Raw genomic sequence first — 60,222 nt, forward strand, 5'->3', positions numbered from 1 at the left:
CTATGGGGCAAATGCAGGCTTCAGGAAGCTATCCGCAAGCCTGGGGAGCCCACGGGAGTTCCCACCGGGCTCCTACGGCTTGCAGAGAGCTGCCTGCACCCCGAAGCCTGGGCGCACTGAGCAGTCGCACCTGGGCTTTGGGTAGCTCTGCGCAAGCCGCGGGAGCCCTCCCATGGCTTGCGCAAAGCTGCTTCTATCCCGAAGCCTGGGCGCGCTGAGCAGTTGCGCCCGGGCTTTGGGTAGCAGTCGCGCCCGGGCTTTGGGTAGCTCTGCACAAGCCATGGGAGCCCTCCCACGGCTTGCGCAGAGCTGCCTCTATCCTGAAGCCTGGGTGCGCTGAGCAGTCGCGCCCAGGCTTCGGGTAGCTCTCCGCAAGCCGTGGGAGGGCTCCCACGGCTTGCGGAGAGCAGCCTGTTCTGGGGGCTGGGGTCGGGGGAAGCTCAGGCTTCCCCTGCCCCAGCCCTGCGCCTGGGGGGTAAAATAATCCCCCCCTTAATTTCCCCCCAAAAAACTAGGTGCGCCCTATGGGACGGTGCGCCCTATGGGGCGAAAAATACGGTACCTGGTTACCATATTCCATTGTATCTGGGGAATTTGTGTGAAGTCCAAGCAAGCCCTCTCAGTGTTTGCATTGAAAGAGAAGGTGCATATAGATCTTTTTGCCGTACATTAACCCAACAATTACCCATTCTCAGCACCGTTGTTTGCCTTCTTGAAGGTAAGTGTAGTTAATATGTTTTGACATCACCACCATGAGACTGGGTTTGTCTTCTCTAGGAGCTACTCATCTTCTCTGTTAGGATAAAATACTTGTTTCTGCAGCAGCCGGAGCAGCTTTTAGAGAAAATAAATTCAACAGTGTTTTCCCTGCTCCCTCGCCCAGCCCCGACCGGCCCCTATGCAGGGTGTCTGGCATGGCCCTGGGCGCGCCCTCACCCGCTGCACTTGGCTGTGGTTGAGCTCAGTGAAGAAGTATGCCAGCAAGTGGGAGGCGATCATGGCATGGTGAGGCCAGTGGGGCCCAGAGCCCCGGTGCTGGGTGAAGGACGATGAGGACAGGGTGGAGGCAGCCATGCCTGGCTACCTGGCACTGGAACAAAGTGGCTTCTTTAGGCTTGCCAGCAATTCCATCCGCCCCTGCTGGCTCCCGCATGACGCACCCTGCCTGGCGCCTCTCATTGGCGCTGGGCAGCAGGAGGAGGAAGGCGGCTGCTCCGCTGCCCCATTTCAGCTGAGAACTCTACATGCTGCCCTTGCCTTCTGCAGGCTCTGTGCTGGGGTGACGGTGCGCGTGCCCACAGAGGGGGCTCTGAGTGGCACACGTGCCATAGGTTCACCACCACTGTCCTAGGTAGCATTTGTTACATTGTGTTGAGCTAGGAAGTCATTTTGGGCTGAACTCAAGAATGCTTTGCCTGGTCCTCAGGCTTACAAAGATGACTCCACAGCAGGACTCTCTGAACTTTGTTGCATTGCAATACCTGGGCAAAATCTGGGCAAATAAACCCCGAAGTTCTTTGCGAGAGTCAGGAAAGAGCTTTATTATTATTATTCAAGAAAAGCAAGGAAAGGGTGATTCAGTTCTCCAAACAGGCCCTAGTGGGTTCACCTGGAGGAGGTGGAATCACTAACTCGGGGGAGAGAAGTTGTCCTTTGTGCCATACGGAAGCTGGGCGTTGTCTATTGCATGGGCCACTAATGCCCGGCATGCACTCCAGCTGGCAGCACCCACAGTGGAACACCATTGCCACTGAATCAGGTCTTCACACAGCGCTGCCTGTCTGCCCCCAAGGAGAAGCCTTGCTGGCAGTGGCAATGGAAAGAGCCAGGCTCATTGTGGCAGATGTGATCACACGGGGCCGGTCTTTCTCTGCACTCATTTACATCTGAAAAACAGAAGGAAGAGACATATTTCACCCAGCGGGAGGAGCAGATGCCAGCGGGGATTTCAATGGAGTGCCCAGCAGCAAGGAAAACCAGCTCCTTGGAGCCTACTCCTTGCAGCTGAAAAAATGAAAAAATGATGCCTGCAGCAAACGGTTACCCTACTCCCTATTATTGCAAGAGGTAGTCGCTGACCCAGCTCTTCCACAGTTTTGTGCCATGAAACACCTCAGAGAGACCTAGAAGAGGACATGCTATGGCAATGCCTGCCACCATGGAAGGTCTGGGGGTCTGGCTCATTGCTTGCAGATTTTTTGGAGCAACAGCTGCTGGCCTGCTCAGTAGACATTGGCTACTATTTTTTAAAACACCCACCCACCCCAAAATGTATATACTACTTGTTTGTAATAAAAGCTTGCAGTGGTTTACAAAAAGGATTAAAATATTAATAAAAGACAGTTTAAAAACTTACCCAGGCACTTGTTGGCATCTTGGGGATCAGTCTTGAAGCCAGGGTGGCACTGGCAGGAATGCCCACCCTGTGTGTTGACACAGACGTGGCTGCAGTTATGTCTGGGCAGAGAGGAAGGATCATAGTGAGCGCAGCAGTGGTTAAGTGTTCCTGTTCACACACGTGTCTCCAATCTCACGAGGAGACCTCATGGGCATCTCTCAGACAGCTATTACCACTGGGGAAAACATGGTTAGATTCCCATTCCTGATACCCTCAGGGTCAGCCTCGTAAAAAAGTGCCCAAAATTCTCATGACCATCACCACCCCCAAATTGCTGGGTGGGGGTGGGGGTGGGGTGAAAACCTGGCCATGGGAACTAATTATGCAGACCTCATTGGGGCAGCAAACCTTTGTGACAGATGGCTCGGGTGCCACCCTATATTTAGCCATTTAACAGGTAAGTGAAGCCTCCAAAGAGATCCAGAGGAAAGCCATTTTGCACCCAGTGGACAGTGAAGCAGTTTTATAAAGAGCATGAACTGTGCTCTATTTCCAAGGAGATGATCTGAGACTATCCAGGCATTAGTGCTTAGCATGGGAAAGAAGTGTTTCCCCACGTCCACTACTGTACTCTGGTGTGGGGAAGCTTGCAATGATAGGCTTCTGATTCTCTCTTTTCCCCCTCCAGAGGGCACCAGTGTCCTATCTGATTGTTGCCATCTGGATATGCAGCAAAGAAGCAAGAAAAGGCTTGGTCACTCCTTCAGGTTGTGCTCTCGAACTTATCTGACCAAGTGACACGTCTACTTATTAATTGATCAATGGAAGCTCTATGGAACCACAGCCCAGGTGCCCAGAGTATGTGACTTTCGCAACAGAGCAAGGGGGTGATGCAGCAGATCAGGATTCCAGCCTCTACTCCAGCTGTAGGTATCTCAGTGCCCCTGCTGGGTCAGGTGCACGGAAAACAAGAGCCCCTCAAGAGTTCAGTTCCCTAGAACTAGGCAAGGCACACAATCCAGACACATAGCTCACGGAGGCACATAATACCCAAATACACATTTGAGCATATGGCAAAGAATGATAAGGTGTGACATGGCCAACACTTATCAGCACCCTTGTGTGGCACATCAACGTTCACTCACATTTCTGGTTCATTCAGGCATACACTTGTGAACATGTGACTCACATGGCATATATGTGGACATTGTATTGCCACTGTTTATCCCCTGAGTCTGCTTCCAATCAAACTATCATGGGATCTACAGTGGTACCTCAGGTTACAGACATTTCAGGTTACAGACTCTGCTAACCCAGAAATAGCACCTCGTGTTAAGAACTTTGCTTCAGGATGGGAACAGAAATCGTGTTCTGGCGGTGCAGTGGCTGGAGAAGGCCCCATTAGCTAAAGTGGTGCTTCAGGTTAAGAATGCATCTCCAGAATGAATTAAGTTCTTAACTCGAGGTACCACTGTACATGCATTTCTGCTTCTCCATCAGCAACATAGTGGGATGTCAATTCTCTCTCTCTCTCTCTTTATTTTACACATATCTGAGGACTTACCTTTCTAAGAAATATGGCCATATAAATCAGCAGCAAAGACCTCTGAGGGTTTAAAATGGGGCCGGAAGCACAGGATCATGGAGCTGGAAGGCACCTAATGGGCTACCAAATGGCCGATGTCGCCAATCTGGATTGGAACCTGTGCTCTCCCCAGATGAGCTGTTCAGAATCTGGAGCCCCACATCAAACCAATGCCTTCAAGTTACAAGAAAGGAGAAAACTTTCTGACAGTCAGAGCTGTTTGACAGTGGAACAGTCTCCCTCGGAAGGTGGTGGACTCTCCTTCCTTGGAGGTTTTTAAAAGCAGAGGTTGGGTGGTCATCTGTCATGGATGCTGTGGCTGAGATTCCTGCATCGCAGGGGTTGGACTAGATGACCCCTGGGTTCCTTCCAACACTACCATTCTGTGATTCTTCCCACTCTCTACACACACTGTAAATAAAGATTTCCCAGATTCAAATTATCCCTGAACAATTGCGTCCAGCCTTTTTAGCTTCCTGCCCAAGATGTATTTCAAACTCGGTCTTTAGGGCAGGTAAGCCCATACCTAGTGCAGAAGACCGGGTGAGGGATTTTTAAATCAGCCATGATGTGGAGCTCTTGCTGCCCTGCCTCCTCTCTGCCTCTTATTTACTACGTTTCTTGTGTTAGTTTCACTGATAACAGTGATGGGGAAGGTCAGGGATAGGAAAAGACGAGGGTGGGATAGAATCATTAGTTATGTACACACCCTTCTGCAAAATTGCCCTGTGGACTCACAATTGAATGAGTCCTCCGCAGAAATGCAACACGCAGCGCATGGATAAAAGGGAAGCTGTTCTGACCCTCATGAAATGCAGCAAATAAATGATGTGCTGTAGCAATGGTGCTTTCTCTTGGCGACACCAGACTTTGAGGCTTGTTGTTCTGTGGCTTAGTCTGGCCAAATCGATCAGCTCCTTCTGTACAGGTGAAACGGTTGCAGAGAAAAAGCAGTTCTGCTTTTCAAGAGGACAAAGGCTTCACAGCAGTGCAAGGCCAACTGAATTTCCCATCAGGAAGATGTGGGTCCTGGCAACAATGCCAGAGATGTGACAGGCAAACAAATAAAAGCTTCAAGAAACAGAATCCTCTAGAGGAGAGCCCCAAGAGGTCATGATATCTTGGATTTGATTCTACATCATATTGGAGAGAGGATTGTTAAAGCTGAAGAACCACAAAAGCTTTGCATTCCAGAGGACAGAAGTAGACCTAATGGACTTAAATTACTGCATGGTAGATTTTGGTTGAACATTAGGAGAATCTTCTCAGTGCTAAGAGAACTTTGGCAATGGAACTAATCATGTCCAGTGGGGATTGGGCCCTCCTTCCCTAGACATGTTCTAAGCAGATGCTGAATGGCTGACTGTTGGGATTTTGGGTGTAATTTTGATGTAATTTTAGATTTCCTGCATCAAGTAAGGCGTGGGGATTCTGCTAAACTGCAGCTCCCATCAGCCCCAGAAACCATGGTCAATGGCAAGATATGATGGGAATCATAGTTAAGCAGAGAGCAAGCCACAGGCTCCCCACATTAGAAGACGGCCTACAAGACCCCTTCCAGTCCTAGGATTCTACGAGCAAAAATAGCAAAGGGATCTGTTCTCTCCGCAAGAAGCATATTTAGGCTGCAAATGAGACAAAGATATATGGAATGGAATTCTGAAACTGTATCTCTAGAAGCAGGAAGAGTAATGTCATTAGTCAAAAGAGAGCCAGATAAACTTATGAAGGGTGTTGAATGAGAAGCATCATCTTAGGTTTCAGGAACAGTTAAATGTGGTCAGGAAATAATTAACCCTCCCCAAAAGGTGTGCGTTTCTTTTCTCTCCTTAATAACAACAACAACAACAACAACAAAATCACTCATTGGTAGTGATGAATGAACTTTGCAGTTAGGTTTGGAATTGAGCTGGGTAGGGAATGGGGAGCAGGAATTAACTATCCCACCCCTAATTCAGAAAATAGTTAAGAGGGATGTTGAACTCAGTTCCAAGCCTGTTTCAGACACACTTGTGCCCAAAAATGACAAGATCCAAAAAGTTATCCAAACCCTCACAATGGCAACCCATACCCATTCACCTGTCCTTGCCCTCTGAAGCCCCTTGTTCCTCTGCATGTGTCTTTGCTGCTCCTCCAACAGCAGGGAAAAGGAGAGGGGTCTCTTTCTCCCCTTCCCTCTCTACTATCTGCATGCTGCTATGGTTCTGTGTTAGATGCAAGGTGTACTGGGAAATGTAGTTTCCCAGAACTATTGGCATAGATTACTGGAGAGTCACATTTTCCAGTGCTTCTTGCATCTGGCACACAGCATGCCAACTGTCCTCTCCCTTTGACTGCTGAAGCACACACACACAAACAAAAGCATGGAAATGAAGGGGCAGTGATGGATGGGAGGCAGGAACACAGGACATTTTTAGTCCTTCTCTGGCTTGGATTTTAATCTGAACCAATGAAAAACTTTGGGGGTTCTAGTTCTTGCAATATATTTTAACATAAGCTCATCCAGATTTGTAGTCCAAGGATAATGGTTTGATCCCTCACAAGGGTTTGTGAAGGTATCTTCTACCAAGTCAGGCTGATTAGTACCTACATGGATTTCTGCCTTTTCCCTTCCCCCCTCCCGGTTTGTGGCACAAATTGCTTGCCTGAGCCTTCTAGGCTTCCTTTGCTGAAAGCTTTTTGTAGCAACCATGTTTTTCAGTGTGTCTAAGGCAGGAGCTGGCCACATGACCCGGAAGCTGTACACCGGCTCCTTCGGCCAATAAAGCGAGATGAGCGCCACAACCCCAGAGTCGGTCACGACTGGACCTAATGGTCAGGGGTCCCTTTACCCTTTACCTTTAAGGCAGAAGCACAATAACTTGAGAATGGGAAATGCACAGCCATCAACACAAAGGAGAAATCATGGCCAATCAAGACACCCTGGGTAATGCCCATTTTTATTCATTTTATTTACATATGCATTGCATATTTACAAACATGCATATCCCCTTCAAAGTTATGGTGTTCATAGTATAATAGGCATTGGCCATGCTGGAAACCTGTTTTCCATGTGATGTCCTTACCTTTGCCTTGTAACAATCTTTGGTATGGAGCACTTTGCTCACTTCTGTTGTGTGCATGTTATGCATTAGAATAATCTAACAAAAATCAGTTGTTGTTGGATTACAGCTCCCATCATCCCTGACTATTAGGCCAGTAGGACTCCAACAACATCTGGAGGACCACAGATTCTGCAATCGTGATAGAAATTGCAAGGGCTTAAAGATTTTGGTCGAGCTGTTTGCATAGGGAAGAAGTCACCACAGCTCAAACAACTGAGCTACTAAATAGTAGAATGGCATGGCCTTGGCTGGGAGGCAAATAGTCAACATGCAGTTGTCTTACAAGTTGAAGCCTCCTCGTGTGTAGCCAAAGTCCCGTGCAAATGCCTGCAGTCATTTGCCCTGCGGCTGTTATGGCTACCCATCTCCATGAAGGTTCACACGTGTCTCTCACAAAAGGAAACTGGCACACAGCTTGGCACCACCTCATTCTTGGCCTACGCTGATCTTCTGAATATAAGTTGTGGCCCCGCATTCCCACCCAAAGCCCCAAGCATAGCTGCAAGCAGGTGCTTATAGACAGTGTAGAGTTTATTGGGTGGAGTGAGCTGAGAGACCGGGTGGGTTCAAACTTCAGACACACACTGGTAAGACAAGGTCAAGGTGAATCCCGGTCCAGTCGGGCTGGGGGAGCAGGAGGAGGAGGAGGAGGGAAGGGAAGCAATCATGTCACAGGCCAAACCAGCAGGCACAGGGTAACTGTTATCAGTTTTAACCAAGCAAGCAACTACCAGCGGGAGCCGCCATCTTGGTTAAAGGCAAGCTCCTAGGAAGATGGCAGCCACTCTGAGGAGACAAAGCATTGGTGGGGCCTCTGCCCTGTCTTGTTTTCTCAGAAAACATGCAAGGGGTGTGACACTAGTGAGAGAGTGTCGTCCGCCGGGCTGCGTAGTGCCCTTTGCAAAGATGACTGCCCCCACCTCAGTCCATGTTCCCAGGGACCACCATGAGAAGACTGGATGAGAGAGATTGGAGGGGAGGAGTACAGGGGAAGCCACTTCCATCTATAAAGGCTGCTTTTTGTCCTTTATTGGCAAGGCTTAAAGTGCATAGGAGTGAAAGCAGAGTCCGAGGCAAAGTGGAAGAAGAGGGGCAGAGGGCAAGATGGGGCCCAGCCAGCTTCCTGAGGAAGGGTATCCACCAAAAAAGGCCACTTGAGCTGCACAGAGAGGGAAACAGAAAGAGAGACAGAGAGAAGGAAAGAGAAAGACAAAGACAAGGCAAGAGTTAGTGGCAGTTGGCAAAGAGGAAGGTCTTCAGGGGCTGAACCAAATGTTTGCTGCCTGACAAGGGCCTGGTAACCCTACCTACCATTGAACATACAGAGGAAAGCAACAGGTGTGTGTGGGGGGACGACTAAGCACCCATTTCCACACATCCCTGCAAATTGCACTCTTTGCCCACTGCTTTGCAGCTGTTCGGCAACTATTACGCTTTTCCAGACCCATGCCTGATGCCAGATGTCATATTTGGCCCGAAGGTATACTTTACTGCTTCTCCTCCTTTGCTCAGGCATCCTAACACGGCATACAAAGCAGGCGCTACAGTGTCCCCCACCCCATGCCATCTTCTCATTGGTCAACGTACAGAGATCGTGATTCCAAGCTCAGGACCTCACTAGCTTCACTGCTTTCCCTTGCTCCTTCCCTTCTTGGGATTATGAAATAAAGAAAACCCAGCCTCAGGTAAACTTTTCACTGCTCGGGTGGCTTCAAGGGAGGGCTCAGCCCCTGTGGGGAGCGCCTCTCTCTCTCCCTCCCTCTGCTCTGCCAAAGCCATCACTCACCAACGCAAGCTGTGCCGTCCTCGTTGGGCTCAAAGCCGCGATTGCAGCGCTTGTTGCTGCGGCAACGGTACCCGCCATATGTGTTGATGCAGATGGGCCTGCCCCTGGGGCAGACAAAGGGGAATTCTGCACACTCATCCATATCTGAGAAAAGGGGGCAGAGGGCGGGTGGAGGGAGGGAGGGGGGTAAAGAGAGAGAAAGAGAGTGTGATGGAGGCCCAGGACAGGACAGAATCTAACATCAGCCTCTTAACACCACGGTTGGGCTGTTCCTTTATCCCCAGAGACTACCGCTGTGCGGCTGTGGACGGCTGCCACAAAGAGCCCGCCTCGTGCCCCATTGAGCCCAGTTGTGGGTAGAGGAAATTGCACCCAAGCACCATTCACTGAGCTGCCCCTTGCAGGTGACTCACCAACACATCGCCCGTTCTCATGCTGAGAGAAGCCTTGGCCACACTGCAGGAGAAAGAGAGAAATGTGTTATCCGTGTGCTGCCTAATTGCCTCCCAGCCTTGGCTCCCTCTCTACCTTGCCTCCTCCGAAATGCTATTTCCAGGAAATCGGGGGGTTTGTGTGGCTGCCTCAGACCATATAGCAGCTAATGTGGTAGCTCTCAGCCCTTTTTGTTATCATCTCAGTTCTGAAAAAGTATACGGAAAGTTTCTGCTCAACACTTTAAAACAGCAGGGGAACCTAGGCTGGGCTTTCACAGCTGGCAGGAGATGAGATGAGTTCCCCAATCATTCCCCAAGGTCTCAATTGCCTTGTGCGCCTATTTCTTCACCTCCAAGTGTTTTGCAATGGGCAAATTCACTGTCCTGCAATCTGGGCAGCAAAGAAGGAAAGGGTCGGTTGCATGCTGTTCTAGACATCTTAAGATCTATGACGAAGAGGATGACATATTTTGCTACAACTCCACGTCTCTCCAGTATTTATAATAGTTCTGTGTAGCAGTGGGAGTAATGCTACAGCCAGACTACCCAAACCCAGACTCTGCGATTCACATATGGAACCCGTTGGACACGTGGCCTTCCCACTTCACTTCAATGGAAGGGGGAAATCCATATGTACAAATGGGTTCACATTCAGAGCCGCTTCCTCTAAAAAAGAAAATGGGGCATCCTTTGCAAGTGATTTCCTATACTGCACAGTAAAGGACCCACGTCAGATTTCTGGATAGTGGGGTTCTTTGGGAGGATGGACAGGAGGAAGTCTTGATCATTTCCATGGTGTACATGCAGGTTCTCTTAACATCTAGTAAATTTGCCATTGAACACAGAGAATTCACAACTCAGCATTCACCAAACAGAGAGGTTATCTAACCTACATAGCTTGCCCTTGTCTGGCTGCCCATCCACCTGAACATGAATGGTCCAACTATCTGATGATGGTGTACAAATGCATATCTGGACCTTTCGTCAAAGCAAGTGAATATTCAGGTTCTCTCTGCAAACTTCAGCAGCCTTTATTGGTCAACTTGACAGATGGCAGCAGAGGAAGCAGAGCAGGGGAAGGACAAAGTCTGCTCTGGACCACTTCACCAGGAATAACTCCAGCAATTCCTGCTGCAGCCAGAGCTGAAGAAGTCGTGTTGCAGAACTTTTTGGCACGGACTGTCTAGCCATTCTGTGCCTCCTTCCGCTGCAACTCTAGTGTTGAAATTCACTGAGCTGACGGAAGCACATTTTGTAGAAACGTCATTTCAGTTATTATCTGTCTAGCACACCAAGGCCCCTTCGGCTGGTTTACAGCCTTCTGATCACTTGAACTGTTGCTGCCACAAATCAGGGAGCTCCAAAACAGACCACTCAAAGGGAACAGACTCAAATAACTGATGCTATTAGTGGCATTTGTATGCCACCCCATAACAGAGGAGTAGGAAATTAGGCCAACTGATCAGCCTGAAGGAGTCCTCTAATCAAAGGCCTGGTTGGTCCAAGTCCAGTTTAAAAATAAGGAACTCTAAGAAGGGGAAGTGAGCAGGGGCCCTGAACCTGTAGCTAGCATCTAAACAGCAGCCAGAGCAGATACACAGGTTACCTGGCCAGAGTCTTCCCACCTATATTTCTGTTTAAATGATAGCAATTTTCAATTTGCATCTATATATATAACCTGACATTTGCAAATTTTATGCCAACTTGTGTCCTCTTTTTTGGGGGGGGGGTTATGTGAAAGTGGACACCCTCCTGGGAAGGCTGTTGCCTAGCTGGGCAAGTAACCACCAAGTTTGTCCATTAAAAGAAAATGACATTTGAAAGAGAGAGAAAACCTTGCCCAATAGCAGCCTGTGAGATTGTCCTTTTCTTTCAGTCCCCAAACGTAACTTCTTCTGCAAATCTAGGGCCCCCTCCAACTACTTGGAAGTCACTGTCTTAATTTTGGGTGGCCCCATTTTGCTTGGCAGGCACTCAACCACCACAGTTCACTCTTAAGAAGGGAGAAGAGGCCCCTACAAAAAGATTGCAGTGCATCTTCTTTCAGCATGCTATAAGTCACAAGCAGCTAAAGCAAGTCACTCTCTCCCATTTTCTGGTTGTTTTTTTATATGACACTCTGCGAACCGCAAATCTTAGGGACCAGTGAACACACTCAGCCTTCACTTTCTTTTAAGAGGCAGGGAATTGCCCTCTTTTGATATTTTATTTTTAGATTTATTTATTTGCACTTCTGCGAAGCTCAGGATTCCCCTTTGCCTGCTGAGACACCCTCAGTGGCTCTTTTGATGTCCGTTTCTTTCAACAAGGGGGCACTGAATTTGTTATTGGAGGGAGTCCTTATTACGAGGATTCTTGACATGCCTTATGCAGGAAACACAGCTTAGGTTTGCAATTTGCCTTTCTAAGGGGACAAAAATAATACCTCTGTCAGCACAGAGCTTCCAACAGGATTTTGCATGGCCCTTTTTCTCAGTGAGATGAGAAAACGGAAAAATGTTTCAAAGAGGAAAGGGTGAAATTGAGGAGGGATCCATTCTAAGTAACATGCACATGGCTGGCAAAGGCAAGGCTCACCTCCAGAGGCAGAATGGTAAGGGGTGATCCTGGAGTGTCCCGGGGATAGGGGATCTCCAGCACGGAATTGATCTCGCTGCTTGCTATCGACCGGCTGATCACCCGGCCATCTGGCCAAGTCACCTCCAGGCTGCTAGGCTCATCCTGTCCTACAGGGAAGAAAAGAAAGGAATGGTTGAGCCCAGGAGAGATAAACAAACAAACAAACAACAACCCTGCAGCCCACCCAGGGATCTGAATTGCTTTAGAGAACCATCTTCCTCTCATGCGGTGGTCTGTGCTTTCCTTTCCCTCTTCCCCCTTTCAACCATTTCTTCCTGCAGAGATGAAAGAACTTGGGATGTGATGAGGGTCATGTCCTTCCATCAAGCACTCTGAGCCAACACTAGCATGGCTCTTGGGCACAAGGCCAGCTGTGAGCAGGGATGTGGGGCATTGTGGGGCACGGGCCCTCTGATTTCTCGTGCCACTTGGCTTCTCAACTCACAGCGTGGTCTAACCCGGCCAGGCCCCACTAAGCTGGGCCACCTCGGGGCTGTGGAAGAGTAATGAGGTGTGGAGACATGCCGTCCCTTCTGCAGGAACAGCTGGAGGGGGCAGGCAGGGGCCTTGCTGCAACGCACGTCCGCTCTGCTTTTTAGGACGGCAAGCTCCTGCCACTTGCTTTTTAAATGAGGACAGGGAGCAGACTTTCCAAATGTTTTGAAAGAAGAGGGCTGCATACCAGGGATAGGTAGGTTTCACCAAATCTACACTGTTTTTCAGCAACATTACCAGACTTGGGAGAAGTCAAAGATGGGGCATTATGCCTAGAGGCAGAGGTTTCAGACTGAAGGGAGTTTTTTAGAGGAAGGACAGAAACAAATGTCTGCATAGCTTGCAATGTATTCTTGTAGTGCAGGGCAGGCATTATCAGGGATGAGTGGCAGAGGGGATCCAGGAAGCTCAGAAGCATCATTGGGATGGCCGTGAAGATGGACAGGACGAGAAGAGACCTGGGAGGGCACACACCCCACTCAGGCTCCAATCCCTGCTTCCAATTCCTCCACACTCACCCAAGCCGAAATGGGCAACGGGCTCCATCTCGCACAAGTACCCAGACCCTCCGTCAATGATACGCAGATGGGCACCACTCTGACGCGTGAAGAGCACCACCTTGGCACCGCGAGCAAATGCCCCAAAGCGCGTACGTGGGATCACTCGCAGCCAGTTGTTGCCAGCGCCCTGTGGAGATGGACAGACAGACTCAGCCAAGGAATGAGCAGGCACGAAAGGGAGGAAGGAGTGGACCATGCTTGCTCAGATGTGGGCTGGGATCTGAGCGCATTGTGAGGAGCACCTCTCAGCACCCACCTCGTTGACCTTGAAGACTGAAAGCGGCTGTGCCATGGACTCTCCATGTGACAGGATCAGGTCCAGCCTCCCATCGCCATCAAAATCCACCACTGCCCCCCCTGGAATGACACAATGTCCATAAGCAAAGGTCTTGTTTAGCACCCATAGGACCATATTCCCCTTCCACAAGCATGGCTGGAATAAGAACCAGGAGGAGAGTCAAGGAATGGGACTTCTTACATCTCTGCCCCATGATTCCACCCAAATTGCCTCCACTGAAACTGACCATCTGTGTGCCTGTTCACCCCAGAAACTGTTTCGGTTCCCAGTGCCAAATGCTTTGTAAATGGCGACACCATTTCTGCGAATGTTACTCAAGATTTTAGCGTCTTGGTGGTGGGTGGGAATTCCACACAGCCAACCCCTGGATCTTAATGTAATTGTCATGAAGTAAGATTCTGGCCTGGCTTGGTTTCACCCTTTAGTGGGGTAGGACTCATCTTGCTTCTTCTTGATGGAGGCACACTTTAATTATTTTTATGGGTTATGATATGCTATGAATTCTTACTGTTTGGTAAGTTGTTTTGTATTTTAATATTTTGAAGGTCACTTAGAGATGTTTTGCAAAAAGTGCTGATAATAATAATAATAATAATAATAATAATAATAATACTTTGCATTCATGCTTTGCTCTAAGAGTTGGCCCAGCATGTGGCCAGATCACAGACCTTTTGGCTTGGGGCAAGAGGATATTTTGTCTCTCTCCCCTACACCCGCCAAATCATAAAGTTCTGATCTTTTCATGGGGCACCATAGCCCCCAGCTCTGCCAATCCTCTCCTGTCTCTTTTGAGTGCCTGCTGTCTCTGCAGTGAGGAGATGCTCCCTGCATCCATCCCCCTGCTGATGATCCCTTCTTCAGATGTTGATGTAAGTTCTTTGGGACACAAGAAGTGTGTGACTTTTAACCGTGCTAACGGTGAAGTCAACAGCCGGCCAATCAAACCTCTGGATTCTTTCTGGCAGAAGAGGCAAAGAGGGTTCACCACTAGGGGAAATAGGTTGAGAGTTTTGTGCCTGGGTATTTATATGCAGGGTGGAATATAAATACGAATTTTGGAACAAGCCCCTACCCCAGGTCGTCTGGTGGTTAGAGTAACCCCTGTTTTCACTAAGCCCACTCCTGCTAAGCGAAGCCACCTGATCATGTTCCACAAGAGACATTGTGGAGACCCACCTGTGCCACGCCCCTCGGGTTCCACGGCATCACCAGGGTTCAGTTCCTCGATGGCTGGGTCAGCATGCTCTCGGCGGACCACCCTGTGGCAGAAGGGGAGTGTGCCAGTGCAGAGAAGATGCTCTTCCCTCCCGCAAAAGGGCCCGTCATGGGAGTCAAGCCTACTACCACTACTCCTGAGTGGGCACCACCCTTTGCCCACACACTCTCTTGCCAAATCCTTATCTTCCCAGAAAGGGGCCCTGCCCACTCGCATAGCAACAGGTTTCCGCACGGACTGCCCAGATTTGCCACATGCTGCTGCTATCACTTTATTAGCCTGAGAAATGTAAGCGGCTCTGTTTAACGAGCCATTGATTGCCTACAATTAATGGGAACCGTGCATAAGTGCTAATTAGTGAAAGCCAGAACCTCCAGGGATGTGGTCTAGGCGGAACAGAACTGCTGTATTAGTAGCGGTGTAGGAAGGAGCTCAGTCACAGCTCTGTCAGCTGACCGGAGGGAGGGCAGAGCAGGATAGAACACGCCCTCCTGTGGGTTACGGCAGTGGGGGAACTAAAAGGCGCTAGATTCTGGATGCAGAATCCAGTCCTCCCCCCTCCCTCTCCCCATATTCTCAAGTTCTGCATGCAGGACTTCCTAAGGATGAAGCGGGTTCACCACAGACTCTGGTGCGGGGGTCGCCCTCCCTGCAGTGCCCGGGAGCCTGGTAAGATGGGGAGCCCACTGCCCCAGCCTCTGGTGGCCACGTGGCTCTCACCCACCGGAAGAGGCGGTTGGCAGATGAGCCGCGATAGGCGATGTTGTTGAAGAAGACCTCCAACTCCTGGTCATTGTCAAAGTCAGCAGCGATGACGGTGCGGACGGGTGATGGCATGGACAGTTTGGGCGTGGCAATGTCCTGGGGGAAGGACGGGGGTTAGTGGGGCAGGGCTTGGGCTGGAGCAGGGCCAAGAGGAAGCTCAGGTCTAAGGAGGGGAGGGGTCAGGAGGCATTGTGGCTGGCAGGGCCAGAATACAGGGGAGCTGTGGAGTGGGGAGGGGAGCAGAGCTGGAGGAGCTGGGCACAGTGCAGAGACTGCAGTCTCCTGCAAGGCAGCAGCTGGGGAAGGAACCAAGGAGAGGAAAAGGCTGCCTGGTCGACATGGCAGGAAGAAGCAATGGTGCGGAGCCGCGGGTCTAAAAGACGAGGCAACCCTTTAAAAACAAGGAACATCTGGCGGCCCAGCTGGGGGCAAAGGCAGCAGTCTCCTTGGTGATCTGCAGTTCTGCTCTGGCTTTCCAGAATGCGTGGGGGGGGGGGAATAAAGCACAGAGGGAGCGCCGAGTGGCGGTGGCAGTGGGGATCCCTGCCTGCTCCAGCCCAGCCTTTGCACATTGAGCAGGAAGGTCTGAAGGGGAAGGGTTCGCATATTCAGCTGAGCGCACTTGGAAGCGTGCCTGCAACTGGGAACTCTCAGTTGCACAACGTTCCTGATCCTAAGCGCATCCAGCTGAACACACAAAGAATCCTCCTCCAGAACCTCAGGAGTCAATGCACGAAAGCTGGCAAGTGTTTGTGGAGCGGGGGGCGGGGGGGAGCTAGGAGTGTGGCTGGCCCACGTGGCCTTGCACAAAAACACACACCCCACACACTGCATCTTTCCCCAACACCAAGCGTTCACTGAATGCCTGAGTAAGGCTTCTCTGTTCCACTCTTTCTTAGGCACTTCAAGGACTGGACTCTCCCTCCCTGATCCCACCACTTCCCTGCTCACAGCCCAGGCCTTTCACCGTTTTGGGACCTCCCTCTTCCACGTGACACTTACTCGGAAGCGCCCACCTGCGCTCATCTGCAGGTAGAGCCGGTGAGGTCCGTTCCAGTTACCGTAGATCAGGTCCACTTTGCCGTCGCGGTTGAAGTCGGCCAGCGCCACGCCGCGACCGTGCTGGTAGGGGTCATCCAGGCCTGTGGGAGGCGGCAGAGGAAGTCAGCAGGGCTGAGAGTGCCCTGAAGGCAAAAGGACGCTGTGGACTCAACTGAGCCTTCCCTTCTGCTGATGCCGGGCTCAGAGGTTGAGCAGCTCAGAGGTTATCAGGCAGCTCTTGCCCCAAGTGGCTCAAATTCAGCCTGTCAAGGATGGGACAGTGGGGGGCAGGCTACAGGGGGCAGAGGGTGGCTGGTGGAGCAGGCAGCCCACAGGCAGGGGCCAGAGGACCTCTGCAGATTCCCATGGACACCTAACCCATCCTTCCCGCCTCTCCCCGCAAGTCCCCCTACTCCTATTCTCTTGCTGACAAGGAAGGAGTGTTTCTAAAGGGAATAGGTGTCATCAGCAGCACCACGGTGATGGATGCCACCCTGACACCTCGTTAAACTCCAGTGATCAGCCAGACGCTCAATTACTGGTGGTGGCTGAGCCCTCTGGCACTTGTCATCACACACACACCAGCAGGCAAGGAGAGGGACAGGGAAATGGCAGGACCCCACCAGGATGCAAGAGGGCCAAGCAGCTGCTCTGGTGAGTTCTGCCCCACAGCTAATGGCTTCCGATGACACCCTCACCCTTGCCACTCACTCACCAGCAGAGGGCGCTACGTCTATGAAGGTACCGTCACCCTGGTTCTTGAAGAGGAAGTTGGCTCCGTTCTCGTTGTCGCAAAATATGTCGGAGGCTGCTTCACTCAGGATGGGCCCCACAGCCAAGCCCCGACCCCCTGGGAAGAGGAACAGTGAAAACCAGAAGTTAGCGCAATATGTGCATTACAGGTGGGACAGGTTCCCCTCGAGATGTTTCGAAATCATCAAGCCATCCACTTCTTGGTTCGCTCTCCTGCTCCATTACACCTCTTTTCACAATTATTGAACTTCACTTGAATGTTGGGGTTCAGTCTTCACCAGCAATGGTCACCACCACAATTATTACAAAAATAGTCAGTGGCAGTTCACTGCCATAGAGACTGAGAGCAAGACAAAAATGGCATATAGCTCAGCAACACTTCCCAGTTGCCAGGATTGAAGGTACCTGCCTTCCACCCCTCCTAAGGCTCCTCCTCTCCCAGATGTTTCCTAGGCAGCCTCAAACTGTGTCTGTGCACCTCTGGTCTCTGGTCTGCCCTCCTTATTATCCTGCACATTCTTGAGGAGTAGAGGGGATGGGAGCTTGTCGCAGCTGGAGAGGGAAACTCCCAGGATGCTTCAGTAGACTCTTGACCACCCTCCTCTGCTTCAGCCTCAGAGCCTGAACTGCTGCCTGTCACAGGTTCCTCCTGCTCACTAAACCCTGTTGTCCCTTCAGTATCTAGCATCTCCTCCCAATTTTCCCCCTCTGATCTCACCTCAGGGTTCCACCCTGAGCTCTGGTCCTGGCTCTGATTCTTCCCTCTCTGGGATTTCCAATGGGGGGGGGGGAGGTTTCCCAGCTGGTGTCTTCCACCACTCTTCACCATCCAGCCAGGACCTGACACCTCCCTATATTGGAGGCTTGGGCTTAGTTGGCCAAACTTGACTTTTGACTGCTATTTTAGTTTCCCTAATAGTCGGGATCTGTGTGTTTTTCCAACATTAGAATATCTGAGGCATTGTGGGAAAACAAAATGGTGGACGTATGTGGCAGTTGCTAGAGGAGCTCTGTCACTCTTCGTAATGCCCAGCCTCGTAAAGGAACATAGGAAGCTACCTTATACTGGGCCAAACCACAGGCCCATCTAGCTCAGTATTTAGGGTCATAGAATCATAGAATGGTATAGTTGGAAGGGACCACAGGGGTCATCTAGTCAAACCCCCTGCAATGCCCAACACTGGGTTCAAACCTACAACTCTGAAATTAAGAGTCTCATGCTCTACCAACTGAGTTCAGACAGGAAACTCTTTCCCCTTCCTGAAGATGCTGGGGGCTGAATCTAGAACTTTCTGCATGCAAAGCAGAATTTCTACCATTGAGCTACAGCCTTTCCCCTTACGCTGGGCTAGCTCTTGGGAGAACAATCCTCTGTCCTCATACCTGTGAACTTGTTGACTCCGGCATCTGCCGCCACATCATTCAGTGCCACAATGCCATTCTCCAGGTCGCTGGCAGCTGTGTCCATCTCGATGAGGGCATGGGGCCCAACTCTCATACTGGCATAGTTAGCTATGTAGATGGAGTAGCGGCCAGAGCCCTGTAGGAAGGGACGTGGGGGCAGGTGAGAGGCCTGAGTCTTCACTGGACTGGACCCCTCTCTTCCCAGCGTGAGGATGGACGCAGAGGGTGCCACACCCAGGGCCCTGACAGGGATGAGTCTATAAAGGTAAAGCCAGTCGCAGGCACCTGAGCAGAAGCGGCGTTGCCCAGCCATGTGCTCCCAAACAGGGGGGTGCCATCCTTCACGCTCCCCTGTTTTGCCTCAGACATCTCTTCCAACCACTCCCTGTCCCCCGCCCATTGTTTCCCTCATGGCACCCTGATTTAGCAATAATCATTTGAAAATAAGCCACGCAAGGCAGAGGGAGAAGAAAGCGCAGGTGACAGGGGCATAAATCACCTAGACAGGCTGTGTTTATCAGCAGCACGGCACCCGCCTGGCATGGCAGTCCCTGATGGGAGTCCTGACAGCTGTGAGGGAGGGGGAGGAGGAGGCAGAGCTCGGCCTTGAGAAGTTGGGTGGAGAACAGGCCCCTCTAAGCCCATGTCCTCCCCTCCTCCATACAACTGCAGTGGTGCCTCTTCGGCTCCACCCCCCGTGGGCCTGACCCACAGCCCTGAAATCACAGCCTCAAGCCAACCCACCCCAACCTGTTCCACACACTCACCGTTCTGTCCACGCAGGCCACGGAGCGCCCAGCAAACCAGCTTGCCACACCCCGGTTCACCTCATCACTCAAGATGTCCTCCCAGCGCCCGTTCCGAAACTTGAACAGTTTGTCTGTATAGGTAGCTACACCTGGGAAGGAGAGATAAGGTATCAAGACGTTTCAGGGTCTCCTGGCCAGGTGCTGAATCAGCTCTCCCTTTCTCTCCTTCTCTCCCAAGACAGGAAATCAGTCTGGGTTGTGCATGACTTTCTCTGGAGCCCTAACCGTGTAATTATGCTACGGGCCCTCCCTAATTGATGCTCCAGACGATCTGTTTGTTCAGCATTCATCCTGATTTGCTTGCACAAATCTTGCCTGGTTAGACTATGCATTCGTTCTGATTTGTTTATGGGGAGGTTATATGACAACGGGTCCCTTCAGACTGGTGCTTTTTGTGGGTATATTCTGCAAAATGTCGCTGATGCAATAATTGTGCATTAGTAGAGGGTTTATACCACCCTCAAATCTACTACTTTATGAGTTGTTCTGTCATGCCCATGGAGCACATCATCACCATCGGAAGGGGAACGTATGCTTAGTGCAACAAAAACTGGATAAACACCCACTGACCCCGAACTTCTGTGATATGAAAAGTTGCAGGATTTCAATACCAAGCTACAGAACATGCACCTATTGCAAACAAAGCAGTATATTTGTCCTGAAACCTTTTCAGGAATGAACAGGCTTGAAAGTGGGATCCTATAAAACTGTCCTGACACCATCATGAGCACAACTAATGATGAATATTCAAGAGAAGAGACATCTGGAAGGACCCAATGAACATGCATCCTGATTTGCTTGTGGGGTGTTTACATGTCTTCCCATTAATAATTTCTTCATGCCACACTCTTTAGTGCATTTTGCTGTCACTTTCCAAACCACAAAAAGTCCCCTGCAAGTGGGTTTGTTGAGCTAGGGCAGCAGAGTGCTTTAATCCATTTGAATTGCACAAATCTAAATTGAATTGCTCTTGCAAAATAATGACAGTCTAGAGGCACCCTAAGCCTCTAGCAACTGGAGGTTTGGAGTGCAGAGACTTGCTGCAAGCCTGGCTCTGAACTGCAGCATTAAACTCTGCAGGTGTGACACCCATAGATGCAGATCTTTGCAAGTGATGAATGCACCCCCGAATCCTGATCTAGATTGAACCCTTGTGGCTGTCCCATTTGGATCGCATTCCCTCTGCCCATAGATGCCCATTCCCGATCATCCGCCTTTTGGGGCTCCCCCTACTCTGCCGGCCTCGCCCAATGCCTAATTGCTCTCTGGTACTGCAGGCTTGTGATCAGGACCGTGCGACAATGAATGCAGCAACCCCAGCAAAGCTTAAGGGCTGGTAAGGGAGGCCCAAAAGAATAAACTCATTAAGGTAAAATGTGCCAGAGCAGCGCGGAGCCATGTTCATCATAAAGGGAAAGGGGAAAATCAATGGCAGGCACTGGCCGGGCCCTGATGCCAGGAGTAATGTGAATGGCTGATTTAGGGAGCCTTTGGCAGCTGCAAAGCAGTAATTAGGTGTGTCAGGAAGACTGATAAGTGGAGCCAAGAGCAGGTCGATGCTGCAGGTGAGGGGCCCAGCCCTACTCGGGAAGGATGCGATGGGGAAGTGGTCACTTTTCTAGGCAGATTTCCAGAGATCCCAAGCAGTGCTTTGGACCAAAGGAAAAGCGGTGGTGGTGGGTGGGCATTTATCTTTTCCAGATATATTCCGACTAGAAATGGCGTAGTTCCAGCATGGACCCAATAGAGCAGTGGTGGCCAAACTTGGCCCTCCAGCTGTTTTGGGACTACAACTCCCATCATCCCTGGCTAACAGGACCAGTGGTCAGGGATGATGGGAATTGTAGTCCCAAAACAGCTGGAGGGCCAAGTTTGGCCACCACTGCCATAGAGCAAGCCACAGGCTGCCAGCTCTGATCAAGCAACATATTTCTAGGATTCGAACATGTGAAGCCATCCAAGCAAAGCGTCTGTTGACTTGGGTGCAATTCCTAACTAGTCCCAAGGAAGGGGCTTGGCCTTGGGACAGAACCAACAGTGCGTATTTTAAGGCTGGTCACACCTAGGCATTGCAAAAGCATGCCGAACACCACCTCTGCTCCTAAAGCAGCAAAGGGTCTCTTAGCAGCAGTCTAGGAATTAGGGAACCACCTTCCCAGAAAAGAAAATATTAGACCCTCTACCATTAGGTTGCAGCATTGCCAGTGGGGGTGGGAAAGAATATGCTTTGGGGTTTCACTACTTTCTCCCTTGCGTAATCCCAATGCTGTCTCAAAGGATGTCTCCTTGCCCAGCGAGATACTTGCCTGTCCCTCAGAGATCCCAGGGCTCCTGGAGCTGCAGTCCCTGCTGGCAACTAGAGATGTGGCAAAGCCCTGAGTCAGCAGCCAAGTCTCTCCTCCCCCCCCCACTCCCTCCCCCCCCCCACGCCGCCACCCGCTGCTGCCAGAGAATCGACAAAATCACTCAGCTGGGAAATTAACTCCAGCCTTGAAACATCCCACCCTGGTGGCCAGTGAAGGTCAAGGAACTGGAGTCAGTGGCTCGGGGCTGGCAGGTGAAGAGCCCCAAAGCCAACGGTGTGAAGGAAGGGAGCCTGCACTGCCAGGACATCAGCCAAGAAAGGAGATGGGCCACTGGCCATCACCACCACAGCCACATGCCCCTCTGTGGATCACGCCCATTCCCTTTTCAGTCTGCTGTTTGCAGGATAAATGCCAGGAACTGTTAATGATAGGATCGTTTGTGAAGAAAACATCATGTTTTCATCATCAGTGAGTGAATGTGGACTGATGGGTGGGTACCACGTGTTTAATGGGTGTTATGGGATGGGTGCATCACAGCAGAGATGAATGGAGATGGCTCATGGCAGACAATGGGTAGGTGCAAGAACTTAGTAAAAGATGTAAGACTGATCAAGGTGATTCTTGAGAGGCAGGTGGGTCTTGATGGATAGATATCAAGGACGAGGAAGTTCATAGTGCACAGGAGAAGATGGATATGCTAACTGGGTTGCCAGCAGGCAAATGTCAGGAAGGAACAGCTTTCGCACTCACCGGAGAAGGCATTATTGGTGTTGAGGAAGTAGATCTCCTCCCGCCCGTCCCCGTCAATGTCGCATGCTGTCACACCAATCGCATTGCCTTGGCGATCCCGCAGTGCATAATATGGGGAGCTACGTTCATCCACTGCAAGGTTCACCAGCCGGCCCCGTATCTTGTCATACTTCAGCACCAGGTTGGGACCATTGTACCTGAAGGAATGGAGAGCAGGAAATGTGATGTGGGAGGTGCTTCAAGGTAGCAGTGACCCTTCCCACCAGATCTCTTCCAGAAAATCAAAGTCCACCGTTCTCATTTTGTGGGGTTATCGGGAGACGCAGCAAAGGGCACATCCCATCATTGCTATTCCTGGGGGAAAGGGAGGGGTGTGTCACAAAGAGAGTGGAGCTTGCAGCCAAACATGGAGGAGACTTCAGAATGTCTATATTTATTCCACTTGTATTCTTCTCCTCCCTGCAGTTCAGGGCAGCAAACGAGGGGACTATCCCATTGAATCCCCACAACAAAAAGAACAGCAAGGCCAAGGTCATAACATGGGTTTCGTGGCCGGCTCCATTTCAGAGCACAGTATCTACTATTACTATAATCCTGCTGTAAAACCTGGCACTGTAGATGTTCCAAATCAGGTAGATAGCACTGCAAAAAGGTTTTTAAATTCTTACTTTACTGTAAATAAAAGAAAAGGAGGAAACCATCTGCACCCATGAACAATCCACCAACCCAGCAAATATATATATATATATGTGAATGAGCTATCATACCTAATTTAAACATATATTGCACATTCATATAATCCAGCCATATGCCCAAAAGGGTATCCAAGTGAGACAGATGATTGTTTGATACATTATGCTTTAGTTGACATTCCTGCACTGCAGGCAGTTGGACTGCATAACCCCTGGGATCCCCTCCAGCTGTACAATTCTACGGTTCTATGTTCAAAGGTGCAAAGGGCAGTAAGATTTTCAGACCACCATGCAGTAGATGGTGGGTGGTTATCCTTATAATTGCAGGGTTGAATTATAAGGATTTGGAGGTGGGCTTCTGGCTGTGAGGCTCCCATCTCTATGGAAGAAGAGTTCCTTTTTCTAATTCATTTCACTCAAATTGAAGGACTCTGGGATCCAGAAAGGCAGTACTGGGGCTCCCAGGTAATAAAAACCAGCTGGTAAAGCAAGCCAGGGAGGTGCTTATTTGAAAGCATTGAACATCTATCAGAGATCTGATGCCCAGAAGATTCAGGTTGAAATTCCCCTTGTCAGTTTGGGGATCAACACAACCCACCTGGAGCTTGAATGCCAAACCGGCTTATGACATTGGGTTAGTCTGGAAACCCCTGGCAGGCAACAGCTGGCACTTCTAGTACAGGGATGGCACCTGCCCGTCTTCGGGATGGCTACGGCCCAGTGGCACCCTCCCACGCCAAACATCCAGTTAATCAGCTTTTCGGAACCCTGATAGTCAGCTCCAGCATGAGACCCGGATTCTTTTAGACATCCATCCATGCTAACATCACACAATGCGAAGTTGCAGAAACGCCTGAGCAGTTTCATCTGGCAGCTAATGATGTGTGACTCTAATGTGGTTAGCATGGAGTTTGCGAAGGCTGAAAATGCACAGTCTAGAAAGAGAAAATTAATACAGCAGAGGAGAAGGAGGTCAGGTAGGGAGGGAGAAACCTTGAGGACAATGTTACAAAGCCCTGGAGAAAATAACGCTCGCCAGCACCCAAGGGGAATCAGGATTGGGGCCTGATAGTGAAGCGCAATTGATAAAAAGAGCCATAGCCACATCGGAGGCTGAATCCTGAGCATCAGAGGTGCATCAGAGGTGAACATATCAATATATTGGCCAGATTCACCTGAAAGTGCTAGCGCCTGTGAGACTTGGGAGAAGAAAAAGCTGGCTTCGGGAAATCTACCACACTATCACTGAAGCCATCTCAGAAGCAATGAGTTCCTATAAATGTACACACTTTCCATTTCTTCATTCTCAATCAGAACATGGATTCAGATGCTTCCCAATGATTTCAACAAGAACATGATAGTCAGATGATCTGAAGCTTTTCTCATATGACTGGCTACAATATTCCCCCTCCTCCCCATCTGTAATCATGAATAGGAATGAGGCTTTCGTGTGATGAATGCCGTGTAAAAGGGTTAACAGCTGCTCTTAGTTCTTCCAGAGTCTTATTTCTATGTGACATTTTTGTGGTTGGCATAGCCTTTGCCCGATTGGACATGCACCCCACTGAAAAGCACAGTGCTGCCTAGGCTATGGTGAAGGTCTTTCCAGAACGGTGGCAGTCTGTGATCCAGAGCACTCTAGATCTGAGCAGCTAAGAAACTTTATTGGATAAGACAGTTCCGCCCCTCTCTCAGGAGCCAGACATGCATTAGGAACAAGTGCAAAAGCAAATTAGAAGTACCTAGGCATGAGAAAAGAACTTGGCCTGCAGATAGTTTTGCATAGTTCTAACTCTAGTCTCTCTCGTTAAGGCAGCACAACACCACTTCTCCTCGATAAAGGCTTTCCCAAGACAGCTGAGAAAAGTATTTTGCTGCTTAACCAGGTGAACTTGCCAGCTCCAGTGTGAAAGGCTTTAAGAGAACCAGGATGGCGAAGCAGGATAAATGCTCTCCCACCTTGTTCCCAAAGCCAGGCAAGTTGGAGCAGAGGGCTGGGCACTGTTGCTACATACCGTTTCATTGCTCTAGGGCCCATAAAACTCATTTGGACATAGGAAAATTAAAGGGAGTACATGAAGCTTAAAATGTAGCTTTTTGATATGTATGAACATGCTCAAAGTCTCCCGGATCTTGTAATAATCTCAGCTAAGTTACTTGTACCAGATAGGTGCCTGAATTTTGAGAGGATCTCCTTAGGACGCATGCAGGAGGAGTTGCAAAGGCGTTCTGTTGCCTTTCCCCTTCCAATTTTTAAAAAGTTGTCTAGTGCCTCTTGCACAGATGAGTGAGCACCAGTTCCCAGCTTAGGGCTTTCTGCCTGGGCTGACTCAGCAAGCGCTATACCCTGGCCTCGGATAAACAAGTTACACAAGCAGCAGTCATTGGGTTATGAAATGTCCCGTCTCTGTTTATGGTTATGGCCTGGCACAGGAGGGAAGCAGATAATTGCCTTTCCCCTCCCCCCTCCACATCTCCCTGGGATGGTTGCAGCCAAGCTCCCTGGGAGGGTTTTTAATTCCCCCCCTTCCCATCTGGCCCACCCACTCCTCATTCTTAAGCCAGGAAAATATGGAGCACCGCCCTTGTCAAGACTACAGAACACAGATGGGATGGGTCATCCAAACAGACTCCTTAGCAATGGAGTAGGGGCACAATCCCATTTTAGACCACAATGAGCACTTACTCTGGGACTGGCAGCAAACCCTTGAGCTAGCACATGATCTAAGAGAACCCTTGAGCTAGCACATGATCAAAGAGAAGCCAACAGCAGCAAGCCTGCTTGTGCCCAGACTTGTCTTCAGGTGAGACATTCAGCTCCTTAGCACACCCCCTCCCACCCCTAACATTTCGCATCCAGGCACAACAGCAGCAGCTGTGCTATTAAGACTCCAAGTATCAACAATGTGGCCATGGACCATGTGGAAGTGGTATCTGAATTGACATTGCTGCATATGGTCAGCTTGGAAGCAGACACTCCATTGGCAGAGGAAGGAAGATACCTGCAACAGAGATCGCCAGGTCAGCCTGGTCTCACTTCAGCAAGACTCAGCCAGTCTCTGGTATGAGCACATCTTGGACAGCAATAGCTTCTCTGGCATGCGCTGGAGGAGCTACTGGGCATGTGAGGGGGTGTTTGCTATAGGATGCTTCTTGGAGTTGCACCAGCACTAATGACAAAACCAGAAGATGAAAGGGGAAATGCTACCATCTGACGGGTGGAGAAATAATGGAATTCCTCCCCAGAGAACACTTAATGCATTGTTGAAGCTCTTCTACATAGATCAGACCTGGATTTGGTGTTATTTGATTTCTATTAGCAAGCTGGAGAACCTACTTATTAATCTTGCAGGTGACACAAAACTAGCAAGGTCTGCGAACATTTTAGGGGATAGGAGTCAAATTAAAAATGAATTTGGCAAATCAAAATCCTAGCCACAGGTGATCTGGGGGAAAAGAGGAAAATAGGATGCATTTTGAAGGAAAAAAGCCCAACTGAACTTTAGAAAAACTTGGCTAGGTTGGCAGTAATACTGCTGAGAAGTGTCTGGAGTTATAGCGGATCATAAACTAAATCTGAGCTAGGAGTATGGCAAAAGCAGACAAAATGTTGTTTTGAGGCTGCCTTCTCAGAAGCAGTGTGTCTAAGAAGCAGAACCTACTTGCTCTGTTCAGCACTGTTCAAGCCACCACTGAAGAAGTAGCGTCTCCTTTAATAAGAACATTGACAAATTGGTGACAGTTCAGGACAGAATGATGGAGATGCCGGGTTTGGAATGCAAGTCCATGAAGAAAGGTCAGTGGGACGATGGGACAAAAAGGATGGATGGATTCATGTTAAACACAAATACAGGCAAATGAGCAAGTTTGCTGAGTTGATGCAGACATTTCCCTTTACTAAAACTTTAAGAAGTCAGATCAGATATAGACCCACCAGAGATGCTGTAGATCAGGGATGGTGTTTCCACAGCCCCCCAGAAGTCATTGGACTCCCATCATCCCTGATCACCAGCCATGCTGGCTGGGACTGATGGAAGCTGGAGTCTGGAGAGCATCATGTTGGCTATTCCTGCTGTAAAGAAATTGTGCAATCCCAGTAATCCATGATTTAGCAGCACTCACTGGAATCAGAGTTCCTTCAAATTGTTTGTGTCATGAGGACAGCAGTCTTCATAATTATGTCCATGTTAATATTAGTAGTAATGGTAGCAGCAGATCTCCACAGCCTAGATTTGTCTCATGAGGTGTGGGGTTTCTGTCTCACAGTGTTAAAAGTATTGTGGCTTGCAGTTCCTCAAAGGCTTCTTTCCTACAGGGTTTCCTGACAGTCTAGAACATAGAATCATAGAAACGTACAGTTGGAAGGGACCACAAGGACCATGTGCAGAGGTCTCCAAGGGACAGTCCAATCAGGGCAATCTGTGTATTTCCTGACACTTCCTTTGCTGAGGACTGCATCTTATTTGGCTAGAAGATTAAGGGGATCCTTGGGATACAGCTGAAATCCTGCTGCTATTGCAGTATGGTTCAAGGGGGCGGGGCTGTCCTCTCAAGGATGCCCTCCTGGACCTGCACACATATATGCACACACAGTCTTTATTATGCTTGCATGGAAACCTCCCTTGATGTTTGCTCCCTCCAGATGCAAAACTGTTGGATCCCTATCAGGACACTGTGGAATGGGCCGGATGGCTAGCTCTTCAAGCAGCTGGCCAAGCTTCAACTCCACTCCTCATCCCCGCCAATTGGAACTAGGAAGATTGGGGATACGCACAGCTGAATGCCTTGCTCACTGCTGTGCACCTTTGCAAGCCAAGTATGCCAATAATGAGCTGGGGCACTTCCTCGCTCTGCAGCCAATTAACACAATGTCAATTGGTGCACACCGAGGCCTGTCAGCACAGCAAGAGAGAACCTGGAGAGGAAAGGCTTGCCCCTCCCTCCAAGAGAATGCCAGCAGCTGCTCAGTCCAGGTGAGATACCACTGGCCAGAGTGCCTAGTCACAGCAAGGGAACCTTCGCTATTCCTTAGGTACAAACCATTTTTTCACATTGCTTTTTCCTGCCGTCAGATACTCAACCCTAAAGACTAGGGAGAGGGCAAGGTAGTTTGGGTTCCAAGTCAAAAGTCCTAATCTGCTTGGGGCAAGGATACGTGAAGGATCGCCTCATCTCACATATGCACAGCCAAACACTATCTATGGTCAGTTTCTGAGGGTTCTCTCTGGTACTCCCACTGAATGAGGTTTGGTGGGTAGCAACCAGAGAGCGAGAAAGTCCTTTTAGTGGGGCATCTTTGTTTTGGAATGCCTTCCCTAAAACCCCTTGCCTCTGCTGTGGTCTTTTTGGTGCCAGATGAACCCCTTTTTATTTTCCTAGGCTTCCCTGACTTAAAAGTTCTATCTTAAATTTCTTAGCACTTCTTTTAAGATCTTTTCCACTGTTGTTGTTCTCCACTGCTGGTTTTAAATCTGGATTTATTCTGCTGCTAGGTTTAGTCTGTTTTTGGTTTTATGCTTACCTGTTATTATATTTTCAGATATTATTGTCTTGTTTTAGTGCAAACCAGCCAAGGGACCTTTGTTACTGGGCAGTACAGAAATACTGTAAGTAAGTAAACAAGTAAGTAAATTACAAGATGGCAGCCACATCATAAAGAATGTGGTGGAAACTCTGGCCCGATAATGCTGATGGGGCGAGGGTAACTTCTGCAGCCAGGAAGTGTGCTGCTATGTGGATGCCCACACTCTGGAAAAGAATGGCTATCCACTTGGAGGAAAGGAGCTGGCTAAGGGGGCATGAAGTCAGCTTATCTGCATAGGCTGTGTCAAAGGCTGCTGACCTTGGAGCTGGGCAAGAGGACTTGGTGAAAAGAGAGAGGGCTTGCCTCGCCTTTGAGTGGATGACCAGGTCAAGGAACACACCACAACAGTTCACCATTAACACAGGTGATATGGGGCGTTGGGTATTAGGGCAAATGGGATATAGCTTTTATTTTTGATGCTCAGTGAATATGGCACCAAACACACACATGAAGGAGGTATAAGGAGGAATGCAAAAAAAGAAGAGGGGCAGACTTTGGGGGTAGGAAAATGGAACAGAATGAGTGCCTGGAATCCTGAATTCCACATTGCAACATTTTGTTGCATGACTCACTTGTTTGTAATGTTAAAGAGCGAGAGCCCAGGATCCTTCTGAATGGAAGGAAGTGCATCTACTTTATATAACAATGCCTGGAAAACAAGTTGGGCCCTGTATCACAAAGTAAAGGAGCCAACCCCTCAGCTAAACTTGTTACTGCAAAAGAAATTGTGCTTCTTTTTGTGTTCATGCAGCACAAAGAGAATGAAAGCATTCTGGACTGGGGGAGCTTGGGGTGGAGTGCTCTGTTCCACAAAGGCAAATGCAGAATGTGCTTGCATGGAGCAAGGTGGAGCAAGGAGGCAGGGGGCATGGGTGGCCATAAAACACACAATGTGGCTTTGGACAGCTGAGCGCAGCAGCCCAAGAGAAAATTCTGGGACCCTAATATCCCCAAGCCTTTACAAGCCGTGTTATTACTTTGTCTTGCTGCTGCATTAAGGATGGGCAGGACAGAGCAACACCTAAGGAGGAATTCAAGGGTTTCAGCGAGAGACGGAGGCTACGAAGAAATGAGATTTCTTTGGAAAGTGAACTCAGCCGAAGAGGTGAATATGATCCAGGAAACGCCAGACATAAAAGTTATCCGGCAGATATATGCTCCTTCCCCCAGCTCAGTGCAATTCAGAGAATGTTTTATGGGCCGGACAAGTTATACAAGTGGTGGGCAAGTATAAAGGGACAGCCCCCCTCCAATGCCCATCCACCAGGTCATGACTCCCGGGTGGCCAGCTAGCAAGGGGGGCTCTAAGGCAGCTGCAGGCAGAAACAGTTTGTCAGAGAAACGACTTGGGAAGACAGCTGCTAAAGGAAAGCTTTACTGCAGATGCACGTTCAGGCCTCCATCCGTACCTTTGCACTGTTATTACTTCAGGCTTATTTCAGGTACTACAGCCTGACCCCAGCATGTTGAACATCAGAATGAAAGAGCAGAAATATACACCTTTTTCATCCCTGTAGAACCTGCCCTCCAGCTCATGGACCAAACTTGGCCCATGCCAGGGGTTCAGATATTGCCTGTGAGGCTATTTCCGCCAAACCACACACACTTGCCCCACACTTGATGTCAATGTGACATCAGTGTGGGGCCGGTATAGACACAGTTGCCAATGCACAAATCGGGAGTCTTAAAAGTGGGTCCACAGTTGTGCACTGACAAGGGAAAACAGGCTTCAGCCAAAGCGAAAGGTGGCTAGAACCAAAATCTGCTGGATGATTGCATCAAGCAGGACTTGGCTCTACCACCCATCAGCTGAAGCCCGCTGGACTGCATGTGCATGGTGCTTTGAAGTCCCGACTTTAGGACTTCAAAGCACCCAATCATCTGGTGTCAAATTTGGCCAAAGGAGCCAAAAAGGTTTCTCACCCCTGCTCTAGAACAAAGGTAGGCTGCCTTGGGGAGGTTGAGGACACCAAACGACACCAAGCCTACACTTGCCTCCAGCCTAGAATCTCCAAAATAAACCAGAAAGACATGCAATCTCTCCCCACCCACCCCTACCCTACCTCAGAGAGACATGTCAAAGATGCATGTATACCTAGCCTAGACTTGGGAATGTGTATGTAAACCTGCCTAGTCCTGCATCATGTCAAAGCTCATCCCAACCATGGTACCCTCTTTCCTGGCAGCCACCTCCATTCTCATACCTCTGACAGCACCCAGCATTATCCATGGTACCCACCCAGCCACGATGATCTCAAAGTCTCCATCCTGGTCCACATCAGTCACGGCCACACCATAATTGAGCTGTGTCGGATTGCTGTCATAGTCAGGCGGGAGGATCTGATCTGTGATGGCTGTGAACATGGGCTCGCTTCGCTGAGATCCTTCACCAGGCCAAGCCAGGACCAAGCTCCACAACAATAACAGCCGCCACTTTGACATCTACAAGGAGAGAAGCAGGAGACTGTCAGTCCTGTTGCCCTCACCCATCCAGCTGCTGGGGGATTTCCCCCCAGGCGTAAATTCTGAGCCATATTTCTGGTCAGTTTTCAATGTGTGTGACTGCTCCCCAAGGGAGATGGGCCTCTCATTTGGATATGGAAGTGAACGAATCCCACCTCGTTCTAGCCTTGGCTCAGATGGTGTTAGTACTCCGGAAATCCCCCTGGTCTCCATCCATGGCAGACTATGCGCCTGCAGAGAATCTGCCTGTTTCAGTGCTACTTACCCTGCAAATAATTGCATTTGGCAGGCGATCTGATGCAGCCTGCCTTATTGTTGGGAGAGAGCCACCCTGCCATTGCAGATCCCAGGCAAACAGCCCCAGTCTTTGGGCTTAGGCCTGGTTGCCTATTGCTCAAGTGCCAGTGATCCCCTGCACTCCCCAATTCAGCGCAAGCAGGAATAAGGAAAAGCAATGAAGTTGTGTTTCTTAATCCTCTGGGCTTGCTGGGGGAGAGCTCTGGAATGTGAAAGCTGTGGCAGCCTTGGGCTGGTGCCCAAAGCAGGAAGTGTTAGGACTACGATTGATGTAAAAAAGAGAGAGAGAAAAGTCTAGGGTGGGGATTTTTTTGACCTAAAGTGAATTCAGCTGTCGCACAGATTTCACATTGGGATGCGAAACCAGGCTTGCTCCAGAGTTCCACATCACGGTTGAAGAGAAAACAAACAAAAACGACAGTGGATTAGACCTCACAGATACTCTGCCCTCTTCAGGACTTTGATAGGAAGAGGGAGATCCTGAGTTAGCCTGTGCCTCCAAGCAGAATGACCCATCTCTACCCTTTGACTGCATCAAAGAGAAACAGAAGATTCTGTCTCTGGACTGGACTGGGCTACGAGGGAGGGACGGGAGAGGAGAAGCTATAAACTGAGTGCCAGGCAGAAACAGTACTTGTGTGCTTATCTTCAATCTGGAGTTCTGTCACTTCTATAGGAAGATGTATATATGCACAGCCTTCCTGCTAGCCAGACGTTTGCTGGTGACCGTGAAATTAAATTAGCACTCATAGAGAATTAACACACTGTATCATGCATGGGCAAAATAGACAGAAATTCAGAATTGCTGCAAAAGTGGAAAGGCCTTCAGTACTCCAAAACTCCCAGTGGGACACTACAAACGTTTCTCATAATGGAAAAGGCCTTACAGGGATCTAAGTTCATTAAAGCCATAAGCATAAATGGTCTTCCTAAACCAGATCAAGGGTTCATCTAATTCAGGTCTCTTTCCAGCCAGGGTCATGAAACGCTCACAAGCAGGTTAATCCCTCCAACAGCCAGCCAGAAGTATACTGCCCTTAATCAAGGAGGCTCAATTTGGAGTGTCAAGGTGAGCCAGTGTGGCTCAGTGGTTAGTGGTCTGGACTAAGACTGGGGCCCCGTTAAGCTCACTGGGTGACCTTGGGCCAGCTACTCTCAGCCTAACCTACCTCACAGGGTTGTTCTGAGGATTAAATGGGGAAAGGCGGGATACATATGCAAGCAAGCAAGCAACAAACAACTATACTATTCCATTTCACCACATCTGTAGTATAATTAATAATAATAATATACCCCACCCATCTGGATTGAATCTAAAGCTGGTCTTGGACTCTCCTATTAGTTATAAGAAGTATATAAATACAGTGAAGGAAAAGGCACCTTTTACTGTGTACAGGATGGGCACACCAGTACAACTACACACCAGGGGATATAAACAACATCCAAAGATGTGTGCAAGGTCTTGGTGAGATCACACTTATATTCTAGAAGAATCCCTGCCCCCTGCCTACATCTGTACAATAATTAGGGACTCATAGCATCATAAAGCTGGAAGGTATTAAGAAGCATCTAGCCTGCTCCTTAAGGCAGGGTCTTCTCAACATTAAGCCACATTCAGATTGTTTCTTGGCTCCTCCTACAGAATAATCCATCAGATGTGTGACACAGGCAGAGGTAGAGCAGAGACAGTGTCCTGCACCAGAGGACACTTTCCCAGTTCAAGGGGCTGTTTAGCAGGCGTCTCAGATCAGAACTACCCTCCTGTACTTGAGGGTGCATTTTCATAATTAATGGAGCTAGTCCTTAAAACAAGTTAAAGCCACCCCTTTCCAAATCTGTACATGCAATCAGGGTAGCCAGGAGCTTGGCAGGGGAGGCATTTTCTCATTCTGTCATTGTGTGCATATGGAAACTTGACAACTTACGCTAATAAGCAGCTTCTTCTTTTTCTGGGGCTGCCAGCTTGGAGCATTCTTATACATGCAGCCAATGGCTAGGATCAATACTGTCTTTAAAGCCTCTCGGGGATACTTTATCCACCCTGATTGTGTGCACAAAAGGGTGGTCAAAGTGCAAAGCAAAACATGTAATATGTCTTATGATCATTCCTATGGAGAACACCTGGTTAGCTCCACTATTAGCCACTCGGCGCTCCCCCATTCCCCTGTGGCAGTACCTGGCTGCGTTGTAGACTCCAGCATGCAGATCTGCTGTTCACTTCCCCATACCCACCTCTGAGTTGTGGCTTGGCTACGCAAGTGTTTCTGCATGTTTTCAACCTTCTGGAGCAATTTCCCTGCTTGGACCCATGATACAAGGGTGGGCTAGAATCCTTAGAAGCATCCGATTCACCTTAGGCCAGCAGCAGCATATAGTGCCAGAACCAGACACATCCCAAATCCATTCAGCTCTTGGTCCAGAGCCAGCTAGATCCTGCTAGCTCCAAAACCTAGCCTCACTCACCATATGCTCAGTGTTATTTCCTGAAGGGGGAATAAGTGGTGCTTACATGGTCAATGCCTTTTATATAATAATGTTTAGAGCAGTGGGATTCATGGTGTGCCTGGCAATATTGCCATACAAGTAGCCAGAAGGCTATCTAATAAACACCCCACTGGTTTAAAAGTCCGTCTCAGATCAAACTTCAATGGGTGCCTGATATATGAGAGAGTAAGAGAATTCTGCTCACAGTCATGGTGCAACATGATAGGAGCCAACACATCCAGTCATGTTATTCAGATAGGATCTTGCCTCTATCCACTCACCATGGAAATAGTCTGAAGAGCGCCGTAGATTCCTCCAGACATGGGGATTAGGCAGGAGCTTCCTGAGAGTAGGGTACATCTCCCATGTGTTGGGCCACAGCAAGCAATATATCACACAGAGCTGGCAGTCTGGGTGCTAGCACCACCCTCCAGTTCAAGCCCAGATTAACTTGTTGTCAAATTAGAACAGGATGGTAACAGGTACCTGGTGACAAAGATGGTGTGTTCTACCATCGGGCTCCCAGCATTTGGTTTGGGCTAATTAAACCCATACATCAGTGAACTCCAGATAGATCATTAGGGAAATGGCTATTAATTAAGTTGCCTTCCTCTACACACAGAGGAAGCATTTATACCTGTGCACAAACCAGTCAAGCAGACAGTCACACACTTGATCTTTGTAACCCTTCTTCCTCCTCCCGAGGGCTCTCGACTTTCCCACTGGAGCTTGGACAACCTGGTCTCTAAAAGCATAACGTCACAACATAGTTGCTTAACAAATTAGAGAGTCCCTTACATTGATGGTATTCCATACAGAAACGTGGAGTGGGGGAGGCAACTGTTTACATGGGGAATGAGCCTTCTGGATGTTGTTGGGACTCCCATCAGCACTGGCCAGTGGTCATGAGGGTAAGTTGCAGCTCAACACCACCTGGAGGACCACAAATTCCCCAACCCATTTGTAAATCATGGAACACAGGAACACAGAAAGCTGCCTTATACTCAGCCAGATCACTGGTCCATCTAGCTTCATGTTGGTACCTATCATCTACCCTGAATGTAAGGTGCTCTCCAGAATATCAGACAGGAGTCTCTCTCAGCTCTATCTGGAGATGCCATGAATTGAACCTAGGATTTTCTGCATGCAAAGCAGATTCTCTGTCACTGAACCCTGGAAGTCTCTACTCCCCAGCCCCACAACTATGTATTCACACTAGCAAACCACAACTTCCCAGGACATGCACACAGCAAAGAAAACTCCCAGAGGCACAATGACCACACATTCCCCAGAGATTCCTATATGAAAGTCTTTACCAGGCATGAATTGTGTGATGAGAGAAGATTTTGTCCGATCCCTTCACTTGATTAACTGATTAACACCTTCTTCCTGGAGCCTGGAGAGCATCCAAAAAGGAACTGAATTGGCGGCGGGAGACAAAAATGAATGATCTAGTCCCAGAGCGGCTGATGGCTGCTTCTATTCTCAGGATGCTAGTCTCTTGTTTTGGATGCAGCAAGAGTCCAGCCCCACCAAGTGCAATGTGCCCATGGCATTAAATGTCAGATGGTGCAGGGAAAGGCAGCAGAATACTACATGAGTATCAGGCACCTGGGCAGGAAAAGGGGACCCTCCCAAAGACCAGGGAGACGGTCTTCACTCTGAACAAGGGAGGAAACTGTGCACAAGCAAAGAAGGAGAGCCGGGCCTTTGCCTGCTCATTGCTGGGTTGTTTAATAATCCCTTCCCTTGTCTCTTATGGGCAGCTCTGCGAATGGAGACAGTAGAGACTAGGTAAGAAGGCATACATCCAGGCCCCGGTCCAGTCTGTCCTTGGACCAAGCTTAGGCTCAGAACTGGGGTCAGGCATCTTGGCAGTCGCCTGCTAAGGGGATCCACGGTATAGATTTGCTTTTAGAGATGCCCTTGGCAGCTGGAGAAGGGGGGGAAAAGCAGTTGGTCGCCATCTTGTTCCGAATGTGGACATTGATGGAAGTCCTCTCCATGACTTTGTGCCCTGCACACCACCATTTTCTGTCCCACTAAACAGGCCAGCTCTTGAGTAAAGAATGCAATGTGTACAAGAATGCCCACTCAGTGCCCGCACTGCAGTAAATTTGCCCTGGACAGCTTGCTGTGCTCATAGACAGATCCCCTTTCTCTGCATTCTGTGTTGCCTGCCCAACTCCAGTGCTTGTAACACTCTGACGTTAAAGTGGTGATATGGCACCAAGGAGGTGAAAAGTTTCTCAAATGGGCAGTGCTGGTTCTCCACCGGGCAAAGGAGAAAGCACCTCTCGGACCATGGAAGCAGCTGCACAGTTCCATGTCTTGCATGCTCCTACAGGGTGTGGTTGATTACACTGCAATTTGCACCCGTTTACACAAATGGACGGAGATACACTTAACTCAGTAGACCCTGCCCCAAGGAGCAGATAGCATTAGAGGCTTACAGGAAGGTAGGTGGTCCTGCTAGTGACGCAGCAGGGCCTCTGCATGCTGGGGGCAGACAGCGGGATCTGCATGACATGCTAGCATGGGCATTTGATAATTCCCAAGTGAAGGCACTGCTTTATTTCCTATCATGGAGAGAGAGGGAGCTGTGTCCCATTCGCTCCAAGGAGACAAGGCCAAGACAGGTTCTTTGGCGAATCCTGGACATCCAGAGAGAGGATGCAACAGAAGCAAAAATTTAATTGTATTGTTGCTCTGCACCAGCAAGCAGCTGCCGTTGTACACAGTTCCTGCTATTTATCCTAAATGACTTCATAGCCCCCGTGGCACCGCCATCTCTGTTATAAAGCACGGCCCTCCAGCAACCTCGCAGTGAGATAACACTGCCTGCGCTACTGTGGACTAGTGACATCACTAGCTCACAATGTCATTATCCAAATGCATTCCCACATTTTCCTCGGTGACATCACAACTGAACAGCCAATCAATTGTGGTAGCATCAAAATAGCCTGGAAACATCACAAGACACCTCCTCTGTCTCTCTCCCCCCCCCCACGGCCCAAGCCACCATATTATCTTCCAAAGTGCTACTAGTTCAAGCAATCTGAGCACAAACAAATCCAGCAAGACTAATGTGTGGTATCATCATCCCATTAGGGTTCAGGTCCTGCTCAAGTCTTTCAGGGCTGCTTTTCCTTCAAATTCTATTTTTCTGGAACCGCTGCTGAGAACAAGAAGAAAAATGTTCCTGTCCTGGGCTGCACTGCTGTCTTCCTTGAGCCCACTAAATACCAGCCCACAACCTGCATTAATGCTGCAGGAGACCTTCCCTGCAAAAGCGGCAGGGATCACCCCCCAGGGTGTTTGGGAAGCAGCCACAGATACCTCTCCTCGCCTCCCACCTAGTGCCTAGGGAATTGTTCTTCAGAGTTGCCCCCCTTGTTTCCCCTGTGCCACACTGCAGGGTGGCCTGCCTGCCCCAAGCTGGGGCACAGCCAGCAGCTGCCGCCGGTGCAGTGTGGAGACAAAAGCAGTCACCTTAACAGCAAGCAGCCCTTGGCACCCTTGGGATGCCTGTTCCCGGCTCGCTGTCGGGGGGCGCGGCAACCAGAGGCAAAGTCCTTCCTCAGGCAAGAGCTGAAGCTGACCTGAACGGGAAGGGTGCCCCCACCCCACTTTAGTCCTCCTCAAAGCCAGAACCTCTTCCCTTAGTTAGACCCCACCTCTCTGGGCCACCCCTTCCACTCCACTTCCACAGCTTCCCGGGCTCCCATGGCTCTTCTCCGAGACCCACCCCCAATCCCCATTTCCGCCCGCCCGGCTCGCTGGCGCCGCTTGGCGTCCGGGGAAGCGGGGCGCAAGCAAGCGCGCCCTGTGTGCCCTTCCCGTCTCTCCGGCTCACTCGCAAGCGCCCAACTTTTCTTCTCCGGCTCTTTGGGAAACTTCGCCCCGTCGGCCGGGTCGCGGCCAGCTCTACTCACCGGGCAGGCGGCGGGGGCCCGTGGCAGGGCCATGCCGCCCAGCTGGCCACGGAGCATCCCGGGCGGGCTGCCCCAATGTCCGCAGCTGGTGCTGCCTGCCTGCCTGCCCGCTCGCTGGCGCCTCCGCTGCCGCTGCTGCTGCTGGCGCGTCTCCCTGGCTCCCGGCGTGGAGCTCCTCCGCCCCTTCTCGCGCTTGGGCAAGTCCAGCGGAGCGCGAGCGCCTCTTTATGTAAAGCCTTGTGCCCGGCAGGCGGCCAATCAGTGCGGCCCGAGCGGAGCCGGGCACCCAATGGCGACGCCGGGAGGTTGGGCCGCCTGGCACTGATTTACTACCTGGAATTGCAGGGGAAGCGCGGCCAGGCAGCGCCGATCAATACGGAGCCAAACTGTGACGGGCGGGGAGGATGTTGGGGGGCGGGCGGGGGGCGGAGGTCTGGGGTGTGTGGAGGGCGAGGCGGGAGGAGGGGGGTGCAGCCTCTTTCAAGAGCACAGCTGGTAACCTTCGCCAGGGAGCGGGGCTTGCCGGATCGGGGTGGCAAGAGCTGGAATCGAGCCCAGCAGCCCCGACGACGCGCACCCGTAGATGGGCTCCCGGGGAGACCCCGAGGCAAGCGGAGGGCAGGGAGATGTTCCGCCCCCTCCCACCAAACCTCCCACCCACTCCACCTCCAGTTCGCCCGCCTCCCCGAAGCTGATCTTGGCCGGCAGGATGCATATACAGTATATATATATATACTGCCGTGTGACACGCTCCATACTGTTCCTTTCCGGTGAAGATAGGAGCGGCGGCGGCGGCTTTGCCTAGGGAAGCAAAGGATGAACGGACTGGAGCAGCAGGAGATTATCCCAGGGATACTTGGAGATATTGGGGGGGGGGGGAGCTTGGCTGAACACCTGAGCTGTAGCCTTGGGAAATGTGGCATTCGCTTCTCATCCGGGCAGCAACACCCCTTTCCATTGCACTCTCTTCTGCCAAATAGCACCCACCACACCACCCTGGGCTGGCACCCTTTTCTCTTAGGGTCTTGCACACATACCCCGCCGCTTTTCCTCCTTCACTCCGATGTGGTTCTGAGCCATACCAACGCCTCGTGCGACTCCTCCGTTCACCCATAAGCGCTTGTCTGCCTAGTGATGAGCCTCCTCTCTTAAGCCCTCCAACTTTGGTTGAAGATGTGGACAGCAGATACGCCCCCAGCTACCACTAACTAAACGTGGGGGTGGGGTGGGAGAGACGAGCAAAAGCCCAAGAGGAGCCGGATCCTCTCCAGCATCCTGTTCTCACAGCGGCCAAGCAGATGCGAGCACGGCAGGAGCGCAAGCAGGAAAGCGAGCGCTGTTTGTGCTCCCCGGCAACTGGTGCTGTACCAGTGCATCTCTGGTGCATCCCGTGTCGGATGCTGGAGGTGGCATCGGGCAAGCGAGGACAGGGTCGTGGCAACATCCGGTCCCTTCCAAAGCTCATTCACACTTCCGCTAGCCGTCCCAGTCCCATCAAGTTCTGGCTCTGGCTTGACCAACTCCCCCCCTCCCTTAAGGAAGGGCTGCTAGGTCCTAGAGCACGTTGCACCTGAGACCCCCAATGGCTGAGCGTCCCTTGCTTGGACTTCGACTACTTTGGGCGCTTCCTGGGCTGCTGAGTTTTTCGCGGTATCAGGAGGGCGCCAAGCCCTTTGCGCGCTGTTACTAGGGAGATTACACTATGGTCTTGTAAAGGAAATTACTCTTTATTTCTCTAGTCTGGCTGCAGATGTAAGCGCACGTGTTGGTCTTATGGTTTTTTGTGTGCGTTTTTTAAAAAATGAGTCGCGTTGAGGAGAGTCCTTCGGTAGGACCGTAGCACGTGTGAGCCAGTTTAGCCAGGGCAGCATAATCACAGGATCCGTGAGGGCTTAGGCTGGATGTGTCTGTGTGTACAGGCAACTAGAATCACCTTAGCATGGTCCAGATGTCATGGGGTGGAAAGACACATGGCCCTCTAGACCTATATCTGGCCCTTTAAGACTGTTGGTGGCAAAGGAAAAAATATATAGGCATAAAAGGAGAATTCCCTAGATGCCAAGATCCAGTTTTGGGGCAAGTACTCCACAGCAGTGTGATATTCTGGGGGTTTCAGAGTCTGTATTTCCTTTAGGAAAAAATGAGGCACCTTGTATACTGTGGTGTCTTTATGATATATGGTTTATTTACGCATATATGCAGCTTGAGCCTACGATGAAGGGGTTCCCAGCATTGTACCCCAAGAGATTCTTGCTTCTTCCCTAGGCACAGTCCTGGATTCAAACAGCTGTCAGCCATTTCTCTGTTATCTGTTTGTCACATAACTCCTACTCTCTAAGCTTCTGGCCCATATTGCTTCCTCCCCCTCTTCCCTAAGTTCTTGGCTTTATCTCTTGAGTGAAAGTTGCCCCACCTCTTTGCAGTCTATGGTGAGTTCCTTTGGTTCATTGTAGTCCTTAATCAGATACCTCTGGTGACTGCCTCAACAAAGGACGCTTAGTCTATCTTAATTAGCCCTTAACACATGTTAATTCCAGAGGATTTAGAAGCATCTAATACACTGGTCTAGCACAGTTTTAGCATTCTAAGCCTTCATTACATCTAACACCTACGGAACCTAGTAATTTAGGGTGCATCTCACACCCATGAACTCCTAACAATCCTTTCTGGTGTCAGCCAAGATCCCTGCCTATTCTGCAAACAACCACAAAGTGCTGTGGCTGCAGAATACAAAGAAATCAGTAAAAAAAAATGGCCAAGATATAAAACAGAAGACCCCTTAGACCCCCTTACAGGTGAGATCCATAGCTTTGCTACTCAGCCACATCATTAACCATACAGCTGCAGATCCCTTTAAAGTAGGTATTGAGCTTAAGCAAGGGGGTTAATTATAAAACCCCACTTCCCTAACAGCAAAGCAAAGTTAATGGGTGCTTCTTCAGCTCAAGTCACACACACCATCAGAAACTGTAAGGGCTGCTTTATGTATTCTAATTCCCCACATATATCTCCATGTAGATAAAAGCATGTACGCTTTGACGTTTCAAGTATGGCATGAGTGGGGATTCTTTGCATCACAAGTACATTGATCAGGCAGGCAATATGTGAGTGGTTGAATACATCATACACTGGAGATTGTAATATTTCATGCATCTCCAAAGCAATCCAATATTGGAAACATCTGTGTGAGATGTACCCAGTGCCCTCTTCTATAGTGCAATTTCATTTTCAAGTTGGTCCAGCCACAGCAGAGTCAGTATTTGCCAGTGCTAATTTGCATGCATTTGCTTCTTTTCTTGCATACTGTATTGAGCAAGCTTACAATGACCTGCACCTAGCAATCATTTTACCCTAATTGGGGTGGTGCTGGTGGTGGCATATTTTAACAGAAAAACAACAGAACAACCCAAGCAGTCACACACATGTGTAACAGGTCTTCCAATAGGCCAGATCTTAACCCTTGCGCGTCAAAACTCTTCCAAATCCCCTCGCTTTAACCACAGGAACAATTACTCAACTTTCAAAATAATCCACCCCGATCTCTATTATGGTCGAAGCCTATGTATCAGGAGGGTAGCTGTGTTAGTCTGATGAAGGTGAAAGAGGAAAGAGTCTTGTGGCACACTAAAGACTAACAAGGGTTGCCAACAGGGCGCCCGTGAGCATGTGTGCCTGCCAGTACCTCCTATGATGCCCTTGAAATGTCTTCGCAAATATCCTCTTTTAAAATTCACAACGCATGAGGGGTTCTTTGCTCTTTTACTTATTAATTTATTTCAACAAATCATATACTGCTTAACACTGTGGTAGTCTCTAAGCAGTGTACATTAAGGTTAGAAGGATACAGGAACTATATAATTCGTTAAAAGTAACCATAAAACCAGAAAACTTTCTTCAGACACTTTCAGTTCCTACTAGCACTCAGCCTCTCCTACATCAAACATGTCAACATTTCACTGGATGCCCAGATTCAACACTCTCCCTTCGGTCTGTGCTACACAATGGGGAGATGCAAAGAGCTTTTCTCTGTAAGCAAGCCTAGTGGTAGCTGATGCTGGTGTCTCCCCCCCATTGATGGGGTGGCTAATGGGGAACACGCCTACATGCCCATTTTGTGGTCCTTTCTCTTTTTCTGCTCTTTTAGTTATGGTAACCATTATGCTGCATTCACACAGTAGCCGTTTTGTGACTGCCACCCATGCACTTCCTCAAAATTTCCAATGTGCTCAGGCACAGGAATATAGGAAGCTGCCTTATACCAAGTCAAACCATTGACCCAACTAGCTCAGTACTGACTGGCAGTAGCTATCCAGGATTTCTGGCAGGACCCTCTCCCAGTTCCTCCTGGAGATGCAGGGGATTGAACCTGTGACTTTTTGCTTGCAATGCAGGTCTTCTGCCACTATGCTATGGCTCTTCCCCCTATAATTCCAAATGTGTCTGGGCATGATCATTCATGGACTAGAGTTCAGTTCATCATATGCATGAGAACAGTGGGAAATTGTCCTGTCATTGCCATTTGACTCCACTGCTTACATTCTTCTCTCTAAATGTATATCAATGTCTATGTCTCTACACCTGCCTATTGACTACTACACCTCATGCATCTGATGAAGTGGGCACTAGTCCCTGAAAGCTCATACTACAATAAATCTGTGAGTCTTTAACATGCCACAGAACTCTTTATTATCAATGTGACTGGAATCGGTATGTGAGTTTCATAGACAAGTGCGCAGTGTGAGCCTGGAACTTTTATCTCTTCAAAGGCAATAGAAGATTGCATTGGTGTGAGTGGATTTTGTGCTGTGTGCAGTATATACCTAGAACACCCACTCCCTCAGAAAGTAACAGCGGAGCTAAGATTGGCAAAGACTAAAGCAAAAAATGAAAACGATATTCGAGCCGAGGCGCAGGTATAATTTATATTCAATAGGTGGTCAAACATAGACACTTACTTCTCATGTTTTCTACACCTATAACCGGAGTTGCAAACATAATGGCTCACTCCATTTTAGTTGAGGTACTAGAGAAGGGAATATTTTCCCAGTATGTCAAACAGCTGCTTTTAGGGGACAAATTTATGAGCTTCTTCCTTGTAGCTAAGCATATTAGAGTACAAGCATGGTGATGACTTCTCATCCTCTTGGGAGAGTTAGGGTTGCTTCATATAATTTGAAAGTTGCTAAAGGGAAAAGTGAAAAGTTAATACATCACACACACGTGTGCGTGCATAGGAGGGAATGAGGCACACTTACAGTAGTGAAACAGACATGTTTATCAAACCACAGGTAGGATTCGCACAATTTCTTACACAGCAGTGATTTCTGAGTAGGAAATGCCTCTCTCTTTTTAAACCCTGGTTTGTGTGTCACCTCACGTGCTTTGAAAGCAGACTATGTGACTAATTAGTTTTCGAAACAAACAAATAAATAAATCTTGTGTGAAGCGGCCCTCATTTTTCCTGCCTGATAGGATACCTGAAAACCACGTAGAGCCACCAATTAGGAGATATTGTCACAATAACAAATATGTGTATCGAGACACATGAACTGGTATAGAAGCAGACATATCCATACACTTTGTCGGATGCTTGCACATATAATTACACCACAGCCACCACACATAGGCGCCGACTCCATGGGGCTTGAGGGGGCCCGAGCCCCCTCAAAAATTCGTTTGGGGGGGCTCCGCCCCCCCAATAATCTCCGGCGCCCCTCCAGCAGAGCGCCATCGCCGCCCCTCCCCCAGCCCAAAATGCACAGGGGGGGCGGGCTGCATGCCTCCTGCCCTCCCTCCCGAGCAAAAGCTCCACCCAATTTCCTTTGGAGCTGATTAATAGGCGCAGCACGCTCTCCCCTATTCGCTCACGAGGAGGCGGCGCCACTTTATTTGCATATTCATGAGCTTATTTATTATTCATGAGCTTTCCCGGGCCCCCCCAATATTTTTTATAAGTCCGCGTCGCTGCCACCACATATATGCATGTGAATGAGCATGCACTTGTACAATCTCAAACAGTGACAGGACTAGATTGATGCATGCAGTAGAATGAGGTGGTAGAATAGAATTGGCTGCACCACTTCAGACTGAAGACAGGCAATATAAATTCCATGTACACTCTACCTTAAACAAAATTTAAAAATCCCTGCAAGTGGAAAACTAGCACATCAGGGAGGCAGTTTCTAGCTCAGCCATTTCCCTACTGTCCTAGTTTTCTACTTGCAGGGAGTTTCTGCTGCTGCTTGCTGGTTTACACAGGGCAGTCATTCAAAGGGGTGTTTTCCATGCACAGTCTGAAGTCGTATCCTCAGGACTTTACTGCCTAATTTCCAACTCGTTTTGACGCATCCATCCAGAGGTACCTTAACTTATTCTGGTGTTTCATTCCCATAAGAGATAAGACAAGGAAAACAAAGAAGCCCAAAGAAACCCATGTGTGCATTCTCCACAGATGAAGGTCTTCAGATGAAGAGTGGTATACAGTTTTAATAAATAATATTCTCAGCCAACCAGTGGCTGGCCTGTGGGGGGGTCATCTTCCAATGCCATCTGCTCACACTACGCATTTAGGGAGGACCTCCTGTTTTAATTAGGGAGATACTGTCACCATCCAGAGGACCATGAAGGGTAGCAGGAATGACAGATCTTGGAATGGGCTCCTAACAGTTGGGTTGGGAGTGGGAGTCTTTACCTTTGGTGATGACCCCCTGAGCCACTGCTTTTAGAAGGCTACCGTTGCCATTTGTCTGTCTCGACAGACAATGGAGTGTGCCTCTGGGGGTGAAGTCAAACCACTGCATTAGCAGTGCTGAAGTAACCCCACAGAGCACAAGCTGCCCAAATGACAATACCCTTCTCTTGGCCTCACTGATGTGGTCCAAAGGAAAGTAGAGCAATACACTTGGCACCAGCTTGGCTACAGGAGCTGCTGGAAGGAGGCATACAAGGCGCCATCGTAGAGACTCCCGATTTATGTAGGGTTTACTCCTTAGCCTTTTCTTCTTTTAGCATCATAGAGTTGGAAGGGACTCGAGGGTTGCCTAGTCTAACTCCCTGCAATGCGGGAATGTCAGCGAAAGCATCCATGACATCTGCTGTCATTCCAGAAAGACGAATGCCTACAAGTGCTGGAACCCTGAGTTCTCTCACCTCTCAGATATTAGGGCGGCGTGTAGCAGTTTTAAAAGCAGGATCCCGTGTAACTGCCCCAAATGCCACCATGAGCACAAATAACCATGAAGGTACAACAGAAAGGACATCTCTGGTGCTCCCACTTTAAGCCATCGTTGTTATTGGCGAGATCTCTGAATAATAGAGAAGGCATTCTGTTTCGTGGAGCCCTTGCTTGGCCCTTGGCTGTGCTCACTGAATTGCTCTGTATTGCCTATCGCCGGTCTGGGTCTGGCTGAATAGAGACAATGAAGGGCGAAAAGGCAGCGGGAATCCGGGATATGAAAAATGATGCCCTGGTGCCTCCTGCTCCAGTTGTTGTCTTCTCCCCATTAACAATGCAAAAAGAATAAAGAGCGCTAATGATATTGGCAGTTTATACTAAATCGGGAGGTGTCGAAACAGCAAGGAGAACAGCAACAGGAACGGGGGCTGGCAATGGGGAGAGAGTGGCAAAGGTGGGTGGGGCAGTGAGCGGCAGCAAGTGACTCTGCAAGGAATAGAGGCTGTGGAGAGGGGGCAGCAGCCCAGGGAGCTGGGAACAATGGACAGGATATTAGAGAAGAGCTGGCAGTGAGATATGGCAAAGAATGGCAGTGCAGAGGGGGCTGGAGGGGTGTGTGTGTGTGAGAGAGAGTTTTGTGTTCCACTGTCAGTCCAACTACGCCAAAAAAAGTCTAAATGTTACAGGCATCATCACTGGCATAGTTGTAGAGCTATGTGCAGAGCTTTGTACGATCTAATTAATGAATCGAATGTAAAAAAAAACATTGTGAAACAGCAGCTCCGAATTCTTCTCAAAGCTGTGTCTCCCACCTTCAGATTCACTACGAAGTCAGAAATAAAGGCAGTTCTTTTTTTCTGGGGGGACACATACCCCTAAACATTTTGTGAATCTTTATACTCTTGTCCATTTACTGTATTTATTTCCCCCGATTTGAACTGTAAAATGGTGATTTTCTTGAGTCAAAATGAGAGCACTCCTAAACTTTTTTTTTTTAAGAAAAAAAAAGCACTGAATAAAGGTATGGCAAAACACATGGTTCAGAAGATTAAATATTAAGTTTGCAATGGTTCTTCAAAGCTCAGATTGTTCTGATCTTTCTTTTCCGCGGCTGCAGCTTCCAAGACAAGCATTGTTTTGTTTAAGGCAAGGGTGCCTGCCTGCCTTTCTAACTTACGACCTCAGCCATCTGATATGCAGGCCATTTTAAAACAAACTGATCTAAGAAAGACCCCTTCTGTACCTTCATCACAAATATTCACCTGGAGCATCCTGCTAGTCTTGGTACTCTAAAGATGGCTGGAGGAGGGCTAGCAAGCTGAGGAGCGGAGCCAAGCAAAGAGGGATCTCTGATAACTTGAACGGAAAAACAATTAGCCATTTCCCATCTGTGGATTACCTTGTAATTCTATCGCTCTGTCTGCAGACTCAGAATGAATGATGGAAAATCCCAAGGCCACAATGTTTTAACCAGCCTTTCCCATCCTGGTGCCCTCCAGGTTTTCTGGACTTCAGATTTCATTATTCCTGACGATTGATCATGCTGGCTGGGGCTGATGGGAGCTGTAGTCCAAATCATCTGAAGGGCACCAGGTTGGGGAAGGCTGAGCTAAAGAAGCACCATGAAGCTCTACTGGGCAGGAACACGCATTGGTTCCTGGCCTGATACTCTCAGCCCCTAACCCATGTGTGCTGGCAGCAGGTGGGGAGGTGACCGCAGTGAAGGGGACTGCATGGCACTAGCTCCGGTTACATAGCAAGAGTGAGTGCTTGAGAACAGCAAGACAGCAAAAAGGGCTTTTAGTGAGAATGAATAATTCACATTTTGAGCAATGTCCTGGCGACAGGAAGAGTCCAAATAGGTCCCCGGGGCCTGGTCCACCAAGGGAACGGTGAGGAGGGATGTCATGCAAAGAGGGGCAGGGAGAGCAGAAGGACAAAATGCAAGGGAGGGAAGCTTGGGCAGGAGTGGAAGAGTAATCAGGCTCCTGACTTCTTAGTAGTGATATTGAAAGGTGAATTTTGCCCGCCGCTGCTTTTCCTGCCATTGCAGAGGTGCGTCAGGAGAAGCTGGCTGGGTATGATGGGAGTTGTAGTCCAGAACATCTGGAAGGCACCAGGTTCTGAAAGTCTAATCTAGATCCTGGGGGACTTCTTTCAAGACAGGTGTCCTCTCTCATAAAACCAAAGCCACTTTGTTATAGTGTCTCTTACAGTTAGCAGCCTTGATGGCTCTTACCCTGATGGGTCTTTCTTAAAGGATTCAGAGTATGGAGAATCTCTGGCCCTCCAGATGTTGCTCGACTACAACTCCCACCAAAAAAGGCATTGTAGTTCAGCAATATCCGGAGGGCCAAAGTTTCCCTGCAGATGGAGCACATGGTGTGGTTGAAATAAAGAAGAGCCACCATCCTAGTCCCTGTTTGCTTTTCTGCCATTCCTGGAGGGAACATGCCCCATCCACGATCCCAGGTCTGTGAAAGCAGCAAGTGTTCCAAGAGGAGAGGGCACTAGAAGTCTAGTGTGGTTTCTGCTGCAGGCTTTTTCTGTGGAGAGGAGGGACGTCCAAAGCCATTGTTTCTCACGTGGTGCATTCTGAGCTGGTGTCACTATTGAGTCCAGGATATAACGATAAGAAAGAAGAGGCATTGGCAACAAGATGGCAGAGGGAGGAAGAACTGCCCAATCACTATGCTTTGAAATGTCCCCAGACCCCTGGAGGCTCAAATCTTGTGCAAGACCCTTGGGCTCATGTTCACGTTGTGTGTACACATGCAAGTGGTTCTAAGAATGAATGTGCATGTGCTTGTTTATACCGAAATTGCGGAGGCGCGGGAGAACTTGAATATACTGGGGAGGTGCTCAGCTTTTCACTTGTATTCGTACATACAGTTGTGAGAAGTGCTGAATGCACATTGCATTTTTGTGTATGGCTGTCTTCCAAACCATAGAGGCAGCAAGGCAGAGCAAGGCAGTTTGCCTAGCGAAGCTGCTGACCAATAGCATTTTGAAACATTTCTTGCATGCCTATTTCTATCTCATATCTGAATGCCTAATTACATGGACTGAAGACATAAAACAAAATGGATTTTTTTAACAGCGATTATCACTTAAGTAAACAAACATCTGTAAACTGGTTGCACACACATTCTGTGTAACAGCTGGACATCTGTATCAAAACTCTATGCAGGGCTAGGTCAAGTTATATTGCTATCCTGTGTGAACATTATTTTTCCTGCCTCCACTGTGCATCTTTTGTGTTCTGGGGGTTGAGTTGGATTCCTTTCTCAGGGGTTTTCCAATTGCAGCCACTTCCCTTCCTCTTCATAAGTTAATGAAACAAGAGCGGCGAAAGGGCTGCTGATGTCCCAAAGTCTTTCCCTCAAGTTTTCCAGAGGGGCAATGTCATGGACTGGCTAGATGCAGAGGAGTGGTTGGAGGCAGCAGCCAGGGAACCCCTCCCTCAAGGGAACCCCCAGGGGAAGAAGTCTCAGAGCCAGGGGACTGGTGGTGGGACCATTATAAGTGGTCAGAGGGAGAAAAGGGAGTGGGCAGGGAGGTGGAGATGCCAGCAGCAGGAGATGTCTTACCATCTTGTGTTCCAGGCAATGTCTTACCATCTTGTGTTCCAGAATAGCCCAGTGACTCTTAATTTCTGACCTGCCTATACTGTGTCCTGGTCTGGCTGCCCCATATCCTATATTCAGTGAAGACATAACAGAAGCCGGGTGTCATTGTGGGCTCTAAAACTGAGATCGCTCCGTAACAGGATTAATTGTGAGCTGGTGCGGGCTACTGATCCATCGTGGAGACTGTTCATTATGAAATCTCCTTACAGACAAGACCACAAGGTGAGGTGGTACCAGAGACAGCAGCTGCATGCCAGGGCATTAGAAATCAGGGCCAGCTGAGGCCAGGCTGCTTCGCTGCTCAAGAATCAGAGCAGATACGGAGCATTGGAAGTAACTCTGGTGCTGCTCCAAATATCAGACTCCTGGGAGCTCTGGAGTCACAACTGGATGCCTTCCCCATCGAGATCTGGGTACCAAAAGAATGGACCAGGCCATGTGCATGCTGCCTGCTATTTCACAGCTAGTGTTTCCTACAGCCTAGACTCAGCAAAGAGTCTTGCCACTTCCTCAGTGGTGCCATCAGGGCAGGACATTGGGGCCAAAGTCCAGGGGCCCACTCAGCAGAAGGAGCAAGGCAGGCTTACTAAGGGAATGCCTTGAGGGAATGCCACTTCCTATCTAAAGAGCACCATGAAGTCCAGTGTCTAAAATGACCTAACTGAGCCCCTGTGCTCTGTGGGGAAACAAGTGTGTGCTGATGGGAGCTGGGGTGGCAATAACTTTGGTCAGCTGCATAGGGTTCTTATTTAGAAGCATCTGCAAACCAGAGGAGGCTACCCTGGATTGTGGGGAGAGCGTTATTTGCATCAATGCAGGGGGAAAAACCTTTACTGAGAGAGCAAGCTGCGGCTGCATTTTCAGCCGGTTCCAAAACGCAGTTCCCCCCTGACAGCTAGGGCCTCCTGCTCCTTGGAGATTGCCAGCATTGCCTGCAGCAACCAAAGCGGGAATGCAGGGCACAAGCTGCACAATTTGTAGCTTCCAGAAACCCCTGGAGTGTGGCACAGCCAGGTGACTTGTGAGCAGCACGCAGAGCGAGAGGGAATGGACCAGCCCAGCTCCCCGCCTATTGACCCTCGTGAAAGATTGATTAGCACCCAATGGATCTTGCTGACTAATCAGTTCCAGTCATTGTCTATCAGGACCATTTGGGTTCCAAATAGATGACACCACGGCCCCGCCCACTAGGAGCCGGTGCTCACTGATAAGGAGCCTCTCTCGACCACTGCATGGGCTGAAAGGAGCTATTTCTCTTTGGTTAAGCCAAACTCCAGGCACACCGTGTATTCATTGTAACAATTCAAGCCACGCTCTCCCAGAAGGTGGAATCTGAAGATCTCAGTTTACCATCTGCAAGGCAAGAATAGCTCTGGGCTCAGAACCAGTTGGCTGGTTGATTAGCGATCATCTTATAGTCAGGGTGACTGCCTGGAAGTCTGCCTTCCAAGCGACAAATTTCAGGTGGGCCCCAGCTGAGAAGCAGGTATCGATGGAAGATTGTAATCGCTACCATATCTCTCAGCAGTCTGCCTACAACATCGGCTTCCGTTCTATTCTAGAATCAATGGAGACCAAGTACTTGGTTTTTTCCTACATAGTCCACACACAATCTAGATCATAGTTTTTGCCCCTTCCAAAGTGCTTCTTGAGAAACTGGTTTAATTGCCAATTGATTCTCCATTACCCAGCAGTGTGGCAGAAGAAGAGTGGATCTACTCCTGTCCAATGATGTTGTGGGTGGGTATATGCCAAGATTGTAATTATTACAGTGGTGCCTCAGGTTAAGAACTTAATTCGTTCTGGAGGTCCTTTCTTAACCTGAAACTGTTCTTAACCTGAGGTACCACTTTAGCTAATGGGGCCTCCTGCTGCCGCCGTGCTGCCATCATGCAATTTCTGTTCTCATCCTGAAGCAAAGTTCTTAACCCAAGGTACTATTTCTGGGTTAGCGGAGTCTGTAACCTGAAGCGTCTGTAACCCGAGGTACCACTGTACTTCCTTCTTATTCACCTGTGGGGGGGGGGGAGAGACTTAGGTAACCTAAATCAGGAGAAGGTTTTCGAAGGTGTATCAGCTAACCACACCCACCCTTGTGGACAGCAGGATGTGGAATACATCTAGCCTGAAAACAGCATGTTGGGTGCAAGTATGAGCAATTATGGATTGAGACAAACTACATTTCTGTGCTACAAGCAGGTTAATGTGTACATGGTCATGGTGTGCTGTACAGTCCCCAGCACAGCTTCACGACAGCTGTCACTCTTGGTGTGCTGGGAAAAAGATTCTCTCCAAGAGCCTGTTGCTGGCTGTCCTCTGCCCAGTCTTTGCTAAGGGGCTGTTTGGAGACATGAAGCCTGAACCCAGAGATGCTAAAATGCATCCTGTTGGTGTTGTTCCCTGCAGCTGCTGCTCCCGTCTGCCCATGTGCTGGGAGCTCTGGAGTTAACCCTTTCAGCAGCAAGGTCAGATGCACAATTTGAATTTGCTTGGCAGCATCACGTTTGTATCCGCCAGGAAGCCCTGGGGATGTGCTGGCCGTGACGTTACTTGGAGACGCTGCCGGGGAGCCTTGCTCACAGATTTCTGCTCAAGCTCCACTGGTTGGCACCAACCCCCCTGGAGCCCCCAAATACAGCTCTGTGTTGGAGAGGAAAGAGGGCTAAGCCCCGAGCTCACAGTTCGCACTAGCAGGGGAACAAATGTATGTGATTAGGTCTTGTAACCAAGAATGATTTTTTTTTATACATATATATATATATATATATATATATATATATATATATATATATAAAACACCCATGGCCAGATCCTCTCAGACTTGGTAGTAGTGTGGCAAGCAGCAGCGTTCCCAAGTTGACCTGAAGCTGCCGTTTTAGTTTCCCACAATGCTCCAGAACACCCATTATTATGTCCTTCTATGGCATTGTAGGAAATTAAAATAGATTCTTGCAGATCCAGCTCCCTGCCATTGAGGGTCCAGACCTGCTGTAAGCACTGGTGCATCCTGCTGGTGCATTGGGGACCCGTATTGTTCAGGTTTCTAATCCCTATATACTATCTTTTGGCCCAAAGGCCCCCCAAGTGGTAAACAGTGTATTAAAAATATACCGGTATACAACAGAGTTCAGTACAATGCCATAAGTCAATTAGCAAAGAAATCTATATAAGATAACAAAATTGCAATATAGGAGCGCCAAAAGAAAGCCTCCCCAAGCCTGAAGACTAATGGGTGCTCTCATGAACCCTATAGGCCACATGCTTAGGGACAGCGTTGGGGAAGGCACAGAGAGATTTCCCAGATATTTTATGTTTCTTTGAATGCGTGATCTCCATAACCATGAGGGCTAGTACCTTAAAAATAAATGAAAGCTATGGTTGTCAGGGATCAAAACGCTGAAGGAAATTCCACCTACCGGTATAATGAATTGAAAAAAATGTTTAAAATAACTTTTGTAAAAACAAACAAACCCAGAAGCCTTTTATTAGGAATTGTAGGTACTGACATTCCAAAGGAACAGAAAAGACTTTTCATGTATGAGACAACAGCAATGCGGATGCTACTAGCCCAGAGATGGAAAGAAGACAAAGTCCCTACCAGAGAGGAATGGCAAACCAAGCTGTTGGACTATGACGAAATGACAAAACTGACCGGAAGACTCAGGAACCAAGAAGACCAAAACTTCAATGAAGAATGGGAAAAATTTATAATTTATCTAGGAGACCACTGTAAGCAGATGAAAACCTTAGCATGATTTTTATAACATTTGTAATGTAGCGAATATTATGGATAATATGGAAAGATATAAAACATGGACTATGAAATAATATGCAGTTGAGAAGGGGGACAATAGGACCCATGGAGGGGAAGGTGGGAAGTCCAGAGATTTGGAGAAATCTCTAAATAGGGATATGTAATTTGGATTGTTATAATTCTATATTTGTAAAATCAAATAAAAATTATTATATATGTAAAAAGGGAGGCTTGGGCAGTGTGAGTTGGGGCGGCACCTTCCCATTTCATACTGGTTGACGAAACAGGATGGCACTGTCCTTGCCCGTCCCTCAAAAATGCCATCTAAGAAGAGGAAAGGAATTCCTGCAGCAGGGCACTTTCCCTCCCCTCCCCTTCTTGAATGTACACTCTGTAAAATGGAAGACCCTGCAGTATGAGGAGACCAGTCTTATAGCACACAGTCAACCCAAGTGGAGGTGACGATCTTCTTCTCATTGCCCCACCCAGTCCCATCCTTGAAACTACAGTCTGTAAAGAGGAAAGAAGGAGACACTCTAAGCAGAACAGGAGGAGAGAACTGCCTTCTATTGAGCTCATTCACAGGGCTGTCTTAAGCATATGTGGCGCCGGGGTGCAAAGATCCACCCGGCGCCCCTAGGTTGCCGATGGCCTGCCCAGGCGCATCTTATGGAGCGAAAAATACGGTAGTTTCAGAAGCAAACCGCAGGTGACAGAAACAATTGCAAGTCCTGTGGCACCTTAAAGAGTATCAGATTTATTGTGGTGGCATGACTTTGTACAGGCTAGAGCCTACTTCATCAGATCCAACACAGCAGATGATGAACAGCCCTCTTTATTGAGTGCTTGATCCTGGGATAAAAACCTTAGGTTGCAGTTTCAAGTGATGCTGTTGCTGCTCTGCTGCTCTGATTCTTACGCTACCTCTCTGCCCTGTAGAGGGGACAAAGACAGGTTCTTGATATGAGGCATGCAATGGACAGAGGAGGCAAGCAGCCTGCTCCCATACGGTCATTTACACAGCACTACTAATGGAGTAATATGTGGATCTGTGAGGTGTCCCCTATTTTAAGATATTACCTGAATTTGAGCAGGAGCACCTCTTGTGTTGGACACAACTGCTCCATACATGTCAATGTCTGTTCCTGGGAGTTGTATCCTGTGAGTCCGGGAAGAGTACTCTGTGTTGAGAAAACCTTTGCAATGGGTCTGCCCTCATCCCAGAAAGCAGCACACTTCAAGAGTTGTGTTTATTTATGAACGATAGAATAGCAAGTCAACACAGCAGCTAGAACGTGCTACCCTGGCAAGGCTATATGGGTCCAACTAGCTCCCACTGAGCTCTAGAGGAAGCTACACCCAAAGAGAGGAGTTTCTGTTACAGATCTGACATCCCACACTCGCCACACAGGGCACCCTTTAGTTTGCCATGCTGCATAGCCAACCCCACAACCCTAAAGAGTTTCTTCTTTCGGACTCTTTCGATCTGGCAATCTTCTTGGGGCTGAACTTTCTCCAGAAACAGTTGCATTGTGGGGCGACGGCTGGCCATGAAAGGCCTTCTCAAACAGCGTTGTGAGACTCTTGACAGCTCCTTTCTCTCTGCTGCTCACCCTTTCACTCACAGGGTCCCTGTGGTCTTTCCAACAGCAGTTACAGATCAACAGACAAGGGGAGAGACAGGCAGCCGGCAGCCACGTCAAAGCTGATTCGAGCACCATGTGCTGCTGAGCAGAAGGTCTTCTGCACAACTTGGAAATATTCAGGACACGAGAAGAGCCTGCTGGGTCAGGCCAATGGCCCATCTAGTCCAGCATCCTGTTCTCACAGTGGCAAATCAAAAGTCGAGCGCGAGAGCCCTCTCCCCTCCTGGGGTTTCCAAGCAACTGGGATTCAGTATCATTGCTGCCTCCAGCTGTGGAGTTATTGCACAACCATCATGGCTCATAGTCATTGATAGCCCTCTCCTCTAACCCTCCTTTAAAGCCATCTGGCTTGGTGGCCAACCTCACCAAATTCCATTGTTTAACTATGTGCTGCATAAAGAAATCCTTCCTTTTATGCGTCCTGCATCTTCCAACATTCAGCTTCATTCAGTATGGAGGCCGTCACAGAGATGAGACATCCAAGGGAGCCAGCATGTGGCCACCTTAGGGTGCAAAACACCCTAGATGTCAGCATGCATAGGGCTTAAAGAATCTTGCATTTGGTGAAGTCTCCGTGGGGAAGCAACGTTGAGAGAGGCAAGATGCTGGCAGGTTTCTGAAACCTTTGAGGCTGCAATCCTAAGCATGCTTTATGGACATAAGTCCTTTGAAATCCATGGGAGCTGCTCCTAACGTATTTAGGATTGGGGTTCATGAAAGAGAAAAACCCACACCTGTCCCTATTGTTACAGATCCCTCGCAGGGAAGAAGACACGTTGGGTGGGATCTTCTGTGCAACTCGGAAAAGCTCAGGAGCCCTGGCAAGCCAATGGGTAGAATAGGTGACATTGTCTGCCACCCCCCCCCAATTCAAAGCTCTGCTTATAACAGGAGATGCTGCTGATGGGATGAAAGAGCCCCGGAAACCTAAGCAGAGCTCTCTTCTGGGTCTGATGCAGTTGCTGCCATATAGGGCAACACAGAGGTGTGGGGCATGAGGGCCCACAAGCACTAGAAGACCCATGAAACCCAGAAATCCTCTCCAATCATTGCATATCATATACATCATCATATAGCATATAAACTGATTATCCATCACATAGCCGTATATGATATATACCACATAAGGAAGGTTGGTTTTTTTGTGGTACACAGTGGGTTATACAATCATTCAGTTTGCTTTTATTTTTCTCTCTGACAAATTACTTCATATTTAATTAAATCTCCTCCTGTCATGATAATGTTTCATCTACAATCAGAAGGTATGTAATTGGATGCTGGTATATAATCAAACTTAAGTGGGAGGGCTTCCCCAATGCATTTCTCAGAAGGGTCCACAGCTAAGTATGGCTGTCACCAGTCTGATGAACGTAAGAGGACGGTGGAGGGGGGGTTGAAACTAAAACCCTTTCCTCCCCAGAGCCTTCTGTCACACAGGGCATTTCCACTATGCCAGTCCCAGTACTGGGAAGCAATTTTGCAATTCAGCCTGGGGTGTGGGGGGCAGGGAGGAAGGCAGGGAGAGTGATAGGATTTGTAGTGTCATCCTGCACCGAAGTGGTCATTTTGCTTTTGGAATTCTCGTGCTCACTCCTGTCTCCTCTTTGGGGCCGGATGCTGATTAATGCAGAACTTTCGCTGGGATTCTGCAGAGGCGAAGGAGTGCTGGTGAATGAGCAGGATGAGTCAGGGAAGGCTGCATAAGGGCCAGCATAGGAAGGTACAGTGAAGATTTCGCTGGGGCTGCTATTGCCTCCATCCCCAGCTGCTCAGGGCTCGGCATATTGAGGCGCTGGAATGGAGGATTTGACTCAGAAACTCGGTTACAACCTGATCTGCTGCTGCTGCTGCTGCTGCTATGGAAACAGTTGCTAAAACCAGGGCAAGGTCCACGGCTGGACTGACAGGAGGTCCCAAAGTGCAGGCAAAATTGCTTGGGCTTCTCTGGAGGCTTGAGGCACCCTGTCTTCTCTGTGACACTTCCAATTTTCCCGGTAGTAATAAGGAGACTCCCAAATCCCTTCCACCCCAAGTGTTCTAGCTGGGCTTGTTCAGCTAGGTCCATTCTCCACTGGTTTCAGAGAATGGTGGATGAGCCTTCCTCCTCCTGCATACCAGTGGTCACTATCCAGGAGCTGCAGCAGTATTTCAGAGCAGAGCTGAGCTTACTGCTAGGATATCCTAGAACATGGGTAGGCAAACTAAGGCCTGGGGGCCGGATGCAGTCCAGCGCCATGCTTTAAACGTATGCTGTGAATGTGGCCACAGCATGGCGCTGGCACTTTAAAACTGTTTAAAGTGCTAGCGCCATGCTTTAAACGTATAACTTTATACTATAACTCTCAGCCCCCTGGACAAACGACAGCTCCCAGAATTCTTTGCAGGAAGCCACGACTGATTAAAGCGGTATCACAGATCCTTAACTGTATGGTGCAAGTGTGGCCTAAAAAACCCTTGTGACAGAGTCAGAGTGGGGCTTGCTAGAATGGAGAGCTGCCCAGGATCCCTGCTCAGGATCCAGCAAACACCCATGTTAGTCACATTATGTAAAGGGGAGCAATCCAGCTCAGGGAAAGAGCCTTCGTGACCGGATATCTAAGGCTCCCCAACATGTTTTTCTGTCTTTCCCAAAAGTGGTCATCAGTTCAACCCCAGTTCTTCAGCAGCTGGATGTGGAACAAGCCTGTCTTCCTTCTCAGATAAATCCCCCCACCAGCAAGAAAGTGCACATGAAAGGCAATGTATGCCAGCAACTGACATAGAGATGAGGCATATTTTTCCACTGCCGCACTGGGGGGGGGGACATACCATCAGGAACTGGTTTAGGGAGGGTTGAATAAGAGAAGGGTCTGAGAACGGAACAAAGAGCAGCACTGCGAGGGTGGAGTCAAGGGCACATGCCTAGACTCATGCCTACAGCAGATAGTCTTTCCATCTTCAGTCACTGATCTGGCCTGTCCACGAAAGATCTGTTTTAGCCCTTCCAAAGGGACCTTCTGCCAAAGGGTGATCTAGGAGCAGTATCCTCATTTGGCTGTGAATCTTGTTCCTCATCCTCTGTTTATCACTGTTCCATCTTCAGTAAACTCATCTGATTCATTCTAATTGGGCACAAAATGTTTTGTGGTAAATGTGTGGGGAACTGACCCAAATTCATCAACTTGATGTGTGTGTGTGCATGCAGACACACACGCACGCACACACGGCCTCTCCATGGAGACAAAAATCTATTATCTGAAACATTTTTAAAAGCCATTTTTAATAAGGTGCAGAATAAAATTGTACATAAATTCCAAAAACACAGATGACAAATGCATATGGATAGACAATATCGTGAAATGTGATGTTCCAGTACATTACAAACATGAAGCATTTCTGAATAAATTGCTTAGTTTGTTCCCCTGAACGATTCCTTATTAAGTAAGTCAACTTTGACATCAGAGTGATAGACCATATTCTCTTATACCAAACAGATCTCAGTGGAAATGTAAAGCACAATATGCTTTGGGGCTTTTTATAAATCCTGAAGAGACCTGAGATCAGGGGAGGAGGCACGGCTGGGGTCCTCCAGGAAGCAAAATTCAAATAGGACAGCTAGAGAAGTCATCTGCATGCGCTGAGCTCCTTGGGTCAGATTTCTGACCAGAGATAATAACTGGGATTTGTTTGTGTCAGTCTGAGAATCAGCAAGACCAACTGGAACTTGGGATATCAGAAAGACATTGCAATTGCCGCATTTTAATATTTCATGTAAGGTGCTAACACACCTCAGGCAGGTGCTGTTTTGGAGTATATAGGAAGAGAAGGGAGTCCGGAACAGACCCTAGTCCAGCATCCTATTCTCACAGTGGCGAAGCAGGATTCAAGCATAAGAACACTCTCCAGCAACTAATATTCAGAAACATTGCTGCCTCGAATTGTGGAGGCAGAGCATAGCCACCTTGGCTAGTAGCCACTGATAGCCTTATCCTAAATGAATTTGCCCAGTCCTCTTTTAAAGTCATCCTAGTTGTGGCCATGAAGGGACATGGGTGGTGCTGCGGGTTAAACCACAGAGCCTAGGACTTGCCGATCAGAAGGTCGGTGGTTTGAATCCCCGTGACGGGGTGAGCTCCCGTTGCTCAGTCCCTGCTCCTGCCAACCTAGCAGTTCAAAAGCACATTGAAGTGCAAGTAGATAAAAAGGATAAATCCGGAGGGAAGGTAAACAGTGTTTCCGTGCGCTGCTCTGGTTCACCAGAAGCGGCTTAGTCATGCTGGCCACATGACCTGGAAGCTGTACGCCAGCTCCCTTGGCCAATAAGGCAAGGTGAGTGCCACAATCCCAGAGTCGGTCACGACTGGACCTAATGGTCAGGGGTCCCTTTACCTTTACCTAGTTGTGGCCATCACTGCCTCCTCCTGGATGGAACTGTTCACACAGCTAGGGAGAGAATAGAAGAAGAAGAAGAAGAAGAAGAAGAAGAAGAAGAAGAAGAAGAAGAAGAAGAAGAAGAAGAAGAAGAAGAATAGTAGTAGTAGTAGTAGTAGTAGTTTGGATTTGATATCCCACTTTATCACTACCCGAAGGAGTCTCAAAGCGGCTAACATTCTCCTTTCCCTTCCTCCCCCACAACAAACACTCTGTGAGGTGAGTGGGGCTGAGAGACTTCAAAGAAGTGTGACTAGCCCAGCAGCTGCATGTGGAGAAGCGGAGACGCGAACCCGGTTCACCAGATTACAAGTCCACTACTTTTAACCACTACACCACACTGGCTCTATGTGACCTGCTTTACAGAGATCAGTCCTTTATTCGAAGGAGTCCTCTATTTTAAAATCTGCCCAGTTTAAAGATAAATAATCATAGGGAGGGAGAGCAGAGGAGTTGAAACTCATGCATAGTTAACATCTGGGCAGCAGGTGCACACAGGTTATCTGGTGAGATGCATTGTGTCTCCATTTAGATTCCTGTAAATATTTCTAAATGTGCACCTATACATGCAAATTAGCACATGCAAATTTCAAACTGGGAAATGATATACAGTGGTACCTCAGGTTAAGTACTTAATTCGTTCCAGAGGTCTGTACTTAACCTGAAACTGTTCTTAACCTGAAGCACCACTTTAGCTAATGGGGCCTCCTGCTGCTGCCGCGCCGCCGGAGCCCGATTTCTGTTCTCATCCTGAAGCAAAGTTCTTAACCTGAAGCACTATTTCTGGGTTAGCGGAGTCTGTAACCTGAAGCGTATGTAACCTAAGGTACTACTGTACAATGAAATGAAAAGGATGTTTAAAATAACATTTGGAAAAAAAACAAAAAAACCCAGAAGCTTTTCTCTTGGGAATTATAGGGACAGAACTACCTAAACGGTATCTAAACTTATTCATGTATGTGACTACAGCAGCAAGAACGTTACTTGCCCAAAAATGAAAAGAAGTCCCAGCAGTGGAAGAATGGACACAGAAACTTATGGAATACGCAGAAATGGCAAATCTTACTGGAAAAATAAGAAATCAAGATAACAAACTTTTTATAAAAGAATGGAAATGGTTTATTGATTATTTACAGATAAATTGTAAACAGGGAAAAAAAAACCACTGGCAGGATTATTGTAATAAGCTGCAGTTTCATAAGAGTATATATTTAAAGAAGATAAATAAATGAGCAAATTAAGTTAATTTGGATACGCAGAAGATATTAAAAATAAATTTAAGGAACTGCAGAAAGAGGGGGAAGGGAGTCAAGTTTTGAAATGTCAAAATGATTGTAAAATCAGTGAAATGTATAAATCTTAAAAGTGTGTGTGTGTGTGCGGGTGATGTTCCTGTCCACAAACATAATGGCTCAAGACTGATTTAAATGTGACACTGACATATAAGGGGAAGGAGTACCAGCACAGTGGGCCATCTCACTTAAAACAAACCTTCAGTTCCTATGGGTGCATCACTAGAGCACCAACTGTCCAGTCCATAAATCCCTGGCATGGTTAAAACTTCTGGGACAGCTCAGTTTGTAGAGCAGGAGGCTCTTAATCCCAGGGTTGTGGGTTCACTGTTGAGCAAAAGATTCCTGCAATGCAGGAAGTTGGACTATTTGACCCTCATGGTCCTTTCCAGCTCTGCAAATCTATGGTTCTGTGATTAACCTTACACGAATATGTGAGGCAACCCAGCTTATCCAAGGTGCTGGCTGCACAGAATGCCACAAAGCCAACATTTTCTGCAGCTGTCCAACACTGCAGAATCAGGTGTCATAGAGCAAAAAAAGGTGCAATTCCATATTTTAGCCACCAGAAGGCACTGTGCACAGCTGGGTGTTCCAAA

At 48.7% G+C, this 60,222-nt stretch overlaps 1 protein-coding gene across 4 annotated transcripts; it reads right to left on the reverse strand.

The window, feature by feature from the left end:
• Positions 1 to 1,526: 1,526 nt before the first annotated feature.
• CRTAC1 (cartilage acidic protein 1) lies at positions 1,527 to 37,922 on the reverse strand. 4 transcript variants are annotated; one of them, XM_053389506.1, is made up of 17 exons: positions 37,719 to 37,922; positions 30,779 to 30,981; positions 22,264 to 22,460; positions 19,166 to 19,296; positions 18,378 to 18,534; positions 16,957 to 17,091; positions 16,203 to 16,342; positions 15,160 to 15,296; positions 14,396 to 14,478; positions 13,178 to 13,278; positions 12,880 to 13,048; positions 11,825 to 11,973; positions 9,227 to 9,269; positions 8,814 to 8,957; positions 6,886 to 6,913; positions 2,357 to 2,457; positions 1,527 to 1,886 (listed from the first exon to the last, which is right to left on the reverse strand). In XM_053389506.1, the coding sequence occupies exons 1-17, from the start codon at positions 37,773 to 37,775 to the stop codon at positions 1,756 to 1,758; spliced, it is 2,106 nt and encodes a 701-aa protein (XP_053245481.1). In that variant the 5' UTR covers positions 37,776 to 37,922; the 3' UTR covers positions 1,527 to 1,755. The 4 variants fall into 4 exon arrangements, with proteins under 4 accessions (XP_053245481.1, XP_053245480.1, XP_053245478.1 ...); XM_053389505.1 differs by lacking the exons at positions 1,527 to 1,886; positions 2,357 to 2,457 and having other exon boundaries at positions 6,846 to 7,651; XM_053389503.1 differs by lacking the exons at positions 1,527 to 1,886; positions 2,357 to 2,457 and having other exon boundaries at positions 6,846 to 8,186.
• Between the last annotated feature and the right edge of the window lie 22,300 nt (positions 37,923 to 60,222).

Source organism: Podarcis raffonei, chromosome 5, assembly GCF_027172205.1.
Source record: "Podarcis raffonei isolate rPodRaf1 chromosome 5, rPodRaf1.pri, whole genome shotgun sequence".
Taxonomy (NCBI): domain Eukaryota; kingdom Metazoa; phylum Chordata; class Lepidosauria; order Squamata; family Lacertidae; genus Podarcis; species Podarcis raffonei.

Bases quoted from the DNA above. Each gene is read 5' to 3' on its own strand.
- CRTAC1 (XM_053389506.1), bottom strand. From the start codon at position 37,775: ATGCTCCGTGGCCAGCTGGGCGGCATGGCCCTGCCACGGGCCCCCGCC. The intron at 2,458-6,885 runs GCATATGTAAAT...CTCTCTGCCCAG, and splicing joins CATGTTTGTAAATATGCAAT to ACATAACTGCAGCCACGTCT. The intron at 1,887-2,356 runs GTAAGTTTTTAA...TCTGTTTTTCAG, and splicing joins AGATGCCAACAAGTGCCTGG to ATGTAAATGAGTGCAGAGAA.